The following is a 70,409-nucleotide window of genomic DNA, read 5'->3' as shown; positions in this document are numbered from 1 at the left end:
GTCTGTAGTTTATTTTGACTCAGTCCCCCATACACTGTCCTGCTGCCCCAAATACTAGAGCACCAAATGTGGATTCATCCGCCACTGAAAATAGTCCCCAACAAATGCACTATTTCCTCCTGTTTGTTTGATAAAAACTGAACCAGTGGCCCTAAATACCGTAACTCCAGATTCTGAGTTATGGCTAATTCATATACACACCCACTTCACGAGGAATCAACCAGTCGTAACCTCGCCAGTGCGTCACATTACATGGCTCATATCAGTCCATCATATGCGCACAGAGACAGTAGAATACCTGACATTCACCAAGAGGGAATGAAACTGGAAAACAACATAAAACCTTCTGCCGTGGGAAGCGGAGACGATGGTTACGCACTGTACCAGTCCAGCAGAGAGCAGAGTAGGAGAGAACACAGCTCCGAGAGGCATGAGGGAGAGCGCACAGTTAAAGCACCACAAATAACAACCACTCTGACAAAACACTCAGAACAGAGTGAGTCAGAGAAAAACAAGAGACGTCCCGCAGATAGACACGAATGAAAGAGCAGGAGGAGTTAATAGATAATTAAAATAGTTACAATTATAATGAGAATAAGTTCTCCTTCATATCAACATCTTAAGATATGAGTGGAAAGTTTTGTTCTTCACATCCACAGACAGGAAGTCAGACAGTTTTCACACTGTTGGTCTTTTCATGGGATTTGTTGCCAAAAGTAGAAATGAAATGACAGACTAGACATACTGTACCTCCAGGTATGGGATGGGCGTGATGGGAGGGAGAGGATACTCCTTCAGCAGCCGCTCTTCGTCCAGAAACTTTCCGGCTCGGCCGTTGAACGCCGGCTGGAAGAGACCATAGTTCAAAACATCCGACAGAGACTGAGTCAACGTCACCAGAACCCTCTGCTTACTGGTCCAAACTGGTAACTCTGGGTCCAACCGCAAACACTTCTGAGAGAGCCAGAGACAGAGAAACAGACAGACAGAGAAAGAGACAGACAGAGACAGACACACAGGTTTGTCCTGCTGATTCATTCATGTAGTTCTTTTTATCCTCTCCTCATGTAGTTATATACATTATATATATAACTATATATAGTTATATATATACTGGATATATATATATATGTGTGTGTTACCGTCTGCTGCAGGTCCGGGATGCCAATGCGGACGACAATGCTGTTTCCAGGGGGCGTGTCATCTGCGTCGTCGTCCCTGGCAACAGCAGAGCCTGTCGGGTTGCCATTAGTAACCGCCTGTTGCCGCGGGCGATCATGTTTGGTGTCAGCAGCCGGACTCAGAGGCATGTGGCTGAAACACACACACACACACACACACAGCTGTGATTACAGTCTGTAAAACAGTATAAATAATAATTAAAGACTTAATTTCATCACATGAATTCTATTCAGGTGGTTAAACCTGTTTTAATTAGCATTCCCTAACCTTTGCTGATTGTTCGCAATCAAGCTAATAGTTATAGCTATAGTCAGAGAAACACTCACCATACAAAAAGTTTGGAGGATGGTGTTTCAAAAACCAAGAGAAACTGATTAAACAGTGTTTATGTGCTCTTATGCAAGCTGCAATTGTTAGCATGTCCGGCTAACTAGCTTACTTACTACCTACAGTAGCAACAAAGTGGTACATTCGAAGCCAACAGAAAGCTGAAATGAAACTGGAACATTTGTTTTTCATTTTCAAACAAGCCAGCTGGAAATACGAAAAGTCAGCAACCATGAGATTTCGTAGAAATATTCAAAGCCCCCAGAATGAATCCTAATCACTTTGGTGATCACCTGACGTTTCATGTAGCGCCACCAGAAGGTCAAAGCTTCAGCTAGTGACTTTGCTAACAAGCTGAACTAAGATTGGGAACATGGTAAATATTAGCATTGCCACTGTGAGCATTTTAACATAACAGTCACTACTGATATGGATGGAAAACAAACTTTACAATTAGCATCACAGCCTCGCAGAGCTGCTAGCATGGCTGTAGACCCTCAGTCTTTTTTATTTTCGTGCTGAAACAGTAACACCTCTTAAACAAACCTAACTTTTTATTGAATTAAGAGGTATCTTTGCATAATAACATCGACAGCTGGATATGTTTTAGACTCAGAGAGACACAGAGATATTAGCATGAATCTGACAGCCTCCCACAGACATTTCTCACAGCAGACATTTTGCATTTTCAAAGGTGTAAGTAATGACAGTGATAATGGCTGCTTCCCATCTACAAATGTAACACAGACATGTTAATATAATTAATTACACTTGTGATTTTCCTGCTATTACAAGTCAAAAATAACTGTGAGAACAACTCGATTCTTTCCAATCAAGACTCATTGTCCAAACTGCGTCTCTGTGTCTCGTCTGATTGCTTGACGACATCTTATTCAGATCGTCTGCTGACTCCGACTCTGATCTGACCTCCACCTTCTCCAACGCTAATAATGGCCTCAGGATGTTACATCACATCCTGTTTTTCACCCTGAGCACAATGTGCACAGACACACATAGATACACGTAACAGAAAGTGTCCGATTGTTCTGAGGACACAACCACAGATTTGACAGCAAGTTTAGGGACTGTATGAAAATGATTAGAGAGGGAAGGGGGTCAGAAAATGAGGATTGTATATTCTGTCATTTTGTAACATTTAGTAGATTTTCATTCAAAAATACAGATTTCCCTCCTAATGCACGATTTGGTCACTACATGAAAATGATTGTTATGTTAGCATATTAAAGGAATAGTTCAACAGTTTGGGAAATTAGCTTTTTTGCTTTCTTGCAGAGTTAGATGAGAAAATCGATACCACCCTCATGTCTCTACGCTAAATATGAAGCTGGAGCCAGCCGCTGGTTAGCTTAGCTTAGCATAAAGATTGAAATCGGAAGGAAACGGCTCTCCGAGGTTTAAAAGTTCTGCATACTAGCACCTCTAAATTATACTAATTAGCACGTTGTGTCTTTAATCAGTACATAAACAGAAATGTACTTAATTGCTTCCAGTTCTTATGTTAAGCTTGTCGTCGCGTGCATCCAGCTTCGTATTTATCGCACAGACATTAACGTGTTGTCGATTGTCTCATCTAATTCTTGTCCAGACAGCAAATTAGCGTATTTCCCAAAATGTCAAACTTTACTTTAAAGCTTAAACAGGAGAATATAATTAATTTCTTTCTGCACTCTTAATTACTTATGGTGTTACCAACTGTACCAATCTAACGCTGTTATATTATATACAAGGGGAGGGTCCAAAGTAAATATTAAAGTTGAACTGAAATTTGAATTCTCCCCTTTTGTGTAAGAAAATATCAACTAGAACAGTACAAAAGCTATTATCTATATGATTTCATTTTTCTAAAGTTTTTGGATATTTTTCAGGAAACAGTGGCCTATTTACTACACAGTGCACTACATTTACTGTCCGCCATTTTATGTGTATGTGTGTCCACACTAGGCGTTAATGTATCCACTATATAGTGTCCCCAAATATTTACACAATGGAACGAAATAAAGTGAAAGCTAATTAGCCTAGCTTGCTAACGTTAGCAGTGACACCCACTAGATGTTACTTTTTGTTCACTTTATTTGAACAGTTCTTGTCTGGCTAATGAGTGGTTCATTCAAGATCACAGTTTTAGCCACAACATGTAAAATACTTGTATAATAATGTTAAAACTCACTACAGTTTATGATAAATCTTTTGACACCAGCCATGTGAGAAATCAGATCGCTGAGCTGCTTAAACTCCAAGACAGCCGGACAAAACGTCTCACGCAGACATTCAATCATGATCGTTAACAATGAATCAGGCGTCACGACCCCCTTAAACTGAACTTCACAGTTATTAGAGGTGGGTCTGCCCACTCCATCACTTTCTGTACAGTCCAATCACCAAAACCTCTACGACTCCTGGAACTACAGTACTGCTGATGTTATTTTCTAATTCAATACAAGACCTTATTACGTATTTAATTATCATTTGTGTTCATCATCATTGGTGCTAATTAGCAGCTTGATTACCCTCCGTGCCAATAAAGCAGAGCAGGATTGAAGTCAAAACTTAATGGCTGCTTCCATTACAGCCGAAGATAAAAGAGAGACAGACTGAGAGAGGAGGATGAGTTGTGAGTTGTCATAGAAACTGGAATAGCAGGGAATCCTGTGCTAACCTCACAGTGTCACTCTGTGTGTGTGTGTGTGTGTGTGTGTGTGTGTGTTAAAAAAAGCCCCCTGATCTACATGCTCGCTGTTGCTATGGCAACGCAGTTGAACAATTTTCGCAGTTCCCGTTTTAAAACTGCCAACGTACCTGCTGACTCTCTCCCCTCTCTCTCTTTCTCTGTCTGTCCTGTCAACCTCGCTCGGCCCTCCCAGTCCACGCTGTACTGGCTCACACTCATTGGGTATTGATTTCCAGTATCAGATCAATATACATTTATTGGAGGAGAAGCAGGATGGGTTGCAGTTTCAGTTCAGATGTGGATGTGTCCCAAATGTTCAGAGAGGGATTTGTCTGCACTGCACGGACCAGACTGCTGTCATTTTTTTGCATGTTTTAGCCTGTTAACTACAAATCCTGCGCATTGTTTGATCACTGCTGGCTATTTTCCAAAATATCATCAAAATTAAAACACAACTCTGCTCCAGTACATCACCCTGTATCTTATCTTCATCAGGGTGGAACCTGAGGCTGTTGGTTTCCTGGTATACGACACATTTATTTAAATGAAAATGAAATATTATACACTTATCGAATGTTTAATCTTCAACTGAAAAGTAACTAGTAACTCCAGCTGTCAGCAAAATGTAGATGTAGTGAAGTAGTGCAGTATTAAGTAGTAGAAAATGAAAATACTCACGTAAAGTACAAGTACCTCTACTTAACTGCATTACTTGAGTAAATGTACTTTCCACCACTGATTATTCAAATTACGTCAGTGTATTTAAATCACCCACTCCGTTTGAACTTCACACATCCATCCGAGAACTACTAACTATTCTCTGATGTCTGAGTGTCCTTGAAGGCACCAACAGAGAGAGTTTTCAGGAAGTCCCCGCTCTCAGTCACATTCAACCCACAATAATTTAATTCAGCCATAAAAGTCGACATCCCAAACACATTTGAAGTCTCAGCGAGTTGATTTTCACAGCAGGTTGAAAGGAGCTGAAACCACCGACTGTAATCAAGCAGTGCTGGCAGGACGCAGAGAAGCAGCTCGCTGACATGAATCACTTCTGTTCATTCACCACAGTAAAAGGCTGGTAATTACAGCGATATTTAGCACTAACATCTCACCCTGTGAAGGAATCCTCGGCACAAAGGACGACATGTCAATCTTTGAAATGTCAGAGGACCAAAAGAAATCACAGACTCATTCATTCCTTTTCCACCACCACTCGCTGCTGTCGAGGGTCATAGCAGAGTATCCCAGCATGCACTGGGTGGAGGTCAACGACAGAAATTCACATTAACACCTTTGAGACATCAGCAGCCGCTGTGTTTAAGCTCTGGTTTGAAATGTTTTTCATCTGTCCTCTTGTTTCACTCCTACTGTTTTTCTTTCATGTTGAGTGTCTCATTAAGGCTCAACTCCCACACCCATCTACCTACACCTGCTACACACCAGCATGTTAGCTGTGTCACCGTGAGCATCTTAGCACGCTGGTGTTAGCATTTCGCTCACACCACAGTGCAGTTTCACAGAGCAGCTAGCATGGCTGCAGACTTTCAGTCTTGGTGAAATGCACTCCGTCAGGTACACGTAGCTAAAATGAACGACAAATGTTTCTAAGATGTTGTCCCTGATGTTTCTATCAATGAGGGTAAAATAAATGTTAGAAACACTTCTCATTATAACCTTATAACAGCAGCACAACAAAAACTCAACATTACAACCTTCATGAAGTGAGGATTTATTGCAGGACTGTTGCATTACTAATAAACTAAAATAACAATGTGTTTAAAATATGTCTTTTATATTATCTTTAGTTGAAAAATGTGATGAATGAACTGCATCGTCTCTAGTTTGAATCCAGCTGTGGACCTTTGTTTTTGTCTCTCTCAACTTCCTTTCCTGTCATTTTTCTACTGTTCAACAGCATCTAATAGAGGCATGAAATTCCCAAATAATAATAATAAAAGAAGTTAAACTTATATAATGTTTCAATGAAGCACTGGTGTATTGCACTGTCTTAGATTCTGGCATACTGCTGGTGTATTCTGACCCTGGTCGAGCGTTTTATCAGTTCTTTGCTTTTGTTCTTGTTCTGCAACAGAAACAAAAGAGCTGAAACACGTTGCTTTATCATTTGTTCTCAGCATGTTGATGAACTCTCTGTTTTGACAGATTCTAACAGTAAACACTGAGCCCAGAACAGATTAGCAGGTTATGTAATATTACTATAGTGTATCTCCGCTTATTGAAATAATACCGGTGCAGTCTCAGATCCGGAGCCTGTATAAATGTCCAAATGACTCGTTTCTGTCCTCGACAACTCCCTCTGCAATCAACTCCGAGTTGTTGGGTTTGATTTTCGGCCTTAAATTGTTTCTCTGCACTTCAGAAAACACTTCAGATCCACCAATCAGAGGCTGTGAAACACTTTCCTGCCATTTAAAACTCTGAAACAAAACCTTTCCTGCTCTGAGGGGGGAGATGGGCGACTTGACTTCTGGGAACAGAAGTCAGAAACACTGAACTCCACCGCTCAACATCCTGATAGAAACTTATCACTGACTAATGATGTTTTCTCTGGCCTTGATCAATCTGACGAGCACGTTCACCCCCCCCCCCCCCCCAGTCGGTTTAATGAGCCAACAAAACACTGCAAAACTGACGAAGCACTTTTGAACAACACTACGGCCGTTGAGAGGTTTCTTCTTCTTGTGTGGGTTTCTTTTAATCTTCACCTGTTCGGGGGCTTTGAACTGAGACACTCTTATTTGTCGTAACAAAGGAAACTACAGGGATTTTTTTTATTTTAGGGCTTTTCATGCATCAGTGCCTGGAATAAAAGCTCATTAAATCAGAGCTTTTTACTGCTGTTTGATGGATTAACTTTCAAAATGAAGGTAAAGACAAAAGGCGAGTCAACTCTCTGACAGCTGTTCAAATATACATCCGTGACACAGACTGTTGTGAAAGAGCTCGATTACACTGGAGTTTCTACGTGATGACTGAACCTCTCGCCCACCAGGAAGCCCCACTGTCTTTCCGTTCTATCTTCCATTTTTGGGCCCTTTCTTGGTCTTCCCTTTTCTTTCTCACTTCCTTTCTTTCAATCGAGTCACTACGCTCCGTCTACTCGTCCAGATTCTATCCGACAATCCTACTTTCACACCTCAGTAAGCAGAACATTTCTGCTATTAGCAATCATACCACATTTTTATGATGGAAAATGCACCGTCTCTAGTTATCCTTATGCTTGCTGTTGTAAATGTGAATGGGTCCTTCAGGTAATACTCAGAGGGAGCAGGAGCAGCTTGTGTGTTGCTCACAGCGGTCGTTTTCCTCCATTGTTCTCTGCAGAGAGCTCTGTTATGTAACGTCTCCTCGAGTCTGTCCTCAGGTTTCCTTCAAGACCGATCTGATCAGGATGTTCAGCGCAACATCTGATTTTGGCTCGAGATCTTTGTCTTGTGAAAAGGCGAAATTCTTGGGAGGCTTCATCCTGAAATAACCCAGGGGTCACCATTTTGATCATTTCCCGTTTTTGTCCTGAGCAGAGCCGCTATCCTCCCACACAGCCTGTACAACACAGCAGCTACGTTCTTCATCTGGAAATAAGACTCAAATCCGAAATACTTCGGTTTCACCAAACCAGAAGATGTTTGCTCACACGGCTCTGAGAGCCCGACTGTGTTTCCTAATGGGAAGCTGTTTTAGCTTTAAATCAGTTTTTCCTTGATATCAATGATCCATTTTAACCGGTTAAAGTTCAAATATCTTGAAAAAATATCTTGATATCAAAGATTTTAATTTTGACTTACAACAACTGGGGTTCCTCATATCATGGCGTGCAGTTTAAATGTCGATCTAAAAAATCGAAACAGCGATTGATCAATAATAGCAACCGTAATTAGGCACTCCACTTGTAGTGAACATGAGTTGTAGTAAGAGAGACACTCTGCATTTTAAGAGTTTTGAGGATCTTATCTATCGTTTCCCGTCCAAAAACAAGAACAAAAGTGTGAGGATTTTTATCTGCTCCAACGTAACTAAGCTAGTAACGTTAGTGTGCCTGGCTAACTACTTACCTACAGTAGTATCCTAGCTTTACTTCCAAGACCAAGAGTTAGCATAGCATTATCTAACTACATCATTTTGTGAAATTACAGGTTATGTTAGAAAGTACAGGACTGGCACGTTCACTATGTGGGCGCCGGTGTAAAACCAGGCCTGAATGCTATTAACCGCTATATCAGAGTTTAAGCTAACGTTAGCAGCTTTGTCCTGCTCTTTATTGAACTTGTGGAAGCTTACTCGAGATAACTTAAATAATGTGTTTATCTTCATCCTTACATGCTTTCCTCGTGTAAAAGTGAAACTTATTGTTTGAAAATACAAACAATATTTTTAACCTTGTGCTGTTTGTCCAAATAACTTGTTACGGATTACTAGAGTAAATGTTCTGTAATGCTAGGGCTGACTAGCCACCCTGCAATACAAGAACAATATGAATTGTATTAATATTATAATATATATTATTATATAAAATATCTCCCTGTCTTCTACATGGATCATCAACGGGTGAGGATGATGACTGTTTGCCTGGGACCTGTTAGTGTTAGCTTCAGTCTGTTTTGCATCATTGCACAGCGCTGAGTTAGCATTATATCATGTCCAGTACGTAGCCATCAAATGTGTATTCAAGACTCTTTGCAGGTTTGTTATTTTCATACAAGTCAGTTAAAATCACAAAAAGGTGAGCAGGAGCGTCTTCAAACAACTCACAGAGTTAATGTTAATTAGCTAGCTTGCTACAGCTAATGAGCTCAGCCAGCGACAGTTGTCGAGTTAGGATTATATTTTTTTTACATACAAATTCCATCAGCCATTGATATATACAATTTACATTTTGACTTATAAAGGTATATTTTTTGAACTATAATTTTTCTTGATGAAAGTGATGAAAAGCTAAGATGTCCTGCCTCAGTCCTCTTGCATAATTCAGAAAGACTGAATGTTCCATTATAGTGAGAAGAGCGTCTGTGTTACCAGCTGACAATGATCACAGTCTGGCTGTTGTACACTCGAGGTGACCACGACGACAAATCAGCTTCACGTCCTGAAATGCAAATTCAGTATTTCACAGACAAAAAGTGACAGAAATGAATATCAGAAACATGAAGGAGTTTGACGGTGGAAAGTAAGCCTGTGGAGTTTTTCACTTTTTGACTTTTTAAACTCAACTATAATCTGCCATGTCACAGAACCATCCATCCTGAGCCCCTCACTAAGACGTTTTGTGGTCACGCGATTTCCGCCTTTGCTTTGAACAGACTACAGTCTGCACAGCCACAAGAGGTCATGTAAGAAGTAAATGTAAACATATATAATTGTAAGCATTTGAACAAAGACTAATAATGTTGTTTTCTGAGGACAGACGTGAGGTATTCTGTGAGTCTTGTACTGTTGACGAGCTGCTTTCACTATGAGGCCAATGAGGACAAGATCTAAGAGCTGCTTAATCACGTTCCAATGAAAGCAGAAAAGCGAATTAACGTCTTGTTCAAACCAGATAAAATGATTCAAGGTTTCTGTATCGTGGCGTGTTTGTCAGCCAGCAAGGAGAGATGAGATATAAAAATACTTCATAGACCTTAAATATCCCTGGAACACTAAATGAAGAGGTGGAGGAACCAGCAGAACTAAATTAGGCCGTAAACGTATACATGGATAAAGTATGATTGTCTGGAAGCTTAAAGGATACTCAGATCATTACTTAAGTAAAAGTACCAATACCACAGTGTAGAAATACTCTAGTACACTACTTAGTAAATATACTTTACACTACTGCAAATCTGGTATCCTTCCACTGGAGCTAACAGGTTGTAAGAGAACTGGTTGGAAACTAAAATAGTTTACAAACTAACTGGTTCTAAACTGACTAATTAATTAATTAACCCTTTGCTTACAGGCTTTTGTCACAGTCTCTAATGTCTTAGCCAGACCAGCAGGTAAGATGGGCTAAATACCATCATGTATATGAATGGACAGAGGGGAGTGTCAGTGATCCAGCGATAGAAGAACCATGTTGATGGAACGTTCTTTGCCTTAGTAAAGTCAAAAATAATAATAAAAAAGCTAATATTTGTATTCTATTTGGGACAATTGTGCTCTAAGTCTTGAAACTACAGTGCCCATCATGCTTTGGGAGACACAAACAAGAGAGGGGGTCAGTGAGTTAGCTGTTGGCTTTACCTTTAGCCTGTTATTTCTTTACATTTTGGCCAGTCTTCACCCTGGAAAGCAGTTCCTGTTTGCACTGTAACCATGGAAACAGAGCAATTTATTCACAGGTTCTTAAATGACTAAATAAACCGCTTCTAATGGTACTGATTCTAAACTAACCAGCTCCAAGTTAGTTCTAACAAACTAAACTAGCTGTTTTTCAACAACCTGTTATAACATGACAGCCACTGAACTCACTCCCACTTTACTGTAGAGTGCATTACATTTACTGTCCACCATTTAATTGGAGCGTGTGAAATTTATGCTTTATATAAAAGTAGCGTCCATGACATGCACACTACTTTCTGCTTACAATCTAACAGCGTGAAAATTAGAGTAGATCTTCTCTACACCTGTGAGGGATGATGAAGTGTCTGAAATCTTATGTACTGTACGGAAAAGGAAGTGCTGTGATTCCGTTATTTTGTCTTCCTGTCTTCACCAGAAGTGGGACTGTGCCGCGTTGTGTAGATTGACATCTGCTGCTTGTATTTGATCAACTTTTATAATCTAACGTACAGCGTGAAGGACTGACGGAGCTGGAAGAGACTTGCCTCGACTAAACATCGGCTGGTATCAGATCAGTTCTCCCACACAGCACTCGGATCAGCTGGTCATCTTACTGTTATAATGATGACTGGTCAGAATGTGTTGGCATTTGTGTTTATAACAATATGATATCATAACAGAAGTTGTCTGATTGTGGTGTTCAGAACGTGTGTCAATAGAATATTTCTTCATCCAAAACACAGCGTCACTCATTCGGTGACAGTTTTCATAACATGGACTTTATTAAATATTAAAATCTCATAAAACATTCTGTTATATAGTTGGGTGAATAGATCAGCGTCCTGACCAACAAAGTAAAAACCAGCAGGTTTAGTGATCGTTTGTGAACTTTATCGCCATAGAAACAACAAGCTGTTGGTTAACATTGTAGGTAACTTTGCTCCAAAGATGGTCTTTTTCTTCTGATATCTGTGGTGGAGGAGGTGTTTGTCCTCCTCAGAAATGTGGACATGTGTTCCCGACTTTGATAATGTATAGAAGGCTGTGTCAACTAATCGGGACTGAGACCTTTGACTTGTCAGCAACAGCAACCAGACGTTAAGAGACAAAACTGGAAATGGAACGAACAAAAAAAATGGCCGGGTCGCATGAGGTCAGTGAACGAGGGATTTCGGACACAGCCAGGCTTTACAGGCATCCTGTTACCTCCTATTTAAATCGACTAACTTGTCTGGATCAAACCCAGATTAGTTCCAAGTACGTGAACCCCAACACTTCCAGTAATAAAGATAAGCAGTTACACCACCAGACTTACCTATCGTCAGCAGTCCCATCAAACTTTTCCAATGGCCTTTACTGATTTCTAATGGTCTCTTCTGGTCTGTCCTGGCCTGGTCTGATCCGCTCTACAGAGTCTGACTGGCTTACTGGTCCGGTACTGGTTTGGCCTGGTTCTGGCTATTGGTTCTGGTCCAGCCTGAGGTGCCAGGTTCTTGTGTCTCTGATTGATTAGACCTCAGCAGAATGGCGTTTGGAGGGGTTTCTGGTGGCTGGTTGTAATCCTGTGAGTAGCAGAATGGGTACTTTAGTAGTTTTTGAAGATGTTGTAGTTCCTCTTGTAGAATAAGCAGAATCCACAGTAGATCAGGTAGTTTTGCAGTAAATGGTAAAGCAGTTTCTGTAGTATAATTGTAGTTAATGTGTAGTAATCCTGCAGGAGAGTGAGAGGTCTCAGAGTTTCAGATTGTATTCTGGGAGCTGCCCTGCCCATCCTGTAGAAAGGGAGGAAAAGAGGGAGGAAGAGCGAGAGGAAGATAGGGAGGAGGCGGGTGGGAGGTAAAGGAGAGGGAGGCCAGGATATGAAGGAGGGGGAGGAAAGGATGGAGGAAGGGGAGAAGAAGAAAAAAACAACATGTCAGAAGAGGAGTAGAGGGAGTACAGAGACGGCGGAGCGTGCTGTCTTGCAGTTTAAATCAGAATTGGGTCAGACACAGTTGCATTTTGTGGAGGCCATTTCAGGTTGAGTCAGTTGCACAATGTGAAGCTGTTGTATCTGCTGTTAGCATGGCAACAAGGCCGACTGAAAGAGCCGTAAACCTTGTTACTAACTGCCGCTGTGCTGGTAGTATTATGTAAAGTATTAAATATTGATCTATGTTTCTGTTTCTATTCTCAGATGAGTACAAAAAAATAGAAAACTGATGGGACTCAGTGCAGCAGACTGCAGGAATTGCTGTTAGCCTTGGTTAGCAGTTAGCATTTATGTCTGGAAACAGACACAGAAAGATACTGTAACTCGATGGTAACCACTGGATTGTGTGTTTGGCTACGCTGAAAGACAATATAAGAGATCCCAGAGGGAGTCAGAGGAAACAGAACAGAGCTTTAAGTTGTTGAAACCAAGAACAGAAAACGACCATGTTTACTTTATCCATCCAATCCTATCAAATGGTGGCGCTGATGAACAAATTAATTTGATCTTTTTCTGCTATTTTGGAGTTTCAGTACGGATGGTGAGCTTTTAGAAAAGGATCTGACAAAACTAGAGCCGCATCGATTAGTCGATTGATTGAATCAGCAGCTATTTTGATAATTGATTAATCATGTAAGCCCTTCTTTAAAGCAAAAGTGCCAAAAATGATCAGGGATCAGTTTCTCTGATGTCTCAGATTTTCTGCTTTTCTCTGTTTTATATCTTTGTAAACTGAATATTTTTGAGTTTTGCACTGTTGGTCGTGCAAAACGAGACATTTGAAGACATTAACAAGGACTAAAATTTATTTTAAAATTGGGCTACATGCAGGGTTAGTTGGCAAATTATCTGGTAAAATGGTATCTAGCTAGTAACATGTTAGCATTAGCCAGCCACAATAGCCTACCAAGCTAGGTGCCAGTTAGCTTGCTCGCTAACAAGATTATTCAAGAGTTTATATTTTACGAGCCTTTTGTAGCCTGTTAGTAGAATGCTAATCATGGAAGGCAACTAATAGCAGCTAACTCCTGGCTAATAGTCAGTTAGTTGCATATTGTTGGTAGCCCATTATCAGACTACTACTGTAGCAGTTGACTCCAGCTAGTTGTTTTTGCTGACCTACTGTCAAGAGCTGTTAGCTATTAGCAGCCTGTTAGTAGCCTGCTGTTAGCTTACTGCTAGTCAATTAGAAGCATAAGGTTGGCAATCTGCTAGGAACCAGCTGTTGACCTTTGGTAGCCTATTAGCAGAGGGCTGTTAGCTTACTGTTTAGTCAGCCCGTAGCATACTGGTAGCCAGCTGGAAGCCTGCTAATAGCTAACAGCATGCTAGCCAGCTGGTGTGTGTGGGTCTGTGGAACCACGATGTTTCTATGGCAACGCAGACAGCAGGAGGACATGCTGGAAACAAGAAAACAATAAAAACAACAAAAAAAGACTTGACAAAGATTAGAAGTACTTCCTGTCACTCACACTTCCTGTTTCCTGTCTGGGTTGCCAAGGAAACGGATGTTTGGCAGGAAAAAGTTGGGAAGCTGGACGGCACTGATAACACACACACACACACACACACACACACACTGTGTGTGTTTGAGACTATTCAGTCCTTGTATTTTCTTTCAGACTGATCCAGATTGTCTGTAGATCAGTTCAAACTAATGTTGGTGTTAAAGTAACTTGATAATTTCAGTTTCTGGTACTGAATAAAGTTATCTTCCAGCACTTTCTGTCATGCCATGAAGTTGAGGAAGCATTTGACTACATTTGCATCCGTCATGTATCCGTGTTCACGCTGCACTTCTGCTCACATGAGTCTAAACGATCTGATTCTGATACGACTCTTAATCCAGTTGTGGTCAGATCACAAAGATGCTTTTCACTGTTAGGTGTGAACAGAATGTGTGTGTGTGTGTGTGTGTGTGTGTCCTGAAAATGTAGCTCCCTTGGCCATTACCATGGTAACCAATGGCAGGAGCTGATAATACACACTGTATTATCATCTCTCTCTCTGACACACACACACTTTATCATGTCAAGTTTCTCACATCACTGGGAAACTAAAAACTGACGATCTGTTCAGTTCCCTTTTCTTCGAATTAAAACAAAATCCTAACGCCCTGTAAGCGCCCCCCAGAGGCCGAAATGTTCATTACAGCCAACAACATTCAAGTGTTAAATATATAAAAACATACAGCATACTGATGATCAGGGTCGGAGTTTGATTTTATCGAATCCACTTAACAAATCAGAATCCTTATGAATCCCTCAATTAAATTAGGTTTAGCTTTAATGTGCGTCAGCGACTTAAACCTGCAATAACTGATTTCTTGGCCACTTGGGGGCAGCAGAAACAAGCGGCACCTTTTAATCTGACATGGTGAACTTGTTAGGGAATAGTTGATTATTTCCACCTCCAGCAGTCACAGAGCAACATGATCCTCCATGTGGAGTCGTGTTTGTGTCTCCTGATGGATGAAGTCCAGTCTTCTCTCTCTGTTAGCTCTGGTTCTGGTCTCCTCCACCTCCTGAAACATCTGTCTCTTTAGCTGCTAAATGCTGCACTATGTTCAGCAGCTGGTCTCTAACTGAGTCTGTCTGCCGTTGAGCAGTTTGTGAACAGTACAGGGGTAAATTAAATACCTAAAACTCAAAGATTCATTTTAGGTTTGTAGTGAGCTTTGACCAGAAACGAAAATTAAATGTATTATACATTTATTATTAGTCCATTTTGGCGCCCAGGACCGATATATCAGCGGTCACTAAGGGAGGGATGGTACTTTATTAGGAGTGGGGAAACCAGTCCAACACTGACGAAGTGAATTTCTAGTTCAGACAGCGAGTGCTGGACCCCACTGAGTGTTGTTACGTACCCCTCAGGACATCTTCTGACATCTTCAAGGTGTGTTTGTAGTTTATAACGTAGATCTTAAATGTAGGCGAGGCAGAGTGACTTTTTATTAACAGTCAGTCTTCATGCTTGAATGATTTAGAATTGTAACACAAGCGCAGCAGTGTGGTGAACACAGGCTGCGTTATGGGAAATGTAGTCCTGTAACTGCATTTATTTTGAAAAGGCAGAGGCTGGTTTCATTTCTTTCTGTGGGAATGGCAGTTTAACCTCTGACCATCACCGCTGAGGTAAAGTCATTCAAGACCAGCCTGCTGTCACAGTGCTGGGCTTAACACGTTTCCTTGACAACCACAAAATGTTAAAGAGTGTCAGTTCTGCAGAAGAAGAAGAAGAAGAAAATCCACTTCCTGTTTGAAGTGTTTGATTTTTCTTTTTTTTTTGGAGCAGATCATCTCTTTAGATAGACGGTCTGAGACTACGGCCTACACACTCTGCTGTGCTTACATAACACACACACAGAGGACGGTGAAGGGATGCTGGAGGAAACAGAAACAGGAAATAAAAAAACGACCCAGAGAGAGAGAGAGAGAGAGAAGGAGGACAGGAGGGGTAGAAAAGGAAAGGAAATCAAAGAAAGACAGGACACCAAAATGTAAAGAATTGTAGGAGAAAGGAGAGGAAATTATGAGAGAAGGAAAGGACAGTAATGAAGGGGATAGCAACAAGGACAGAAGGAATGAATGGAAAGACAGAAGGAAAGGAAAGGAAGAGAGGAGAGTGGGAAAGGAAAGGACAGAAGGCAAACCAGGAAACGAGGGAAGGAATGACAAGATGTGAGGAGGAAAGGAAAGAGGAGACGAAGAAAAGGACAGAAGAGATGGTTTCTGGAAGAGAAAGAAGATAGGACGCAAAGGAGGCAAGGTAAGGCAAATGAGGGAAGGAGATGACAGGACAGAAAGAAAAAATGAAAAAGACATGATGAAGGAAATGACAGAAGAAGAGGTGAAAGAAGAGAGAAGGAGAGGAGGCAAGGAAAGAAGGAAGGAATGTAGATAGGAGAGAAGGGAAAGGAAAGGAAGAGATAAGAGTTGGTAAGAAAAGGAAAGGACGAAAGGAGGCAAGGTAAGGCAAGGAAGCAAATGAGGACAGAAGGAAAAAAACGAAAAAGCTGAGATGAAGGAGAGGATAGAAGAAATTAATGAGGAAGAGGAGGAACAGAAGAGAGAAGGAGAGTAGGCAAGGAAAGGAAAAGACGAAAGGAATGCAGATAGGAGAAAAGGAGGCACATGAGGAGAGGAGGAAAGGAAATGAAGAGAGGAAGGAAGGAAAGGAAATGAGATGAGATGAAAGGATGACGAGAGGTAAAAAGGTAAAGTGCAAAGAAAACGTAGTCACGACTTTTAAAGTTACAGACCGGCAGCAAGTGATCGACACACACACACACACACACACACACACACACACACACACACACACACACACACACACACACACACACAGCCGAACATATCACCGATACAACATTTTCCAAACACACATGCATTCCTTTTAACACACACACACACACACACACACACACACACACACACACACACACACACACACACAGGGCTGCAGAGAGAGACTCACCCAGAAGATCACCGACTCGTTCTCCATGATGATAAACTGAAAAGAAAAGGAAGGACTGATGGAGAGAGAGAGAGGAAGAGAGAGGTGGAGGAGAGAGATGATGGAGGATGGAAAAAAGAAGAGGAAGAAGAAGAAGAAGAGGAGGTGTATCTGGAGACGAAAAGAGAGAGAGAAGAAGAGAGAGGGAGAGAGAGAGAGGGAGGGAGAGGGAGAAGGAGAGGCAGGATGAGTGGAAGGCTGGTCGGTTCAGCCCACACACTGCTAGCATGACACACACTCTCAGTATATGAGAGTGTGTGTGTGTGTGTGCACGTGTGAGTGTGCACGTTGTCTCCCACTCCAATGCGTGGGTTAGAAAACACACCTCTCTCTCTCGACCGAGTGAGAGAGAGAGAGAGAGGGGGGGGGGGGGGAGAGGGAGAGAGAGAGAGGGAGAGAGAGAGAGAGGGGGGGAGAGGGAGGGAGAGAGAGAGAGAGAGAGGGAGAGAGAGAGGGAGAGAGAGAGGAAGAGAGAGAGAGAGAGAGAGAGGAAGAGAGAGAGAGGAAGAGAGGAAGAGAGAGAGAGAGGGAGAGAGAGAGGAAGAGAGAGAGAGAGAGAGAGAGGAAGAGAGAGAGAGGAAGAGAGGAAGAGAGAGAGAGAGAGGAAGAGAGGGAGAGAGAGAGGGAGGGGGAGAGAGAGAGAGAGAGAGAGGGGGGGGGAGAGGGAGGGAGAGAGAGAGAGAGAGGGGGGGGGGGGGAGAGGGAGAGAGAGAGAGGGAGAGAGAGAGAGAGGGGGGGAGAGGGAGGGAGAGAGAGAGAGAGAGAGGAAGAAGAGAGAGAGAGAGAGAGAGGAAGAGAGAGAGAGAGAGAGAGAGGAAGAGAGAGAGAGGAAGAGAGGAAGAGAGAGAGAGAGAGGAAGAGAGGGAGAGAGAGAGGGAGGGGGAGAGAGAGAGAGAGAGAGAGGGGGGGGGAGAGGGAGGGAGAGAGAGAGAGAGAGAGGGGGGGGAGAGGGAGGGAGAGAGAGAGAGAGAGAGGGAGAGAGGAAGAGAGAGAGAGAGAGAGAGAGAGAGAGAGAGAGAGAGAGAGAGAGGGAGAGAGGAAGAGAGAGAGAGAGAGAGGGAGAGAGGAAGAGAGAGAGAGAGAGAGAGAGAGAGAGAGAGAGAGAGAGAGAGAGAGAGAGAGAGAGGGGTAAGCAGCGTGGGTGTGGAGGAGCGGCCCCGTCGCCATGGCAACGATGCAATAGCAAAAAAAAAAAGGGATTCAGATTCAGCATCCGAGCATCATCATCATCATCATCATCATCATCACCTCTTGCCAATGATGACGAGCCCCGGTGAATGATGGGGGGGGGTGAAAAAAAACTGCTGTTAAATAATTTTATAATATTTTTTTTTATTTCACTGATGTTTGATTTAATGACATTTTTCTACAAGTGGGGCCGACCAATCAGAACACACATGGCAGGAGTCACATGACCCCGCAGGAGATGAAGAGGGTGTTTTCCACATGTAGTCAGTCAGAGACGTCGGAGGATCACCGACTGTTGAATCTGTCAGTCGTCAGCTCACAGCAGCCTCTGAGAGAAGCACTTGATTATGTAAATATGACGATTTAAACATGTCACGTTCGAATCAACCTGGAGTCACTTTTCAGTCACAGTAAGGATGAAAATCTGATAACGTTTCCATGACAATGCAGAGACAGAGCGCGTCTGAACACAAACAAAAAGAGACAATAAAGTTCTCCCTCCATGAAAAGGCGCCAGTGAAGTTTATTTATTATGATCATTATTATGTATTTTATTCTATTTGATCTAATCCACATTTTACTGCTGATTATTATTATATATTTTATTTTGTTAACATTATGCAGTGTATTTATTGTGTGTGGTATTTCACAATTCTAATCTTTATTGTTATTTTTATTGCTTGGATGATGTTTTGTGATGCTTCCTCGGTTGTTTTGGTGTGCATTAGTCTCTAAATCCATTTTTAAAATCCTGTTTTGTCAGTCGCTTTGCATTTGACTTGTTTGAAAGGTGCTAATATATATAAATATATTTGTTTGACTGAATAATTGATTTCATGTCTGTACGGTAAATATGGAGCTAGAGCCAGCAGACAGTTAGCCTAGCTTAGCATAAAGACTGGAAGCAGGGGGAAACAGCTATCCTGGCTTTGATCAAAGTTTCCAGGTCCGGGTCCAGACTTCACGCGTCGGGCGCGACAATTGTAGTGTTTCATACTCAACTATTTTGCTGGTTGAAGATGTCAGAATGAGCTCCACCATAATCGAATGATATAACATATAATAGTAGAAGCGTCACAGGGGACACTTTCCTGATTATACTTACATACTTTTACTGAAGGAACATTTTACATGCAGGACTTTTTTTCTGTAGCAGTATTTTCACAGTGTGGTATTAGTACTTTTACTGCGGTAAAGGATCTGAATACTTCCTCCACCACCGGCAAAATGGAAGATTGGTCCTGATGGTGGCAAATCATCAGGAATCTAGTGTGGCCGATAATGTTGAGTACATAGCAAACAGGACTTTTTAAGCAGAGGTGATACTGACTGATCCTCAGCTCAAGCTTTCATTTGATGACGGAGAGTTTCTTAAATCTTTTTATGTCGAGGTTACAAAATGAAAAAACAAACCGTCATCAGACAGTTACTTCTTCTTTTCACAGTTATTAATGTGGCTTGAAAGGTTCAGCCGGGTGTCGTAGCTGTATTTGTTTGAACTGTCACTGCATCTGTATATGAAACAAACAACAGCCTACCCTCCTCCTCCTCCTCCTCCTCCTCCTCCTCATCAGCAGAAGATAAACCTCTGATTTCTGGCTTCCCTCCTCTACTGATCTGCTGCTCACATCATCAACTGAATCTGAAAGAAGAAAGACGAACTAAAGTCGGTTCTTTCCTGAATGAACGGAGACGACAGTGAGAACAGATGGAGAGAATAAACCCACTGTTGTGTGATACAGTCAGGAAGCTCAAACCCGGATATTAAAAACTTTAAACGTTTAAAACCACCGCTATCCATCAGACCTGGAAGATATTGTAATTCTTTTTATCAATGACCACAATGATCATTACATCTAATCTATCAATACACTTCATGTTCACATGTCCTTTTCCTTGTCTACTTACACCCCAGCCATCTACAATTCTGATTGGCTTATCTGACTGACTTTAAGTAACCAGCAAGTTTCCATCCTAATGCGGCGCAAAACTTTGTAAATTGAAAATATGCATAAAAACAGGCGGATGGAGGCGCACCTTGTGACGCAGGTGTTGGTTTGCCGTTATAAATGAATGCACTCTGGGAGAAGACAGGAAGCAATTTAACGTAACGAGTAAATCCCTGTTTCACGGTCGCACCGGCAAAGAATGAAAGATATCGATGAAAACCTTATGAAAACCTTACCTTAACTTATCTACCGAGTGCATGAATTTGTTGACGTTTATATCACACTTGTGTCTGTACCAGCTGCACAACAATAATTCCTAATAATATCATTAATTAATCATTAAACCTGACCTGGACCCAGATTAGCAGCAGAAAATGCAGGGATTAACCATCTAAAAATAACTTATAAATAATTGACATAAGTTCAAAGGTGTGAAACAATAGTGTTGTAGATTTCCAGATAGTTCCTGTTATGTTCTGTATACAGAAACACTTTATAAATAATGTTACTGCCACAGGCAAGAAAAAAAAGATTTGACTTTTGTAAACTACTAAACTAGTGACTTGTAAATACCTTTGAAGGTCTTCTTTTGAGGAAACTTGCATCAATGCTTTTCAAGCTCTGCAGATTCTGTGTAAAACAGCAGGTGGTGGAGCTGCAGCTGATCAGGTGTAGCTGTGGTTGCAGCGCCCTCTGCTGGACGGAAGGAGCCTGTACTCTGTAATCTGCTGCAAAACCTTCATCAGCTGATCTGGAACCAGAATAAACATCAGTCCTCTGAAGCCGCGTCAGTGTTTTCATCCACAACCTGCAGGTAAACGTTTGTTTTCACTGGTGGAAAGGAACAAAGTACATTTACTGCAGTACTAATGGTAATAATATCAATAATCTGTATAATAGTAACAGTCACAGGGGACATTTTACTACTTTAAATACATTTTCCTGATTATACCTGCATACTTTTACTGAAGAAACATTTCAAAAGCAGGACAGAGTATTTTCACAGTGTAGTATTAGTACTTTATCTGAGTACTTCCTGCACCTTTGCTGTGTTTATAGGATGAAAGCGGTGTAACAGACTGACGCAGCAGATTCAATCTTTCCTTCACTTCGGGGATTTCTGAGCGCTGTTAAAATGTAAAAGTAAAACTTTCCCACTGAGCTGAAAATCTGCATTTGGGGATTTACATTTTAATTTCAGCCTATCTAGTTACCATAGCAACCAACCACCTGCTGGAGATTAAAACCTGTTTAACATGTGTATCTGAGGTGCGTTCAGGTGTTGGAGCTCCAGTGTGCAAAGTGATGTCAAGCTATTACAAATCCCCGGGAACAAGCAGAGGGGGGGGAGTAACAGGGCCCGAACCCCATCTGCTCAACATGCACAACATCCCTGCTTTTACCCTGAACCACCCGCCATTTCACCATCTATTACACATATTTCATCTTGATTTTTCTGATCTACAGAGTTTTTAACAACACTATATATTTGCTAACTGGCACTGAACATAAAGTACAGCTGAGGCTGATTACTGTCATTAGTTCTGCTGGTATTTGGTCATAAACCAAAGTTTTGGGCACATTTTTGACCTGATGACCTGAAGTTACGACAGTTCATCCTGAGGGGAAACATGAAGGTCGGAACCACATTTCATCACAATCCATCCAATAGTTGTTGAGATATTTTTCTCAGGAGTTGGTGGAGACCAAACCAGAGCAAAAAGAGAGTGAATGTTGGACTTACGTTCATCAGATGACACGAACACGAGTCCAACAGGACGATCATGTTGTTGTGTGTCTGCTGGATGAGACGTTTTCTGCCCCTAGTGGCCAAAATGGTTAATGCAGCTTTAGGGGCCAAGACCAAACCACAAGTCACTTTCCAGTCTGTTTAAATCGGTGCCAAGTCACTAAAATCTGTAGAACTTTAGTTGTCTAGGTTCACAAATATTGCCTCAGTGGTAAAGAGAAATTATTTCAGCTAACTTTGTGGACTGTCAGCTGTTTGAATCCACTCACACGTAAAACAGCTGTTTGAACACAGAGTTCATTTATTTAGAAAATGTTACATATTCAAACATACAGTTTGGACTCTTAATGAGATATTTCACAGAAACTAAATACAAAGTTAACAGATTTATCATTAATCTATTATACTCTGATCACAGTGTAATTACTACAGATTATGCTGTATTTTCATTACTGTAACATGTCTAAATACTCACTGGTTTTAAGATACTGAAGAGTTTAGTTATTTTGGTATTTTCAATGTTTTATGTTCCAAATAAGATGCTCCAGATGTGCGTTTGTTTTATGTCTCTTTGCGTCCCTTCAGTAACAGGTCCATGTACGCTCCAGTCACCAGACTCTCCTTGGAAACACCCAGTTTCTCCATCAGATCCTCAGCCACCTTAAAAAACACACAACAGATCAAATCAAACTATTTAAAACATGAAAGTTGACCCAAGACGCATACACACCAGAGTTATACTAATAGTTTTATACATTTTGTGTCATTTATTAACCTCAGTTGAGGTAAAGTTACATGCTAATGTTAGCAAGTTAACATGAATAAAGACAGAATTTTAACATGCTAACATTGAGCACAGATCTAAACGGTTCAAACTCACCCGCTGTCCCTCTTCAACCGTCTGCTCTGGACGCATCACCACCTGCACAAACAAACAAACAGGTTATTGATCCGATGAGTTTACATTTCCTGCACTCTGGATCGATTTTGTTCATCACACATTTACTCGCTCCCGTTTGTCTTTCAGGACTCAACTGACTTCCAGTTCAGTAACCTGCTCCTCTCTGTGCTTTACTGGGAAAATCTCAACACGCCGTCAAGACAAGATTTTTAAACACTGCAACAACTACAATAACATGTTGAACAGAGTCAGCGTCAACTTTACACCCATCTGTAGAGGTGACGTCATTATCAATCCCAGTAGCTCCAGACACCTCCAGATAACACAGACAGGAATAAGCAGAGTCAATCGGGTGGTGTCGGGGCGTCCTTGTAGCGCTCGAGTTAAAGATGCCATCCCTCCTTTCATGTAATAAGAGGTGTAATATTCCCCAGATTACATGGGTATTTCTTTAAAAAATTAGACATCACGTCATCACGGCCCGGTGTTTTCAATTTCTCACAATTATGGGATACAGTTTCTGATAATGATGGCATCATATTTCATGATTAGGAGATCATTTCTCATAATTGCATGACTCGGATATTACAATTACGAGTTGCTGGGTCGGATCTTAAGATACAGTGAAGTAATAATTAGGAGAAAACATTAACATGACACATATTATTAACATGACTTTCTTCCTTTGGTTAATGTGTTACATTGTGTGCTTGATATATATTACATGTTATACTATTAAACCTTATAAAAACACTGTATCCTGTCAATCTCTGAAGGTTAGATGCTGATTTATTCATTTTTGATTATTTGGTCTATAAGTTTTTTCAAAATGTTTTGTCTGAACAACTGTCTTAAACTCAAAAATACATTATAATATATAATATATATTCAATCTGTAATGATATAAAATAAAGAAAAGCAGCAAATCCTCACATTTTAGAAGCGGAAACCAGAGAACGTTTGGTTTGATTTTTGCTTTATGAAGGACTAAAAGGATTATTAAAGATTCTCTTTCTATTGACTGGTGTGTGTGTGTGTGTGTGTGTGTGTGTGTGTGTGTGTGTGTGTGTGAGTGTGTGTGTGTAAGTGTGAGTGTGTTGACCTCCAGCTCCATGTAGTTTCCCAGTCCCTCCACTGTGTCCAGGTGAACTCTGGTCTGACCAATCATAAACAGTCGTCGCTCCTTCCGCACTTCACCTTTAACCCCGAGAGCGTCTGACAGCACGGCCTGAACACACACACACACACACACACACACACACACACACACACACACAGTTATTAACCTGAATAAACATCAGTATATAACTACAGAAACACACACAGGCTGCTGTTTTACCCGCAGGCTGGGCGGGTCGTTGGTTGGACTGATGGAGTAACGGGACAGTTTGGGTCCATCGGTGTCCGGACGCTCGTAGAAGATCAGCTGACCCGACTCGTTCTAACAAACAAACAAACAAACAACAGTCAGTTTTAAAGCTGGGTACAAGATGTGATATATTCAGGCAACATTTCTTTGTTGTTTTATTGCACTCAATTGAGATTTTGTATTACTTTTTTATTTTTATATTTAATTTATTTTCAAAATTTTCTTTCTATTTAATTTTTTATCTTTATTCTTTTTTTTGTTTTTGTTATTAGGTTTTTATTCATTTATTCTTATTGTATTTTTATCTTTATATTATATATGTATTATTTTCTGTTTCATTTTTGACTGATCACTATTGATTGTCTGAAGTCAAACCTGTTTACACACCTGTGTGTTGTCACTAATTACAACACAAACTGTTGTTTTCACATATTTAAGTTTTTAGCCCATTCCACCTTTTAAAGAACCTACAGTTAGTTGGTGTTATGCTCCCAGTGGCCACCAGGTGGAGCCCAAAGTTCAGTCTCTGGTGCTGATGGTGGAGTCCCATTGACTCTCCATACAGTACAGTCACACACACACACACACACACACACAGTGTACTGCATGTACCATGAAGTCTCGTAGCTTCAGTCGTCCTTGGCTGCAGTTGAAGAACGTGTCCTGCTGTCTGATGATCGTGCCCTCTGATTGGCTGAGCTGGGCGGCCTTCTCTGCGAACTGTGTCAGGTCGCTCACTTTGGCTTTGATCTCCACGTTGGACGGCATGACTCTACTGAGCATGTGCAGAACAGAGAGAGAACCGGTAGTCAGACAGGCGTTTAAAAGGATCAATCAATCAATCAATTTATCTATCAATTGGTATATCTGCTTAGGAAGTCAAATGAGAAACAGGTGAATTAAAGGTCAGGGTAGAAAAATTAGGAAAATTTTAAAATAGCCAGTTAAAGGATAAAAAATATAATTTAATATATATATAATTAATATATAATAACTTAATAATGCAACATAATGTACTAAATTGTAATATAAAATATATGATACAAATATATGACCGTATTGGTATAACATACATTATAATAAAAACACCTTTATCATTTTTCAATGTTTGCACATGACCTGTATTATATAATTGGGGACCTATAAACACTTTATGTCTGAAATTTCACTCAGAAGTTTATTAAATCCCTTAATATTTTATTTAAGATTCACAGTATTAGTGGTGAAAAGTAACTAAGTACATTTATTTAAGTACTGTACTACAGTGCAATTTTGAGGTACTTGTACTTTACTTGAGCATTTCCATTTTCTGCTACATTTAACTTTTAGCACTTAAGTAACTTTTTATGCTAATACTTTTGTACTTCGACTGCAGGACTTTTACTAGTATTTTTTCATTGTAGCGTTGCTGTTTTTACTAAAGTAAAAATCTGAGTAGTTCTTCCACCACTGGTTATCTTAGGTTTACACTTAAGAGTCGTGGCGTTGGCAGAAACATTTACATGCAACAGTGAATGTGCCACAATGTTAGCTAGCTCCATCACTAGCAGCTAACTCTACTACAGCATCACATTAAAGCTAACATTAGCCTGCTTGTCTGCCACCTAGCTAGCAGCTAACTCCAGCTTCTACACCGTGAATTAAACATGGCGGACGGCTAACTAGCAGCCCAAACTGCGTCACACAAGAATAAAAACTAAGCTTGTGCGGACTAAACGTTCCTATTTTACCTGTTTTGGGGGTTTCTGCTGCTGTCAGTCTGAGTGTCAGTGCTTGATTTTACCGCGAAACAGTCCCTCTGGGGCGGAGCACCGGCAGCGGTCTGAGAGCAGCTCACTGCACAAAGGCGGAGCCGAGAGAAGAAACCAAACCGACCGCAGAGCAGTGCTGAGTGACGGGAGAGCCACATTTATAAAAGGTGTCCTCCTCATGGAAAGACACCATTAAGAGGGAATCACTGCGTCTGCGCAGAAGTCACACAGCACAAGGAAACGAAGACGTCTCACTCTGCTTTATTTCTGCTGTACAAAAATAATAGCAGCCATCACGGCTGACTTTTAAAGGTACACTCCACTTAAAATCAAACACTCGCCCCCAATAGATAATGATCTCATAACAGTTACTCTAAATACGGACATGAGAAGAAAAAGAACGAGATTATTCCCTAAAATATCAAATTATTAGCCAGTGTTGCAGCATCTCAAGCTGCAGTTCCTCTAATAACCACTAGATGCTGCTCAACCAAACTTTGACTATGTTGAAGTGAATGGAAAACCTCTAACTCTCAAAGTCAACACATTTCTACTTGATTGTAAAATAAATCAAATTATTGATGCTAAAATGATTCAGGTAGCAGATTTAATCTCTGCGTCTGTGATTGGTCGGTCATTACTGACACTTACTGGTATGACATCATGACAGCGTTTCTGTTTATACATGTTTACCTCCACTGCTATCTATGCCAACACACACACACACACACACACACACACAGCTGAAACATGACTACATTTAGCCTCGCCAGATCATCAATGCAACGCTGAGCCTGTGTGTGTGTGTGTGTGTGTGTGTGTGTGTGTGTGCTGCCTGGCATTGCTGGGCAACTGGACATCATGGTGAGAGAAAGAGGGAGTGAGAGAGCATCAGAGAGAGAGAGAGAGAGAGAGAGAGAGATGGAGGGGCGGCATTTGGAAAAACAAATCAGGGAAGAAGAAGCCTGATGGACTGCTGAGGAAAAAACAAAGACGTCTGTGAGTTTTTCTGTGAGTAAAATACTTTAGATTTAGATTCATAACAACAGTCATAATGTAAGCAGAGTAAATAGAGACTTCTGTCTGTCTGTCTGCCTGTCTGTCTGCCTGTCAGGTTGTCTCAGGATGACCGTCACTTATTCCAGCAAAGTAGCGAACGCCACCTTCTTCAGTTTCCACCGGCTGCTGCTGCGTTGGAGGGGAAGCATCTACAAGCTGCTGTACCGAGAGTTCATCCTGTTCGCTCTGCTCTACACCGTGCTCAGCGTCGTGTACAGGTCACACACACACACACACACACACACAATGATGGTATGTTTGAGTGTATTATTAGTCACTGGGTGTGTGTGTGTGTGGTTGTAATTTATACTTTTATAGCTTAAACTTAAACTCAACAGTGAATGTATCAGCCTGATATATCCTCTTCCTCTGTGCCATAAAAAAACCTATTAAAACACATCAGTGAGCCTCACTGTGTCACTGGGTGACATCTTCTTTCATCACCATGAACACACACACTGTAGTTTATCTGGACTATCAGTCCTGCTGCCACAAATACTCACTAGAGCACCACATGTGGATTCATCCGCCGCTGAAAATAGTCCCCAACAAATGCACTACTTCCTCCTGTTTGTTTGATAAAAACTACAGCGAGCGGCTGTTTGAGGGAATGACTGAGCCTTTTTAAACATGAAACTATATATTTGTGAGGTGTTTTTAAAGATTCATGTCCTCGGTAGGAACCAGTGGGTCACAGACAGGCTATGGAAGTCACACATTTTCTCAATATGAATATGTTCAGATATTTCTTAAAATACTGAAATCACCTTTAAAATGTGTAACTCTTTTAACTTTGTTATACTAGAACAAAATCCAGTATTTATAAGATATGTGGTCACCACAGGAATGTCTGATGAAGGTCTATGATCGAAATGTTGGTGGTAACGTGTGCAGGAAGTCCAACAGAAAGACAATAATCCAGATTACTGAATTATCATCATCTCACTGAAGGCAACCAAGCACCAAAGCACATCCTCCTTTAAGCTCTTCCTCTTTTTGAAAGAACAATGACTCTAAAAATCACCACTTGGAGCAAAGTAACTATTCAGATTTAAACTTATTGTCGAACAAATATTACTTAATAAATTGGGTATTTTCCCATTCACTTCAATACAGTCAGAGTTTTCCTGGAGCAGCATCGATTTAAAGGAGCTGCTTGGCTTGAGAGGAACCGTAATTGGGGCGTTTTGCAGTTGTTTGGTTTGCCGTCAGTTATTTGTTGTGACGTCTGTGTCCTCTGTGCTGCAGACTCGTCCTCTCCGACCAACAGAAGAGATTGTTCGAGAAACTTTCCATGTACTGTGATAAATACGCAGAGCAGATCCCCGTCACCTTCGTTCTGGGTACGTCTCACTGTTTACTGTCTTTTTACTCAAACGTATGTGTTTTAGTTGCCTAACCATAACCACATCCTCACCTGTCTGCTCTGACGTTTCATTTACAGAAGACAAAACATGAAATTGAGTTTGACTCCAGTTTACGAACCAAATCCCAACAGATAATCTCCAGATTCTGTACAACTGAAACGTTACATAATAATAATTATAGTAGCCCGTTGAAAGATAATATGATCACCACCCGTCTTGTTATCTTTCTTTTGGTGGAGTCATAATGATTTACAGACTCAGATTCACAGGGGATCATACGGCACAGTCGATGTGTGTTATTATTAATAATCACAGGAGGAGCCGGGCTAATATTAGTCCTCTGAGAGCTGGACTTAATACTCAACCACACTGACGGACTGAGTGTTTGGATACTATATGGTGGACTGTTGTAAACTTGAAGACCAGTGGTAGTGAAGTACATTCACGCAAGTGCTAGTGCAATTTTGAGGTACTTTACTTGAATATTTCCATTTTATACTACTTAATATTTCTACTCCACCACATTTTGGAGGCCAATATTGTACTTTTTACTTCAATACATTTATTTGACAACATTAGTTACTTTACAGATTCAGATTATTAATAAAAAACATAAATCAAGTAATAAATTATGATGTATTCTTTTGGATTAATCTGCACAGCAGTATATAAAGTAGTTGCAACATTAGTGATGAACACATTAATGCATCACTTTAGAGTTCTAGATATAATATATATTATTCTGAATGAGGCCATTTTTGGTACTTTAAGTATATTATGATGCTAATTCTTAAGTACTTTTACGTCAGTAAGATTTTGAATGCAGGACTTTTACTTATAACAGAGTATTTCTACACTGTGATATTGCTTTACTTTTATTTGAGTACTTCTTCCAGCGCTGTTGAACACTAACAGCTAAACTGAAAGTCCATTAAAGTCCATAAAATAGAAGCTGACTAAAAAACGAAACTATAGCTACAACTCTGGTTCCTGCCTGAGGAGAGAGCCTGACAGACAGACAGTTAGACAGACAGACAGGGTGTTTGGCTGCCTCATTAGCAGGCTGCTAATGGAAACAGATCATTAAAGAGCAGAGGAAGGCTAAAAGCAGGATGAGTGTTTGTGTATCTGATCTCCACCCTGATTCACAGTCAGAGTACACACAGTATCTTCATGTATTCACTCAGTGTGTTTTTGTCAACCTTCAAACAACCCTGTCTTTCCTTCGTCCAAAGTTTCCTCAACATAAAAAGACAACTAATGTCCATGTGGTATAATATATATAAATACAGGCCTGTTACTGTTCAAGTTGCTTGTCCGTAGTAAGTAAATTAATTTGGCTATGCTCAACACACACTAAACACATGCTAAACAGAGACTAAACATACTCTCAACATTTTAAAGCTACACTAATCTTATGCTAAACATGCTAAACTCAGATAACACATCCACCTAGCAGCACCTCGAAAGCTTAACGTGGTATATTTGTGAGATTTAGAGTAGCTGGTAGCTGCATTTTTTGGTACATTTGGCATGCTAGCTTTACCCCTGGTTCTAGTCTTTATGCAAAGCTAAGCTAGCCGTCCCCTCGGCCTAGTCTTCATATTTAGCATGCTAACTTTACCCCTGGTTCTAGTCTTTATGCAAAGCTAAGATAACCATCCCCTGGCCCTGGTCTTCATATTTAGCATGCTAACTTTTCCCCTGGTTCTAGTCTTTATGCTAAGCTAAGATAACCATCCCCTGGCCCTGGTCTTCATATTTAGCATGCTAACTTTTCCCCTGGTTCTAGTCTTCATATTTAAAAAGTGGATTTCCCAAAATGTAGATGACCTTAAACATCCACTAAAAACACAAAAAAATCTTAAATATCTGAAAGACAAGAAATGTCAGTCTGGAGTTTCAGGGGTGAAGCTGCTAATGAAGTTTTTATTTATATGAATTAAAATTTATTTAGTGAAAATAAATGTTTACGCTGTTTATCTGTGTGTGTTTGTGTTTTAGGTTTTTATGTGACTTTAGTGGTGAATCGATGGTGGAATCAGTTTGTTAATCTTCCCTGGCCGGACAGACTGATGTTCCTCATCTCCAGGTACATTCAAACTTTATTCATACTTTATTATTGTGCACCCATGTTGTTTTTACCACCTGATACCAGCAGTGACCTGGTTTTTCCAGCAGGGGGCGACCATCCGATGAGTTCGTACTTGAACGATCTTCTTTTTTTAAAATCTTGTTGCACATAAAATCTTTAGGGACCTTGAAGGCTCCATAGTTTAACACTCTGAAAGGGGCCATTTTGCATAGTTAGTACTTTTACTTTTGATACTTAAAGTACATTTTGCTAGTAATACTTATGTACTTGTTTTAGAGAAGTATAATTTGACCTGAGTACTTCTTCCACCTCTGGCATGACGTTTTTAAGGGAGGCTTTTAAATGCAGGTGATCACTCAGGTTTTAGGGACACTAAACAAAGACAGATGGTGGTAAGTTCAGGTACGTAGGAATTTCGAGTGTTCCCAAACACTCAGATTTGGTAGGTAGTTCAGGTGGGTTTTGTGTCATGTGATTTATGTCTCCTCTGCCTCCTCCAGCTGTGTTCAGGGTAAAGATGAATATGGCCGCCTGCTGCGCCGGACGCTAGTACGTTACGTTAACTTGACATCGCTCCTCATCTTCCGCTCTGTCAGCACCGCCGTCTGCAAACGCTTCCCGACCATGGAGCACGTGGTCGAGGCAGGTGAGAGTCTGAGTGTTTGGGTGTGTGGACAGTTTTGTGTTGGCTTGAAAATGATATTATATGCAGTATGTGTACAATCATCCAGTATTTATATATGTTTTTGTGTGTACATGTAACGGAACTATAAATGATAAAAGTCAGATGGAGTTCAGCTCCTTCCCGGCTGTTCGTCTTCCTGTAATCGTCTGATATGACCTCAGGGATTGGCTCGTTATCGGCCAATTAGAGCAGGACTCTGAGAGCTGCAGGAGAGCAGAGCTGATGGCGATGATCTGTGTTTCTGGTCCTTCATGCTTTGTTAGGAGTTAAAGCCAGAGCCCTTAGATTTGGGAATTTTAGCACAACAAGATTCTTAGTCATTCCCCAAGAAGATAAATTCTACTACGTTTTGGTCGAGATCACCGCCCCCAATCCCAGCAGGCTCAATATATATAGAACTGCTGCAGGTGTGGCAGAAACCCCTCACCAGGGCCAGATGGGTGCAGGTCTCCCACCACACTGTCTGTAATAAACACACTATGAGCTCTCCCTATCTACCGAAACCGCCCCCCCCCCCCGACCTGTTCAGGGCAGAGTGACCGTTTTCATGTTCATGTGCTCGACTCTATTTCCTTTCTGCTCATTAGTGCTTCATATTTTCTTGTGATTAAACTTAACACACATCTCAGTTATACATTGATTATACGATAGATATGAAAAAGTGAGTCTGCACATTTTCTACTTCAATTCTCAAAAATCTTTTGTTTTGTAGATACTATGATAATTTGCATCATGTTTGATTTAGCAACAAACAGCTGACGTACTGGTACACTTATTACTCTTAACATTCCTCAAGGCCTTCATCATGTACACTGTGTGCTCATTATGTCCTCGAGTTTTCCATTTTCAGTCACCATTATATTTCAGGTTATTACCAGATTTATAAAAGAAAAGAAAGGTTAGATCACTGTTCAGTCACTTTTAAAGATCATTTACATCTTAATGAATAGCAAAAAACATTCCACACAGGCATAAATGGTATCAACGATGAGCTTTATATAAACTACAAAACTGCTTCTAAGCTACAACTCTACAGCATTCATATATATATATAGATAAGATGATGTGGTTTTGAATAATCTGCCTGCCCCACCTGTAGGTTTTATGACTCCAGAGGAGAGGAAGGTGTTCGAGAACATCCGTTCTCCTCATCTGAAGTACTGGATTCCTGTTGTCTGGTTCTCCAACTTGGCGTCTAAAGCTCGACAGGAAGGACGCATCCAAGACAACATCAACCTGCAGAACATTCTCAATGTGACATACATATGAATGTATAGATATTTAGAGGGTGGGAAACACGCGCCAACATGAAGGACAAAACAAAACATTTTGAGATATGCAGGAATGTTGCAGGAAACATGAACGTAGCGTGTTTTTAAAAGTGTTTCCAATGCTAGGTAGCTCATATTTGATGGGAACTAACACAAGAAGCTAACAACACTGTGTTAGCAAACAAGTTAAGTTTTAAAAAGATTATTTAAAACATTAAATATTTGTCAAAATAAGCCACTGAAGAGAAGCACTAAGACTTTGGTAGCATTTATGGCTACAGTTGTTACCAAAAGTGAACTAGCTTGTAGAATTATCCTAGCTAACATAGTGTAGCTTCCAAAAACAGAAATGAAACTTGACTGGTTAATGCTAGTTGACAAAAGCATACCAGTTAACATATCTCTGTTAACAAAAACAGATCATCTGAATAATTTGTACAACATCAAAATCAGATTACTTTCTCATTAAATGAACAATAAAATAAAAAAGAACAGCAGAGCTGCTAGCAAAACATTGGTAGTGGAAGGACTTCCCTCACTAAGAAAACAGCAGAACAGTCCTAGGTTATCAATAATAGCCACCTGTCATACAGATACTACTGGGGATGTCCCAATACAGACGGTAAAGATGCACTAACTTCTGTTTCACTGTGACTTTAAGGGAAATTGAGATCACCATAAAAATGATTTGCGTCAACTAAAGGGCACTTGGGGTGCACCTGGGCCGACCAAAGGGGCATAACTGGGCTGACTAGAGGTGCTTTGGGCCTTAAGCGTCCATCTGGACAAAATAAAAATGAAGTGTCCCATTAGATTACAAATGTCTGCCAAAGAGAAAGCGAAACCACTTGAGAATCTAAATCCCTGTTAGTCTGTGACCGCATGTTGGTAATGTGAGACCCAGCTTACTCCCAAAAGGGTGGGTGGGACTGTTCTTCCAGCCTGTTGAGTTACAGAAATTTGGGTTTGTCGATTTCTGCCAAACTGGCAACCCTGTTAAATCAGTGTCTCTGTGTCTGTCTTCAGGAGATGAACCTGTTCAGGACTTGGTGTGCGACTCTTTTTGGCTACGACTGGGTCGGCATCCCGCTGGTTTATACACAGGCCTGTCTCTCTACTCCCTGTCTTATATCTGTCACCATTACATGTATAAAAAGGATGTAGCTCATCTAATGACATCAGTAACCATCTTCCATCATTACTGTAACCCAATCAGTGCTCTGAATCTCCCCAACAGAGAGAGAGGGGTAAACAGTGTAGTCTCTCTCTCTCTCTCTACAGGTCGTCACTCTTGCCGTCTATACCTTTTTCTTTGCTTGTCTGATTGGTCGTCAGTTCCTCGACCCCGCCCAGAAGTACCAAGGCCACGACCTTGACCTCTACGTCCCCGTCTTCACCCTGCTGCAGTTCTTCTTCTACTCCGGCTGGCTGAAGGTGCAGATGACCTTTCCTAACAGGATAAGGCTGCAGATATTTCATGTTTTTCTTAGTGTCACTGAAACCAACCATGTGTTAGTCCATCTCTCAATATGTCTGACTTCCTGTCTGTGGCTCTCAGCTCTGAAGACTGATGAAGTTTGCTTGACTGAAACGTAGCTATTCAAAATATCTACCATAATTGTTGACACTGTGCAGGAGCTGATTTTTGATGCTTGAAGCAAAAGAAGTTAACAAGCACATTTGAAAATCCTCCTGACTGAGACATAAGCAGATGTGTGGCTGACCTGTTTTTCTTCTCCTAACCTTGTCTTGTTATATTAATAACACACCATATAAAGTTATTAATAACTTACTTTGGTGGACGTGACCCAGAGTGGCAGAAAAGAGCCTCACAAGCAGTGGGACTAAAGATTTAAAGTTTGTCCTGTGTGTAGCGCTAGAAGAAAGGCGCTGGGGTCATTAAACTAAAAATGGTTGATCCTCTGAGAAACATGAATGTAATATGGAAATGTATATATGGAAGCAGGATGAAAAGGCTGCAGCTAAATATGCAAATATCCAACTAGTGCGTGACGTCATGTCTCTACTGTGACTGAATTCCACATATGATTTGTGTCTTGTTGTTAGGTAGCGGAGCAGCTGATCAACCCGTTTGGAGAGGATGATGACGACTTTGAAGCTAACTGGATCATCGACAGGAACCTTCAGGTCAGCAGCCAATCACAGCGCTCAGACAGAGGCTCAAAACCCCTGACATATTCAGGTTTTACCGTCTGGTCCAGTTGTAGAGACCCATGTGCACTGACAGAAAGGAACCCCCCTGAGAGTCCATCAGTACTGCGCCTTAATATATCTTCCAGTCACCACACTGAGATCCTGTCATTGTCGTCACGTCCTGTTTACCTGTCCCTCCAGGTGTCTCTGCTGGCCGTAGATGAGATGCATATGAACCTGCCTCACATGACCAAAGACATGTACTGGAACGACAGCGAGGCGCGGCCGCCCTACACGCTGGCTGCTGCCGACTACTGCATCCCTTCATTCCTCGGCTCCACCACGGACATGGGGTCAACATGCACACATATTTTACATATTACACACTGAGCAGGCTGATTTGTTGATGTAACCCTCTTTGGTTGTACCAGCTAGCTAGGTAGCTACATCATACTAATATATTCAGCCCAAACAGTTTATCAGTTTATCTCAAGCCAGGGTTCAGGAACGTCGTAGTATTCTAGACTGTTGGAGAATTAGTTGAGTTTAGAGTAACTCCGTCAGCAAAATGAAAAACCTTTGTCCAATGTCTCTTCCAGACTGTCCGACATCCTGCAGTTTGATGATGCTGATGTTAGCGACAGTCATCCACGGCAACAGGACTCTGTTTTGGCTTGGCGCCAAGAGTCGGTAATACAACATTTTTTATTACCTCTGTCAAAGACGTTTTTAGCCCCTTATGGTTGTTTGTTAGTCAGTAAGCAGGAAATATAATAAGTGAAATATAATGGAAATTCATTTGGCCATGAACCAAGGAAGGAATGAATACTTTAGGGGAGGTAATGTGCTCTCTGAGTTCCTGCTTCTGTAGTTCTTTGTTCTTTCTTCCTGAATGGAAGAAGACAGCCTTCCAGAGGAGGAGAGTATATAGACTGCATGTTTACAGAATATATATATTTTTTCTACAGTCATATTTGTTTATGATTGCAGGTCCTGGGTCGAGTCCGTCGGCTGCTGAGCGTTCAGGAGCCTCCTGACCTCCGACATCCTCGACCCACCTTCAAACGACACAGCAGTGATGCAACAGGAAGCTTCTTCCCAGACTTCAGGTACAGTATTGCTCCATTTAAAGTTCTAAAAGTACCTGTATCGGCTGATTTCAATTACAGCTGGTATGTTGTTGGGCAGCAAGGTGGCTCAGCGGTTAGTACTGTCTGTGTCTGATTGTATTAACTATTGATCTTTCTGACACCCATTCCATCTTCCATCAATCCATCCAGGATCCATCCAGGTCCAGAGGACATGGGTCCACCCTCCTCGTTGGTCATGCCCCCCTCCTCTTTGGTCATGCCCCCCTCTGCCATGGACACACTGTCCACCTTAAGGGAGGTCAGCAGCAACCCTCCTTCCCCTGACAGCTCGCCCTCTGCTGTTTTCCCTCGGCTTGTTGTCAGCCCGCCGTTGTCCGGTGACATCTGTCACAACATGGATTCTTCTGAAGTGGAAAAACCTCAGAATGGACTGGATCCTTCCCCCACTGAGGAGGCACCAGGCTTGGACACCCCAAGGTAATTCATTGGTTTTCTTCTCAAACTGTCGTAATTCTCGACTTTCCATTCCTTGTTGGCCAAACTCTGTCCATAATGAAACCATTACACTGACAATAGGCTTACCAAAATGACTAACAACCACACGTGGTCTTAGCTTTGGTGATATCCTAAAATTTGTAACCCTATTCTTTAAATTCCCCTTGTGGTCTAACTCTTTCTTTGTACTTCCAGGACCGGCTCCGTCTGTTATTCCCCCACTCAGCTGGGACCCAAGGCATTCCGCTGGACGACACAAAACTTCCAGAATCACCCACCAACCCGGCCTCGGGGGCGCCAGTTTTCCCTCCAGTTCTCAAGGCAGACGTCGAAGGGCTCAATCCGCAGCTTGCCGAGTCCCAAGGCTCTGGGAAGGCGGAGACGAGGCCTGGCTCGATTCCAATCCCGTCGATCACCCGGTCCACCTACCGACACTCTGCAGCTCCCTGACCCTGAGTACGACCACGACTTCCAGGGTATGTCAGGGACGGAGGACGACGACAAGGAAGGAACAAACAACAGCGAAGACATCAAAAACTCAAACTCCAAATCACAGAGCTTTGAAAAGAAATGAGAACCACTCACACAGTAACATAACACTGCCTAACTTTTAAGCTAAAAGATGGTAAGAGCAAGCAACAACCATGGCTGAGCGTGATAGGCTGAAACACCTGCCATTCAAGGAAAATGCCTTTTTGATGCCTTAATGTTTTCTTAAAGGAAGAATAACTCAAAGCACATTAGAGGAAGTGCAATTAGCCACCAAGAGCCGAACCAGTTGTGGATAAAATGTGCTGACTTTCTATTTCTAGAGAAAAGTTTGGGGTTTTCCCACTCATTTCAATACAGTCGGCATTTGCTTGGATGTCATCTGTTGACCATTAGAGGAACTGCAGCTGAACACACTTCAGCTGTGGCTCCAACACTCAACAGTAAATAGAAGTGCTCAGGATTACTGACTGGACTTTAAAGGTATCAAATCTTTTCTAGCACAAAGTCTTCTGTTTTCATGTGATAACTTCTTCATGTTTGTTTGTTTGTTGTAAATGTAACTGAAGTAATGATGATACAGTATCTGCTGCTGCTGAATCACCAAAAACTGTACTTTTTAAATAAAGCCTTGTGACTGACTTTTCAATGGGTCACCGAAAATGAAGAATGGTGTAACCAAGGTCATACTCAACAGTTCAGCCAACGATGGTTGTTTGTCCTTGATGATGTAACTGGGGGATGCTCTGTGATTGGGCACTGTTGACGGATCACTTACTGCAAGATTCTCACAAAAGTTGTGATATAGGAGGATGATGAATAGCTTAAGCACAATGCTGCTAGCTAGTTACAAACGAGGGCCACTTGTGTTGGTGCCTTTGCAAGAATTCCAAAATGCTGTTCAGGTCTTGTAAATTGTATAGTATTTATTGATCACACAGCTGTCAGCTATTGTGAACCGATGGATTACTCTTTGGTGGGGTGCCTAGCATGGGCAAAGCCGACCCGATCATGTCCTCTGTCGAAGATGCTGTAGAACTCTGTCAGAAATACATCTCCCAGAATCCACAGCGGGCCTTCAGGGGACACAATGTCCACGGCCTGGAAACCACTGAAACACAACTCCCTGTCGCCGAGCATCTCCTGGAGATAGAGAGAGAGACAGGGAGACGGCTTTTGAGGCTGTTTAGAGATGTTTAGAGATATGTGTGTTCAAGTTCAATTCTCATGTCAACCATAAAAATATAGCTGAATGAATTATCGTTTATCTCAGGACCAAGATATAAAAACAGACAAAACATAAACTCTGTTAAACAAAGTCTGTCTAAAGAAGACAACAGCAGGGACAGAATGACAAACCTTCCTAACGTATTGCTCAGCAGTCAGTGTGTATTCGGTTCCTCCCAGGACGAATGCCACATGAGGCAAACTGGACAACCTGGCACAGTCGATAAGGTACTGAAACAACACAAAGGTACAAGTCAAATGATTATATCTAACAAATTTCACCAAAATTAGTGTTCAGTTTTGCCTATTTTCTACTTTTCTCCAGAAATGTCTGATTTACTGATAGACATAAGATTTAGATTAAACTTTTAATTTTGTAACCTCTCCTATGTTTGTGGGCGTGGCTCCAATCAGCTGCTGAAGGCTGAGGATGTCACTGGTTGGTCCTGCGATGAGGGAGGTTCCAGTATCAACAATTGCCTGGCAACCATGAGGACAGAAGGAACTCACGCCCTGCACCGCCACACTGAAACATACGCAGAGATAATTTAGCATCTTTTTGTGTGTGGTGTTGTTTTTTTCTGTTTCACAACTGTGATCTTGCATGTGGTCAAGAGTCGTCACTGTCGAGAAAGGTGCCACCAAAATCAAGACACAAGATTCGAAAAATTAGCACTCATTGTTAGTACAGGGTCAGGACTTCAATTTGGGGTTGAGGTTACAATGACTCAGAATAACAATATTAAAAATATGTGGGAAACCTGTCCATCTTAATCTGCCAGTATCCCTTAACAGTCACAGGAAGCCAGTTGATTGGTCCCGTGTACATCGCCTCGTCTATTCCGCCAAGCAACAGTTCGCCTTCTGGGTTGCTGCTACTTGTTTTCCTGCAAGGGGAAAAAAATCCCATTCCAATCATCAAACTGGAATGTATATATAGTTTATGAGCAGTAAAAACACCACACCACTGAGGCTTTTGAATTCCCAGAGTCCTCTGAATCCTCCTGGGACTCTTTGGGTCCTGTGAAATCCATGAAACCCATGAATTCTTGGATTTCCCTGGATCCCCTGTGATCAAATGTCTTAAACCATGTCCCAAGACTCAGCAGGTTATTAACGTGACCAAACATTCTGCCAACACATTTCATTAATTAGCATTCCCTGAACCAGAGAGGAGAGACTAATCTGATAGTTTTGCTGGACTGAAAGCCTGCAGAGTTTCCTCTTTCTATGGAATCTCCTGGATCCTTCTGGAACTATCTGACTGAAACATTTGAACTACCCTAAAGCATTTAGACACCCTTGGAAGCTTTAGGAACCCCAAAACATAGTTACTCGGTGGGTGTCCAGATGCTCCAGCTAGACACAATTGGCAACAGCAAAAGAACGCTCTAAACCTCTGGATCTTCCATAAACCCTTGGAGATCCTTGGACTCTCGAACGTTTCGCATCACCTGAAACCCTTTCGAACTTTCTGGAAACCCTGGGTGCTTTCCAAACCTCTCCTGAAAACCTTGAACACCCAAAAGTAGATCCTTGAATTTGATTAAGGACTCCAGTTTAGAAACCAAAAGCAAGTGTGAATTGAAAGTTGCCTACATGTTGGACCAACAAGGAACTCTCCTCACTCCAATGCGCCCTGAGCCAGGAATGAACCCTAAGTCATGGCATAAGTCTGAAAACATCCTTGAAAATTCTTTAAAACCGGTGAGGTCGTACCTGCTGAGGTAGAAGGAGAACACCGGCTCCTCCACAGTCTTCTGTGCCAACATGTTGTCGAAAACAGGGTTTCCAAGGATCTCAGCCAAGGACGGGTAACCCATTCCCAGAACACCATCGAACTTCGCCATTACAAATGCAGCACCAGGCTCGTAGACGGACTCCCCAAACTCCTGGTTCAGGGCAGTCAGACCTCCGACCTGAAATAGAAATAGAAACAGATTTCATCTTCAGCTACATGGGGTCAAAACCAAGTATTCTGAGGAGATTTTATTCCTTTGTTAGGAATTGCAGGAAACAATTCTGGATATTTTTATATTTCCATGACTCCAGAATCAGTAATTCTGTCTGGATATTTGAGGCAGATGAGTATTTTTACTGTGTTCAAAACATATCATCCTGTACATAAATTGCAGTACAATTCTTTGGTAGAGTAGAATAGAATGGACCTTCACTGTGTCTCTGGCCATGACTCCCATCAGGTGTCCTGAGCCGTAGTGAATCCCAAACATCCGACCATCATGATGGAAAGAAGTCGACTCAAACGCCCTGAAACGCTGGTGTAATGCTATGAACACACACACACACACACACACACACACACACACACACACACACACACACAAGAGAGAGAGAAAGACCTTGAACTTCTTATCACGGTCAGGAACCCAGTAACGCTGTCATGTTGTCCTGACCCACAAACAACCCTTTCAAAATACCAGTACAAACTCAAACTCTTGTGTGAGTCGTGTACTGTGGTGTTATATTGTCTTGTGAGTTGTTTAGTGTGTGTGTGTGTGTGTGTGTGTGTGTGTGTGTGTGTAGTGTTGTGTAGTGCTCTGGTACCACAGGCTTGGCTGACGCAGTAGGATGACGGCACCCAGAGGTCGGATGAGCCGGTGTCAAAAACCACCGAGAAGTTCTGCTCCGGAGTTCCCAAAGTGATTTCACCATAATACTGAGCCTGACGCACAACAGAGACACACAATATAACACTACAGCAGCATGTGGCTGCGATAAAAAACAAAACAAACAACATAAAAACGCACTGTTACATGAAATGAAGCCACTGCGTATAGGACTTTGGCGACATCTGGTGGTAGAAAGAATAACGACAACACACCAGTGATTCTGTGAGGTTAGCATTGTGTTTCTTTCCACCACAGCGTTCTTTAAATACGGATTGTTTTTCCACTCAAATGTCACCACACAATCTAATCTAATTAAGAACAGAAAATTGAATAATCCCACGATTGATTTATCTGCTGTAGTGTTTTTAAAATCAAACTTACTTTATTGTGAGAAACGCTCGGACAAGAGTAGAGATATATTCAAGGGAAGTGATCATTTTAAAGTCCCAAGGGAAACCTAAAGACATACTTTTACAATATTTTAACATAACATACAAAAACATGTAATTTGTCAGTATCATTTAAAAAAAATGATATAATTATGTGGCTTAAAGTATAAACATGTTATTCTGTAACTGACGCCAAAGACAAGTTCTGTCTTCATAATCCATCCTAAAAAACTGACAACACTGACCCCCAGACGAATTTTTAGAGCACTGCAACAACAAATGGGGTGCAAATCCTACAGGAGGGGGTGGGACTTTAGTGCCTTGCTCAAGGGCACATCAGCGGCAGCTTTGGGAAGGAAATGTTCTGTGTTGTTCTTACGTCCATGAAGTTGTAGATCTTCTCGCTGGAGCGTCCGAGCCGCAGTGACGGCGTGCCGGGCGGGAAGCACTGAGCGTAGCGTCGGTTAAACATGTCGGGGCGATGTTCCCTCAGGAACTCCCCCAGCAGGCCGACGGCTCGCAGCTGAGTGCGAATCGAATGCGACCGCTTCAGAGGAACCCTGGGGAGGAAACATTTCTGTCCCAGTGATGTTTCATTGGTTTTCTTCATTTCTTAAAAGAACTGTTAAACATTTCTTTGGCTTTCTTGCCAAGAGTTATATGAGAGGATTGATACCAGTTAGCTTAGCTTAGCATAAAGACGGGGAATAAAGCTAGCCTGGTTCTGACCAAAGCTGACAAAATCCACTCACCAAAGCTCACTCATTAACGTATTTTATTTTATTTGTTTCATTTGTATATAATCTGAACTGTAACAACAACCGGTGGCTTCATGGGGGAGGGGGGGGGGGGTATTGTGATGGAGCAGAGCTGGGCTAGAAAGTATTTCACAAAACTGTTGAAATATTCCTTTAAACAAGAAAAAATCCTGAAAGAATTGAGATGGTACTTTAAATTTTTTTTTTTTTGAGACCCTGAGATGAACTTGAACTGAACATGAAATCTCAAAATTGTGGGAATAAAAAGACACATTTTTTAAAACTAAATCTTTCTCTCCACAAGCCCAATCCTCTCATAAACTACAGCACAAAGCATTAGTAAATTGCTTGTTTTTGGGGCCCCCTGGTGGCTGTGGGCCCATCTGCGCAGCCAAACACAAGACTTGACTGTAAAGAGAGTTGCTGTATTTGTACCCAGATATTAATGAAGGTGTAAACTAGTTTTCCTACCTGACCAGCGCTGAGCTCGTCCATGTCCAGACCAACAGCACCGCCAACAACAGCCTCAGCATGTCTGTCTGTCTGTGAGCCTGTCTGTACGTCTGCCCGTCTGTCTGTCAGACGATGAAGAGCTTATCAGGATTCACTGCTGCTCTGACTGGATCCAAGTCTCTGTGAGAAAATCCACCCCAAAACCCCAGAAGAGACTTGTTGTCTCTGAAACCAGTGGTGGAATATAACTAAGTACATTTGTTCATGTACTGCACTTTGAATTGGCTCAAATGAGCTCAGCCTTCAGCGTACAGCAGTAAACTGCAACACGCACATTAATGCTGCAGTAATATAATAATAATAATAATAATAACAACAACACAGACAGGGAACATTTTACTGCAACATGACAACTTGTACTTTTTTTTTTTTTACTTTTCATACTTCATATCTGATAATACTTAGTGGAGTATTTTCACAGTGTGGTATTAGTATTCTTTTTACTTCTGAATACATACAGACTTTCTGGATTTCTCATTAAATCTGAGTGCAGGGAAGTCCGGACATTTGGGATTCACAAGTCAACATGACGTTATCCTGCTTAACAAAAACGTCCCTGAAAAAAAGAAAATAGTAAGTCAAGGTCTATTAAGTTGATTTTTTTTATCCACTGAGGAAGGCTGTGAGATTCGTTTGAAAGCTCTGGAAAAATATTTTTTTTTATTGTGAAACTATTATTTTCCTGGTCAAAACAAACTTTCATGTCCTGCTTAATAAAATGACTCTTAAGTCTCTAAAATCACAGTTTAGTGCGGACTCTAAACCATCGAGGCTCCTGGATGAGGAAGTGATTCTGGCCTCGGTTCGGTGTGGACAGTCCGGTCTTGTTGGGTAACTTCAGCGTGTTGACACTCGGAGGTCTCAGTCACTCTGACCTGATGACGCAGACGGTGCCAACAATTAAGTAACATACAGGAGGTGGACAAAATAACATGAATACTAGATGAAAAAGTACTTTACTTCCAACCGAAGTATCTCAGATATTAATGATCTCCAGAGTAACAACTTCGGTGACCTCCAACGTTTTATCTAGTTAGTTAGCATGTCCATGTGCTAACAGCTAGTCTATATGATAATGGACATTTTTCTCTCCCACTGGGTGGAAGTAAATATGGAATTGTCAAATAATAGTGCAAACATTATTAGCAGGCATGATGAAGAAAGTTAATTTCCCATTTTCATTATCAAACTTCAGGTTAACATCTTGAAAGAATGTGTGAACGCACCTGATTTTAGTATTTTGTCCACCACAATAAGGGCCCCGCTGCACTGCGAGAGTTTGGGTTGTCCCAAATAGAAGTTGACCATAATTAAATAAACATGGTCGAACAAAAACTGACCGAAAATTCTCACAATTTGACCGCTGCTACAACCAACCAATCAAAATGTCAGGAGATCATGTGAAATGGTGCGAGTTTCCATCGCAGCTTCAGTTAATACACAATGAACCTGTAAGATTACTGCCGTCTCAGTGTGTCGCAGCCTTTAATTAACACTTGAAAAGAGACAAAAGACAAGAAACAAATCCACTGATGAGGATTGGTTCATTTATTTCAGTAAACAAAACAAACAACGTCCAAACTTACGTTCTAAGCGGCGTCGGCACAAACCGGCTAACGCTAACAAAACCAGCTTCCGGCGAGTGCTGTGACCTCAGCTAATGTTAGCATCACAAACATTTTACATTAGCCTCTATATGGACATCAGCTACACTTGATTAGCTTGTCGTGCTAGCATTAGCAGAGCCACTGAAGTTAGCCGTGTCTGATGGTTAGCTAGCGTTAGCCAGCTAGCCTGTGCAGTGCTTCCACAGTGAGAGTTTAACAGAGAAAAAACAGCGGAGCGTTTCTTTAATTTGAACTACACAGGAGATAAATAACAAAACTGATCCCCCCCACGTTCATCATCTTCATCCTGCTCTTCCTCTAGCAGGGGTGATGGTCAGGAACTCTCTTCCTACAAAAAACAAACAACAACAGTCAGTAAAAATACATTTTAATGACTTCGTCTCAAGAAGAACTAAGTAGCTCATAATCGTACAAAAATAAAAACATTTTTACTTTTAACTTCAGGACACAAACAAATATTTGATTGTTTGTTTCCATATTCAGCTTCTGAGCATTGTTGCGTTTAATTGAAATGCCACATAGACTGACCTGGGAGCAGCTTTGATGATGTTGTCGACTCTCAGGATCATCTCGGCGGCTTCAGAGGCGCTCAGCAGCACCTGGCGCTTCACCTGGAAGGACTCTGTGATCCCCAGCTCCGCCATGCTGCCCACTGTGCCTTCAGACATGTCTGCAGGGGAAAAACACACACTCATCAATGTTTGTCCAAAACCAGCTCTCACATGTGAAGCCTCATGTATGACATTAAAACCCCTTCACTGCACTATGAGTACTTTGGATACTTTAAGTACAGTCTGCTGATAATACACACTTTTATTTGAGTATGGTTTTGACTGCAGGACTATTATTTGCAGTGGTAGTGCTTTTCTTTCTTAAGTAACGGGTCTGAGCCCTCTTGAGCCTTTGGACCAGGTTCCACTTGATCCGTCTTTCTTTCGTCTATTTGTTAACGACAGAACCAGAACGATCCCAGAGGCTGTTTCTCAGGCATCTCTCTTCTCTGGGACGTTCCCCCGAGAACCTCCGAGCACATTCCACCGGAGGAATCTCAGTGTTTTGTCAGAGTGGTTGTTATTTGTGGTGCTTTAACTGTGCGCTCTCCTACTCTGCTCTCTGCTGGACTGGTACAGTGCGTAACCATCGTCTCTGCTTCCCACGGCAGAAGGTTTTATGTTGTTTTCCAGTTTCATGGTGAATATTATACTGTCTCTGTGCGCATGTGATGTATTGGATGTGACTGGTTATTGCAGTAAGATGGTGTGGACTTAAAGTCTTCAGTGCTTTAGAGGAATCTAGTTATGCTAGGTGACAGACGTTTGTTTAAAGGGACCTTTCAGAGTATTTGTGTGTTCACTCACTCAGTCCGAAGTTGGTCTTGTTCTCCTGGTGTGCAGCTCTCAGTTGAGCCACCAGGTCGGCGCTGTCGTAGCCGGCGTTGTCGGCGATGATGGTCGGCAGCTGGGAGGAGAAAACAAATGAGTTCAACAAAACACAAGAGTCAAAGAAAAGACTCCAGGATCTGCAGTAGAGGAGGAAGTGTTCAGAAGTATTAATACCACACTGTCAAAATACTCAAACCTCAAAAAAATTTTCACATTTGTGAAGCTGGAATGATGAAATGTTTTATCATGAAAAATCACTTGACCGATCAAAATAGTTGCCAATTAATTTAAATTAATCAATCGATTCATTAATTAATGAATCAACTAATTGTTCCAGCTGAACTTGTATAAACTGTTGGAGAGTTCAATTTATATTTTATAAACTCTTCATGTGTTTTAATCTGTAAAGTAACTAAAGCAGAACTATAAATGTAGTGAAGTACAAGTACCTTGAAACTGTACTGAGTATATGTACTTAGTTACAACCACTATGGATTTGTAGCTCAAACATGAAAAACCACGATATGATCCTTTAAAAAGGAGGCAAGAAGGTCCGTACCATCCGCAGAGCCTTGGCGAACGACTCCATGGCAACTGCCTCCTTTCCCGGCGTCCTATTGGCCAGATCGGACACCACCTTGGCCATCAGCATCTCGGAGCAGCCTGACGGAGAGGTGGAGTGAGTGTGTGTGTGCGTCTGCTGTCTCACGAGTATTACGTGTGGAAAGTGTGTGTGCGTGCGTACCTCCTCCGTAGACGGTGCGCGGCTCCTTCACAGTCTGAGCTAACACACACAGAGCGTCGTGCAGCGAGCGCTCCGCCTCGTCCAGAATCTGCTGAGTCGCTCCTCGCAGGACCACGGTGCACGCCTCACCTGGGGGGGGGGGGGGTCAGGGATCAAAGGTCAATCTGAAAGCCTTAGACACCCATACTGCCCCCTACAGGCAGAGAGCAGTAACCTTTGTGCTAAGCTAGCTACCTGTATCAGAGGTTTGTGTGTGTGTGTGTGTGTCCTTACCCATGGCGACTCCAGAGAAGTGGATGAGTAAGTCCTCTCCGATCATCACCTCCTCGATCAGCTTGCAGTGGCCCAGTTTCACCAATTCGGGGTGGTCGAAGGTGGAGGTGATCTCTCCTCCTGATCACACACAGATACACTTCATCAGTCAGCTGATCGACTCAACTGAAGAGCAAACAGGGCCGCAACTAACAATCATTTCCACCATCAATGAATCTGCTGGTTAGTTTCTGTGTGGACGTACCGGTGACCAGAGCGAGGCGCTCGACGCCGGCGAAGTCAGCGTGCTCGATGGCCATGACACCGGCCTGAGCAAACAGCTGCTCTGGATAGTTATAGATCAGCTGTCTGTAAAGACAGAAAGAAAAAGAAGTTCAGCCAAAAAGAAAAATTAAAAAGTACAAAGAGCTGCTGTGAGCTGAAAAAGGCGGGAAACAGCGCCCTCCACTGGACGACTGTTTACTTTAAAACGTCTTTTCTTTTGCTACTTCCTGTCACGTTTACACATAAAGATCCATTTTCATATGGTTTATGGGATGCTCGTGTGTGTGTGTGTGTGTGTGTGTGTGTGTGTTTACCTGTTGATGAAGCAGTTGATTCCGTGTTTCAGGATACGGTCGACCTTCTCCTTCATCTTTTCTTTCTCTGCGAGTTCGATCTCTGCAACCTTTGCTGTTGAGTCGACGCGAACTCTGGAGCCAAAGATCTGACACACACACACACACACACACACAGTAAATATACAGAAACGTTGAGACAGAAGCTGTGGGTCCTTCTGTATCTGTGCAGATGAGTTTCTAGTCCAGGTCAGACAAACATGTCCACATGTGGTCTTTGTTGAGGGTTTGAGTGCTTTTAGTTTCATTCTCCAGCTGAACTTTAACACGACACCTTTCAATGAAATCAGAGGTCTTCGTGCTCTGGACTGGTTTGAAATCTCTGGAAAGGCATGAGCTACTCAAAGAAAGAAGACACTACATCCTCTCTGAAAGCAGGTGCAATGAATGTGAATGTTATGTTAAACGGATACTTCCTGCTGCTGCTTCACAATAAAAGTCTTCCAGCGGTTTTTAGGTTCACAGGTGCTGTTTGGTTAGTAAGACTTAATAAGGTAAGCACTGTTACGTGTGTGTGTGTGTGTGTGTGTGTGTGTGTGTGTGTGTGTGTGTGTTCATGTACCTTGATCTTGTCGGTGTCCATGCCGGTGTTGGCGATCAGGATGTTAACGTTCTCCATCCTCTTCGGTTGGTTCACTCCGATCTTCTTGTCCAACAGGAAACCTGGACGAAGCAGAAACACACGAGACGTTACGGCAGCCAATCAGAAGAAAGCAAGAGATCAACCTGGCGGCTGTGACATCACGCGCCCTCACCTTCGTCCAGGTAGGAGTCGGTGAGGCTGCCTCCCAGCTTCTTGATGACGTGGATGGCCTCCAGGTTCCCGGAGCCCTTCAGCCTCATGACGGCGTCGACGGCCAGCTGGGCGAAGTGAGCTTTGTGGTGAGTCAGCAGTTTGGAGGAGAGCGTCGTCCGGGCGATGTTCAGCAGGTCCTCCTGGAAACGGGCAGAGTCGTTGCTACGGAGACGGGAAGGATGACGAAGGAGGAGACAGAGGAGAAGAGTTATTAACCGATCTGTGTGCTTTTAAATTGTTGTTTGTTTTTCTAAACAGATATAAATCTATACGACAGCCTTGAGGCTCGTTTGCAGGGAACACAGATCAATAGTCTCACCTGTGATCCACAGCAGCCTCCCTCAGAGCGTCTCTGGCCACCTGAGTCGCCTTCCTCCAGCCAGAGATGATGGTCTGTGGGTGAATCTTCTTGGCGATCAGAAGTTCTGCCTCCTGTGACGGCAGCAGTGATGATTAATTTAAGAAGCAGCAGAAAGAGACTCTTTAAAACCTCCGTGATTCATTTTTAAAAGAAAGCAAACAGTATTTTACCCGCAGCAGCTCTGCAGCGAGCACGGTGACGGAGGTCGTTCCATCTCCAACTTCATCGTCCTGAACCTTCGACATGTCTGGAAACACAAACGGGATTTAAAAATGACTTTTTCACCGTTGACGCATCAAATACATTTTATGTCTGAAACATGAGCTGAACTGTTAAAATGAATCTTGGAATCATCTCAAAGAATATCTTTTGTCGTACCTTTTAGAGCTGACAGAAAACCACCTCCATTTTGTGTTAGATGAACCTTCACTACTTCTTTTAATGTGTACAACAGTTATTTTCCCTGCTGGCTGTACAAAGACTAATGTTAAAGTTCTCTGCAGCCAGTTTGTCCAGCAGACATTCGGCGGCTTCACTCACCAACCAGAACTTTGGCAGCAGGGTTGTCGACTCCGATGGCCTTCAGGATGGTCGCTCCATCGTTGGTCACCGTCACCGTGCCGCCCTTCCCGCCTCCCAGCAAGATCTTGTCCTGAAGAGAAAGACGAGAAGAAAGTTGAGCAAATCAACACAAACAGACGCAAATAAAAGCTGTGAAAAAGAAAAGTAGACAACGACCAGCAGACGAAGAAAATATTTATACTTTCAATTCACTCTTTAACAAAACAAAGGGAAAAAAAGAAATAAAAAATCCAGTTAATGACGTCTGAATTCAACACAGAAATCTGTATAATCAAAACAACAATCAGCTCCAGTGATTAATGTGACCCACCATCCCCTTCGGGCCCAGCGTGCTCTTCACCAGATCTCCGATAGCAATGGCACCAATGAAGGACGACTGCAGAGAAAACACACAAACAAATTTCCACAGGTTTATCTTCCACAAACACTTAAGACCCAAATAGAAACCTAAAAACGGATAAAACAAACCCACCAGTCGTGCAGTTTCAGCTTTCTCTTCATCAGCTCCATGTCTGAAGATGTTGACCGGGGCCATCGATAAGGACGCCTGCAGAGACGCATCAATCAATCAATATCATCATGTTTACAGACAAACTGACAACAACATGCTGCGCTGGAGTTTAGGGGTCCAGAGTGTGGCAGCATGTTTCTGTTATAAGTTTCAATAAGTAGGGATGTCTTTATCTCAGTACAAGTGATGCTGAGTCAATTGATCAGTTACTAACTTATAATGAGCTATTCTTGTAATTTCGTAATCATTACTGATTAATCTATTAGTGGTTTTGTCGATAACAATTCAACAACTACAGTCTCCTAAATGATCAAACAGTTGAATGAATACCTCTCTTAAGCAGCTTACACATATATATAATCTTCACGACTAACTGCTACTGCAGGACTATTGTATTTGACTATTAGGTCGAACTGGGGGGGCTTTATATATTGGCACCTGTGTGTGTTTGGCATTTGCCATTATTGTTCATGTTATATGGACTAAATAATACGGTGATGGAAACAATCAATCATCTTCATGAAGTGTTAAAATAATCATTAAGGGGCTGCATATGAAACTGGAACACAATTTAGGCGTGGACGGGAAAATTTATTCCGAGCGCCCCTGAACGCAGCAGCAGCCGAGCCCTGCCCCTTTCGTCCTAGAAACCGCTAGAAGCTTTCAACCAACATTAAGTAACACGATTAATAACATAAAAATCACTGACAGTTCAGACGGCAGTTAAAGTTAGTTAGATAGAGGAGCCGTCTGTTAATTCGCTCACACATTGTATTTCTTATTGTTCTGCTTCTCGTCTGTGTCTGTAATATCTGATTTGCTCCTCTCTTGACAGCCACAAAGCCCAATTGACAAGCTAACCTAGCATGCTAACGGTCTGTCTGAGAAGACCAAGAACGGGCAGACTCTGACAAATACACCCAGAAACATAACCGCTAAGTTTACATTAGCTGTGGCAGACCCGACAGCGTCATCAGACCTTATGAAAAACCAAACGACTACTTTGATGCGGTTAGCTTAGCCGTTAGCGCATTCATAAAGTCCATGTGCTTGCTCACCGGTTAGCACCAGTAGCTAACAGAAAGCTAAACGGACTCTACAAACAACACAGACGGTCTGTAAAGTGTTTGACGGAGTCTTTGTGAGTTTGGCTACACGTGAAGGTGAAGCGATGTATTCTGACTATTTCCATCAGTTTAGAAAACAATAAATAAAAGTAAAAGCTCACCATGATGTCTGTGATTCAGGGATGAAGCTGTGCACGCACACAGAAGAAGGGCTGGGTAGGGGAGTGACGCGGTTACGTAAAAACGTAATGCTGCGTTCAAGACAGATCATGGAAGACACGCCGCTGCCGCTATCTGTTGAAAAATATGTCTAGACTTGTTTTTTTGGTTCTTTTATCAACTATACATCGTTTTTTTCCCTATCAAATGTTTCTTACGTAGGTTCTGTAGCCTAAATCGAAATATTGATAAACAGCAGTGTTCTTTTTGAGTGGAAACAGCTGCCAAGGAAAATACAATCAAAAGCTCTGGAACAGCTATTGAGTAGACCTTGAGGGGAGATTGATTTGTCTTTTTTTTGCACTGGATCACACAGACTGTAGATGTAATTAAGGATTTTTTTTAATCAAAATTAAGCAATAATGTAAAAGTTTTACTCTTAATTCACTTGACGTGTTTGCATTTTTATTGTGCCATATTTAATCAAGTTTAAAATGCAATTTTTCATAAAAATAAATGATTTAGCTGTGCAACATTTGTGAAAAAGATAGAAAATAATATTTAGTATGACTAGTGGTCGCACAGACTATGATATCCTCACGTGACCAAGAGAAAGAGGAGGACGACGAATTGATGCAGGAGGCCATTTCATTTATTTATCAGGTAAAAAATAACAAAAACAGAAAGAGCATATTCAGCATATTTCAGATTGATACAATGTGAAGTCCCGCCTCCTCATTTCCTCTTCGTCAGGCCCCGCCTCCGGCCCCTGTGATTGGCAGCCTGGACAGGAAGGCAGTAGATGTGCATGGGGAACTTCCTGAAGTAGCTGCTGACCCAGGGTCTGTGGAGGACACAACAGCAAACACAACGTTACCTTAAAGTTTCCTCAAATCACTCCGTATTTGCTATGTAGTACACGACATTTACTGTCCGCCATTTTATTTACGTGTTTAAATGTATCCACTATATAGTGTCCTCAAAAATAGAGTAGAGTCTATGTCATGTTCACTACTTTTTACGAGTGTCTGTTGTATATGGAGTAGTGAATGAGTGCTCAGGTAGTCGTCTCCTACTCAGGTGTGTGTGTGTGTGTGTGTGTGTGTGTGTGTGCGCGTGTGTGTGTGCGTGTGTGTGTGTGTGTGTGTGTGAGATGTATTTGTATACTTGGCGACACGCTGGCTGAGGCTCAGGTAACAGAGGTTTGATCTCAGCAGTTTGTTCTCCTGTTGACGGAGGAATTCGGCTTCTTGCTGCCTCTCGACGTCCAGACGCAGAGACTCCCGGAGCTCCGCCTCGATACGACCCAACTGAAACACACACACACACACACACACACACACACACACACACACACACACACACTGAATGTATCTGCTAACAAGTATTATGTGTGTATATCCTTCCTCTGAGCCATAGAGCTCCATTGTTGTCCAAAAACCATTAAAACACATCAGTGAGCCTCACTGTGTCACTGGGTGACGTCTTCCTTCATCACCATGAACACACACACTGTAGTTTATCTTGACTCAGTCCCACACACACACACACACACACACACCGTCCTGCTGCCACAAACACTCACTAGAGCACCACATGTGGATTCATCCGCCGCTGAAAATAGTCCCCAACAGATGCACCATTTCCTCCTGTTAGTTTGATGAAAACTACAGCGAGTAGCTGTTGGAGGGAATGACTGAGCCTTTTGAAACTATATATTTGTGAGGAGTTTTTAAAGATTGACGTCTTCAGCAGGAACCTGGGCTGAGAGCTGAGAGCCACAGACAGGAAGTGAGACAGGACTGAGAGATGAACTGACATGTTGTTGGTTTGGGTCTTTTCATGGGATTTGTTGACAGTAAGAAAAAAATAGAATACCAGCAGAATTATCCCTTTACACTAAAACGATAGACCATGCAATTCCAAGGTTTGTCACCAGGGGGTGCAAAGATGCAAGAGATTTACCTAAATTACATGAAATACAACATTAAAAACACATCAGTGTATAAAAGCCTTGACTAAAGGCATAAAATCACAAAATATAAAAACCATACACATCATAAAAGATTTAAGAAATTCACTATAAATTTAAATGTTTAACAAAGTAAGTAAATATTGAAATATAAAGCTCAGAATAATAAAAAAAAAACACAGCCAAAAGTGGTTATTTTAACTGTTACCTCTTCCAGCAGACTCCTGTTGTCCTCCAGCTTCCTCTGCTGTTCGTACAGAGCCAGAGACGCTGGATCAGACAGACGCCTCACTTCCTGTCTCTCTGCCTCGTCCACACCTGGTTTACCTGCTCCACCTGTCTGCTGCTGCCGGACGATCGGCGGCAGGAAACAGGTACTGACAGAGAGAGAGAGTGATGGGTTCATATTTCACTTCATCATCTTGTTATCTTGTTAAGCAGCATCTGTGTGTTGAGTGGCAGAGCTACTGAATGTATGAACACACACACACACACACACACACACACACACACACACTTCCATGTAAACCAGTTTCCATTCAGATTTGTTTACAGTCGGGTCTGATCACAGTAATGAATCCTTCTGCCAAGGTCGTGCTTCGGTGGAGAGTATCACACACACACACACACACACACACACACACACACACACACTGTTATCAGATTGTCGGTCCAGACTGAGTTTCCATTTCCTCTGCAGACAGCAGAAATGTTTCCATTCAAGTTTTAATTTGGATTTTTATTTGTGTTTTCACTGAGAATGTTGACTGAAGTCGACGTGACAGAAGCTCGTCTGACCTTCACGATTCTCAGTACACGTAACCTCAACATCTGAAGTTAATTACCTTAAACAAATACTTTCACACTCGCTTTCTTGTAGAGAGTTAAATGAGAAGATTGTCTGTACAGTAAATATGAATCTACAGCCAGCAGGTAGCTTAGCTTAGCATAAAGAAGCAGCTAGCTTTCCCAAAAGTATTAAAATACACCCACCTCTAAAGCTGACTGATCTGTACGACACAACAAGTGTAGAAAGGACTCGTTGTGGGGGTGGGGGGGTTATGTAACTGACTATTTCTCAAAAAAAATAAAATGGCTGATGGCCAGCGCAAACTGACGGTTTACCTGTTGAGGTAAGAGAACTTTATCATCCGACTCAACTGATAATTCTGACTTTAAACAGTCTTCACGTCAATAACCAAGTATTTACAGCTGACAACTCATGAAGTCGTGAACATCGTGAGTGGATTCATTAAATGGACTCTTTTTGTGAACATGGCGAGCACGACTGCACCTGAAGGCGTCATTACTCCTGGGCTCCTTTTTCAACCAATCAGCTGTCCTGTTACCTGTGCTCTCTGCTGTCTGACTCCTCCTGAATCTGAGAGAGATGCCGAGCCCCCACCCTGCCCTGCAACACACACACACACACACACACACACACACACACACGCACTCACACACACACACACACACACACACACGCACACACACACACACACACAGGATAGAGTATCAGTTAATTACATGTTCTCAGAGGACAGACGGAAGCCTGGAAGAGGAGAGACAGTTCCCCCCCACGATAGTTTCCGTGGTGACAGGAGACATGTGTCCGTCAGTCTCCAGGCTGACAGATGACACCGCTGCACACACACACACACACACACACACACAAACGCAGACAGCTGAGTAGAGATTAGTTACCTGCATCTGTTCCTGAACCTTACACCTGGTTTTTGTTTAGTTTGGATTAACAATTTACCTCAGAGATCCATGAAGGTCCCGTCAAATTAAATGAATTCTTGTCAGTGGTGAAAGTACATTTACTGTATGTAGTACTGTAAGTACTGTATGCTATTGGAGCCATATTAGCCAGACTAGCCCTGCTAGCGCCATCTATAGGCTGCAGCTTTCAATACAGCTCATAAAATGAGGGTTTAAAGAAAGAACAAACTTCTTACTAATAGTTTATCTATTCTTAAAGTTTGTCCTGAAGGTGGCGCGAGAGGAAAAGTCATGGAGTCATTAAAATCGAAACTGTTCATCCGCGGGGGGCATGAACATCCAAATAAAAGGTTTTAGTCACAACAAATTAACTACAAAAGCTTCTAAAGGAGGAGAAATAACAAAAGCGTCAACAAGTGCTTAAAAGTTTAAATGTTTTAGCTCATTACACGCAAATACTTCAAAAAGCGTTTGTATCAATTCAGGGCTGACTGATGTCATTGAGTCTGCAGGACTTATAATCAATATTACTGCAAATATAATTGCTTTCTTCTGCAGAGAGCGTTTTATGATTCAGGAAATGTCACGAATCTAAGAGTGAAAACGGGCAACAATTCTCCTTCAGTTTTCTTATGAAATTATATTTCTGTTCATAAAATTCAATATTTTCTTAACAGAAAACCGAAAAAATCTTCAGTGAAAACTGATCCAGCTTCTTCAGCAACGTCGAGGATTCTTGTTTTAAGAAGTGACATCGATTCTTAACCTCCTAATGGTCAGAAATATTTCTTTCGTAGGAAATAATCTGTGAAATTAATAAACTATTACACATCAAGTCAATTCAGTGCAAACTCACTGACCACAGTCAACAGTTAAATGATCTGAACTGCAGATACTCACAGCGTGCTGGACGTCCATCTCTGTGTTTGTGTGTTTTCTGAACTGTTTCCGTGCTGCAACTTTACCTTCGTCTCTGCAGCTGAGACGTTTGTCTCAGACACCTAATTAGTTTGGTGTTTCTGCTGCACCTCCTCCACCTCCTCCACCTGAATTAGTCATCAGTTTGTGCGAGTGTGTCTACAGCTGAGGGAGTTCACATGTTGAGAAAACCAACCCTGTTGATCTACAACTACTGTAATATGGAATTTACAGTCCTGGGCTGGGTTCCACTCCAAATAGACATAATATTCACCCTCTTTAACACTGTGGCGATAAACCTGACATTCCACAGCGTTGTGGGGACTCACCTGCATTCTGGGGACCAAAAACTCACAAGGTTTGAGTGTTTACTTTGGTGATAGTACTTTATGGTTAAGGTTATAATTAGGTTTACATTAACGTCAGGGTCAGAGGCTGGCGGGTGATGTTGGCCTTCCATTATAAACCCCTCTGATCCTCACATTGTAAAAATGTAAAAAAAACTAAGTCAAGACAGATGCAATGTGCTTTTTAAACATTATGATAAAGTTTATTAAGAGCAGTCGGGATTCAGTCACATTCAGTTCAGCTCATAGAAAAGATTCATTCCAACAGTTTTACATTCAGATATGACTAATGACTTTTTTTAATAAGTAACTTTTGGCATCAGTCGAACACACCTCTCTCGTTTGTTTTTTTATTCTGCTCTTTAAATATTGTTTTTTTTTAAGTCTCAGATGAAAGTAATTTTATTTTTTTCCATTGTAGAATTTAGAAAAACTTCAGTTTTGTTAAAATTAAATTACAAATAACGACAACAGTTGAAGTATAAACACCAACATTCTGAGATCAAAATTCAGGCTTTATTCTCAGAAGTCTTGTCAGTCTCAAAAATCGAACCTTTTTCTTGGAATTTTGAAAATAATCCCAAATAATCCCAATCCACACAGGTGTAATCCTGTTCCATCAGAGCGAGATCGGTACTTCACAGCAAATAAACTTTATCATAACAGCAACAAAGTAGGACGAACCAAAACAGCAATACACCTAATTCTAGTCACTTTTCAAACGTATTAGTTAAGTTAAAGCATGCTCTAAGGCATCGGTTCACAACCTTTCTGGCTTTTGACCCTTTGTAGCCGAGCAACGCCTCGTCACAGGTCTACCGTATGACCTCTTCGACCAAACCCTGATATTTCCTTTTCAGTTTTTACAGCCCTAAAAAGGTCAAACTCTCCAGTATTTCACAAGAAGAAAGCAAAAATTTGAGAAAAGCCAGAAAAATAAAGATAATTTGTGTAGCAGAAACGTTTTTTTCCTTCTTGCTAATCATCTTGCGACAGCTTTTGAGGTCCTGAAAAAGAACTGATTTCTGTATGTCATAAATGTCTGACCATGTCTCTACAAGCTGAACACTTTCTCATCATCAATATTTAATGTATTTGCATTTAACATATTAATGTTTAATATTTTTTGTCATTTGTCTTTAAATGTGTGTCTATGAGTCTGTGCAGTGTCTGTAGAAGTGGAAGTGGTAGTCAGTGAAGAGCGCCTCCGCGTAGTGATGGTCGGTACTGCAGTCTGCTTGACCCTGAGGAGAGACACTTACATTACATATATTGGTACAGTAAACACCACAAAATAAAGGCTGTTGTGTGTAGATATATTCAGTAAAAGTGAACAATCTGCAGTAAATGAAAGTAGAAAAGTAGATTTTCCAAATGCAGATTAGAGAGAGAGAAATCGGTTTCTTACAGCCACTGTGGAGCGAAAGTGATATGAGCTGTGATACAGACGAGCCACATGAAGAGGCCATTCATGTTCTCCCTGCAGACACAGAGAGACACAACAACACAAATCAGCTCTACATTCATTTAACAAAGGCTTCATGTCCAATAAAACAATATGTCACACAGGCGCGACCGCTCAAGCTCTTAACAAATGTCATGAAACAGCAGCTAATTAATCTGCAATCTCTGATACATACAGGAGCTTCTAAAGACTGAAACCAAAAGGCATTAAATGTTTCCTCACGTGGTTGTTTCTGCTTTCTAACTGGAAAGTATTTGTCAAATAAAACAATCAAATGAACCTAAAAATACTCATCACGTGTATGTTTCATACATGTGAATGTCCTGTACGCTGCGGTGACATGTGTGTCACAGTGTGACTGGTGTCCATGTCCTGGATCAGTGTGAGCGTGGCTGTGATTAGCATGTTGTCCTCCTGATGTGAGGGAAACCCTGCCAGACATTTATTATTCATCAGTGTTTACCCTCACGTCCTACATTATTAACTGTAACTGGTCACACACACACAAGTTTGACCAGGCATGTTCATGTATGGTTTTCCATCATCCTGTCAAGCACAGATGTCCAATTTACCCCTCTGAAAAAGATTTTCATACAGCCACAACTTTACTTTACGTGAGTATTTCCACTTTCTTTACTCTTTTAAATGTGTTCATGTTTTGCTTTGTGCGACCATTCCTCATTATGAACCAGGAACAGCTGTGTTCACCTGTGTGTTTGATGGGTATCTGCTCTCAGCGACAGTGTTGATGTCCAGCAGAGCAGAGCAGGCCGCCGACTCGTCGAGGCCACACAGATGAACCACCAGCAGCTCCGTACAACTACGCAGGGAAAATACAACATTTTTCATTCACTGTCTCATCTTCAGTTCTAGCCTCTACTTAAAACAGAGAGTCACAAGAGACGTTAGCTGAGTTATACATTTTGAACACGGGCGATTCAAAATAAACAAACAACTCTCTGGAACACATTTTTATTTGTTTATTTATATGAAAATAAATCATTATTATATTCCCTACTGACTCAACATACTGTCAGAGTTTGTGTGTAGTAGACAGATCTTATTGTTGGCTAAGAAGCTGATATTTCTAAACCAAACAAAATCAATCAAATGGTCTGTAATTAGTTTCAGTACTTACTTCATGAGCAGGGTGACTCTCATGTTGACTGGGACAAACTGGCTGATGGGAACTCTGTAGACGTATCTACCTGGCCTGAAGGAAACACACTCAGTCCTGTTAAAACCCTGCTAACAACAAATCAAGGCGTTCAGATAATGCAGTAATCATGGCGTCTTCCTGCACTCACCCACATTCGTCTCTCAGGCAGTATTTGCTGTCAATCACCTGCTGGTTCTCTTTGATCATGAAAGACTGGATGGTCGTGTTCGTCCCTGACGGACAGCGAGAATAATACAGACATGTCAGTGTAACTCATTCCAGCCTGATGGATCTCCAGTGTTTAAGTTGTTTTTTGTATTTATTTAAAGTCTAATAAGACTAAAGCCCCACTAGTGGCCCCAAGAGAGTGAGTATGTTTCATGTGCTCTAGATTTCAAAGCAGCCTTTACATTCAATTTTGACATTTCTTGTGTTTTAGTGCAGATTTTCAGGGAGTGTCATTGGATAAGACGTCATATGAACCACATCCTACGTCCACCGTTAGACTGCTCTGATGAACCATTGCTGTTTCCCATCTTGTTACCGTCCGTCTCCACTCTACCATGTGAGACAGCGTCTGTGTGTCTGTTCAGGGTTAAAACTGTAGAAGGTGAACACTCACAGTCTCTGGCACTCTTCAACTTGTGATAAAGTTTTTCTTTTCTTTTTTCTGTTGAGCAAAAACACACCAACCATTAAACCACACTTCAGTCAGCCCTGCATACATGTATTCATGTGTATATTAGCATCAACAGGCCGTTGCTACCTGTCAGACCAGACTCTGCTCCGGGTGATTCAGTGGAGCTGTTGTTGGAGTCAGTGCTGCCCCCTGCTGGTGGAGTGCAGCAGTGCACCTGGTCACAGTACAGCAGGTCACAGAAGTCCACATCTGGTGGCCAGGGGCCCGGGGGGCGGGTCGGTGTTACTTTCAGACAGAAGTGGGAGTTATTGTTATAAACATGAACTGTTCAAACCTTTTTATTTATTTATATATAGAAGGATTTGGATCATGTGAAAAAATACTTTTGAATTTATGAGATTAATCTCAGCATTTCTTAAAATGAAATCACTGCATGATCGACGTTTGCAGGGTGAACGCAAGTTGGCAAAAGTCAGTATATTAATTAATGAATGAATCGACTCATTCATTAATCAGTGGCTACTTTTCCGTGCTCAGCGGTTATCTGATATTACTTTGGACTCTGGATATTACTGAATCATTATTCAGACGTGTTTGCCTGTAAACATGAACATGAGTGGAACAGCAGTTCTTTACATCCTCTGTGACACTATGTGAATGGAAACCCAGTCAGTGTTGTGAGCTTGTACCTGTGCTGCTCCAGGCGGTGGTCTGCAGAGGAACCTGGCTGCCGTTACTAACAGACAGAAACAACAATCAGCACAAACAGCGATAACACTGTTGTTGTTACTCGGTTCGTGCTGGAGGATATTCGGTGGTTGCCAGGCTTTTATTAAGTGGCTATAAATGGTGTTTCCTATTACAATAAAAAGGTTGTTTACCTGTTGTTGGGAAAGTCTGCAAAGTCTTTCTCCTTCAAGTTTAGCAGGTACACAGCGCTGATAGAGATGATGCTGCACACATACACACACCGTTATTGGTTTAAATCTATATTTTCTTTCTCAGTTTAATGTATTATAAAACAGGAAGTGACATCGTGCCCCACCAGAAAGCCATGGTGGCCAGCAGGGTGAAGACGCTGGCCTGGAAGGCTTTATGGCGCAGACAGTGGCTGTACTGCTGACTCCAGCCTTCCTTCTCAACGCTCTTACACGCGTCCGGACTCGGCGGCGTCGACACACTGCTGAGTTTCCTGTCGGAGAAAACACAAGTATTTACCAGCTTTTATTCTGAAATCACAGATGAACCCAGTGGAAGCTGTAACAATTAATTGAGTAATTGAGTGAATCCAAAGTCACACAAACAGAAATTGAGCAGACAAATAATCAGATTTAGCAAAAACAGTTTCTGAACAGAGCAAACAATCGAGTCACGCAAAAGGAAACAGCAAACATGTTTAGCAATAATTAATAGACAACAAAACAATCATTTTATCTGTCAATTATCAACACTGCATCTTCTCAGTCTGTGACCTTGACCACAGTTCAGCTGAAGAAGTGAACCTGCCTCGGGCCTCTGCTTCAGTTCATAGCCTACATTTCCCATAATGCCTTTCAACAAGCCACAGACAAGAGGCAAAACGGCTGTCCTTGAACTATGATTTGCATTGATGCATCGATATCAAAGTAATGCCGCTATTATGCAACACACACTTTATCAGTAGTTAAAGGGGACGTGTACAATAACAGGGGGGTGGATGAAGGTACCCGGTGGAGCGCAGGCTGCCTGTCAGGCTCTTCAGCTTTGCCAGTCGGCGATTCCAGACCTCCAGCTCTTTGATTCGAGTGTCCAGGTTGTCGGTGAGCTTCGACAGCTGCTGCACCGCCCCCACGTTCTCCATGAAGATCTGCTCCTGGGGGGGGAGGAAGAGGAGGAGGAAGAGGAGGAGATACAGATTCAACACAAATTCTACACAAAGAAGAATTTTATTTCTGTTTGCAGTGAAGAACGATGATAAAATCCCTTTCTGCTGTTCGCTGAAGTCAAACATTAACCAATGAAGATGCAGGAAGGCAGGAGGAGGGGATTACTTTGTCCACCATGAGGAAGTTATGAATCTTCTCTCCGTCAGAACAGCTGACGTCTCCGACCTCCTTCACCGCTGACGGCAGCAGCTCCTTCACCTCCTGAGCTATTATACCTGAAATATCATAGTGTTGTTACAATACAATCAGAATAATCACAACATACGAAGCATCACCTGCTATAACAAATGAATTACAGTTTCAGTGTTATAATGACGTGAAGCGGCTTGTTACCTGTCTGGTGGGTGTGGTCTATTCCCATGGTGGAGGCGAACACCGGTTTATAATCGAACTCAACGATTCTCATCTGAGTGATTCTCTTCAGCTGCTGCTCAGAGTCGACCTGACGAACACGCAGACGAGCACATCTTTCAGGAATGTGAACAACGTTAATAAATTACAGTTTTAAGCGAAATATTGTTATACTACCAGCAGGGGGCACCAAAGCAGGAAATTATTCATTATCATTATTTCACTTGTTCTTAATGTGAGCGTGATACAATAATAATAATAATATTTACGGAGTATGCAGGGTTTCCCCTGGGAAATTTGGTTAGTGGAGGTGATTAAGTGCCGTAAAGTGAATTTATTTAATTTATGAAGTATTTCAGAGTCATTGTCTCACCTCCTGTATGTTTTCCTTGGCGCGCTGGTCGGACGGCTGCATGACGGCGCCCATCACCTTGGCGTTGCCGCAGACGACTAGCGCCTCATCGGGGGAGTCGGTGTTGATGCCCACCCGGCCCTGACAGACCACGGCGTCCTGCACCGCCCCGCGCTGCCACGGGGCGTCCCCATCCATCTCAAACTGACCAGGGTTAGAAGCCTGCAGAGGGGAGATTAAGACAGTAATTTGTGCCCAGCGGTTCACACTTGTTGCCTTATTGATTCACGGTTTAAAGTCAGCGTTGTTACCCTGACGATGATTCTCTCCGACACCAGAGCTGTGAGGAGGAAAGTCTCGTCTCCTCCCACTGCAGCGTACAGACCAACCACCATCTGAAAATATCTACAAACACACAATTAGCATGTAGCTCCGACTGCTGCTCATCCATTCACTCATTCATATACTCGCTCACACACCTCTGGTCGGGGTTGGGTTTGCCTTTCTTCCTCATGTTATTGGCCGTCGTCTCGCTGAAGTGCAGCCGGCCGAGCGTTACCTTGGTTATTTTGCCGCATGGCAGACTGACCCTGGAGGATCATAATTTATTGTTTTTTAAATATTTCTTCACATTTTTGTGTTTATTTAAATGTATTGCATTGAGAAAACTCGAAACAAGAGTTCCTGGTGAGCCATATCAGAGTTATTGTGAACTGCAGATGTTCTATGTAGGACTGGAAAACTTGACAGGCATAGCAACAGTAACTAAGGAGGGTGGGGCTTAGCAAATGGTCAGTTACCAGCACCAACCCTCCTACAGACAACAGCTAAAGTTGCTCCCCAAACATCTGTACGGATCCAGGACTCTCCCACAGACCGGACCAGACTCAAAGTCCCAAATGGTGTTAAACTTGGGTACGATTAAACTTATGAACAGCTGGTGCATCTGGCCACGGTGCTTTGTCTGTTATCTACCTGACAGGGTGGAAGGGCCTCTTGCTGCGGTTGGGCTGAGACTGCTCAATGGTCACCTGGTGGCTTTGAGACTCCAGCTGTGAGGAATGAAACATACAGGTATCACACAGAGGAAATACTGAACGCCCCCTGCTGGTTGTGTTTTACACAATATTCAGTAGCTTTTCAGATTCTCTGGCAACCGAAGTGGCTCAATGTGCTCAGTCCGTCTTACTTTATGTCCCAATGTGAGATGAGAAAATCACCAGCAGGTCACCAATCTCCGTTATCTTCTAAATAACGACATCCTCCTTTATGCTTTCATTGTGGTTTGAAGTCAAACTGAATTGTGAGATCAGCGTAGTTTATCTTAATTCATTAATGTCTATGTAATGAAGGGAATGCACACTTCCTTATATTTGGCTGGAGAGACTTGTACGCACCTTGACCCCGAACACTTTTATCTGGAAGTGGTCGACCTCCTGCGGCCCGCTGGGTGTTTTGACGTATTGCGGCTCTTCGGCCACGCCAATGTGAACGGTGACCTGGAAGTGGTTCTTCTTCTGGCAGACGAAGGCCTCGTCAGCTGCAGAGTAGATGAAACCTTTATCGGTGTCGACGTGGTAGGCAGGAAGAGACCTGGAAAAGGAAACAGGAAACTGAACTCCTTTGTGCAGGTGTTGTAGGGACGGTGATGTCAGTTGGTCTGTCCAACACTGGTCCAGAACAACTGCTGGCCAGATTTAAAGTAGAAAACACTGGTTCTGTACTCACAGTGTCTGGTAGCTGCTGTTGTACAAAGTGCTCCAATGTTCCGGCCTGTACTGATCCCAAGTCAGCTGGTAGGATCCCACATTCAGTCCGCCACCACCTACGATGTTCCCTACACTGCCACCATGACTCCCGTCAGCTTCACTGCAGGAAGCCTCGATTCCTGCCGATGGTTCCTCAGACTCAGATCTCCTCCTCTTTTTACTGCCTGGGGAGCTGAAGCAGGACGAGACAGACAGATTCAGAGATCAGACCAAACAGCCAATCACTGACCGACTGAGTCACCATTTTGTCTTTATCACCACAGTTAAATCTGCAGTAACTTTACTCATCTGAGAGCTCGTTAAAACATCATTCTAATATCCTGGTTAAGAACTACACGACCCTGAGGGTTATCAACAATCTCCTGGTTGCTTCTGATGTTGGCAATACTCCATTTTGTTACTACCAGACCTAAGCAGATGTGGGTAGGCGCCTCTGATACTGTCCTACTCTGGTTCCAATCCCACCTCAACTATAGAACGTGTTCTATTTCTATTGGTAAAGCTTCATCCTCCACTGCCCACCTTACTTGTGGTGTGCCACAAGGCTCATTTTTAGTTCCACTACTATTTTCTGTTTATGTGCTACCTCTTTGGGACATTTGCAAATACAATATTAATTTACATTTCTATGCCGACAACACTGTGCTGTACGTTTTCATGACACATGGCGACAATAGCAGTCTTGTCACTCACATTAAGAACCTTGATGAGATTAAGAGCTGGATATCCAACAGTTTCTAGCAGCTAAATGACAACATATCTGAGATCAGTTAATTTAGCCCTGCAGTAACCTCTACCATAACAATCAACCTGTACCTATCTGCGTTAATCAAACTGACAATGCTGAAGGTTTGCTTACCAGGTGTGTAGCGCGGCGGTAGAGCCCAGCAGACAGGTTGAAGGGGGTGTGACTAAGTTTGGGACCAGGCCTGGACCAGTGCAGGGTGTGGTGTAGCTGTTCGAGGGGGGCAGTGGTGGAGAAGGAGGTGTGGGAGGGGTGTAAACCTGTGAGCAGCTCTCTGGACTCAGGTAGTGTGTGTGTTCAGGTGAGTGGTGTGTGTGCTGGTGCAGGGGGGTAGGTGGGGCAGGTGAGGTCCCAGGTGACTTGTTGTAAGTGTTAGTGAGGCCCAAACTGCGGAGCTGATCATGGGTCAGTATCTCATGGTGGGCGGGGACGGAGCCTCGATCCTTAAAGCAACAGGATGAAGAGGGGTCAGACCGCTGCGTTGGCTGGAACACTTCCTGGGTGGTCTGCTGGTGGGACCAATAAGGCGGCTCATAGTGGAAGTCTACCAATCAGAGAAGTATATTAGTTAGTGTTAGTGTTTCACCCTATTGGCTCAAAAGACATTCAACCAGAGACATAAAGACTGTTACTGAGGAAGTCAGCCCCCCCCCCTTTTTCTCTGCTGGGGCTTGGTAAGAGTTTAACTGAATTAATTAATTATTACATTTTTAATTAATAATAATTAATAATTCAATTCTCCTTGCAGTAAACATAGTGGTAACAGTACCTGGTATCTGTGCAGGTGAACAGGCCTCTGAACTTGAGTCAGGTGGAGACTCAGGGAGCATGCTGGGAAATAACACAGAAACAAAATACACCACACAGAGAGACGGGTTAACACTTCACGGTGTTGAGCCTTCAGCTCGCTGACTGGATCTAATTTATTTCATTGATTACTTGTTCTTTGATTTTTTTCAGTTAACTAATTATTCCAATGTTCTTTTTAATGTCTCCCCGTTTTGTGGAGAGATTTTGTAAGAATTGTTGTATGGCATCTCCAAACAGTAAATGACAGTTTCCCATTCCATGGAAAGCTTTATTTTCCTATTGGAAAGTGGTTTTGGTGTTAAATTGTGTTTTTCAGTATATTGTTCTCATGATCTCCTGCTTCTACAGAGAGATTTCTGTATTTACAACCTTCACTCAACTGATAACCAACTAGGTCAATGCTGTTTGTGTGTGTGTTATATAACAGTATGTGTGTCAAGGAATGAAGAGGACACAGTAGGTTTCTCTCTCTACATCTTCTACTAGCTGTTTTTCTTAATTCACACACATTTTACGTTTGATTATATTCTATATTCCCTCTATAATGCTGTAAAACATAATAACTTCTACCCCTGGTAGACCCACTTTACCTACTAGATGATGATGTATTATTATTGATAAAGCTACGTGGTAGTATATAAAGTAGTCCAATTAGCTCCACCTTTACCAGCTGCAATATTAAAGTGATGCATCAATAATTAACATCAGGTAATAACATGTATCTGACTCTACTTTAAGTATATTTTGGTGCTAATGCTTTTGTGCTTTTACTTAAGTAACACTTTGAATGTTTACTTGTAACAGAGTATTTCTACACTGTGGTATTACGACATATGACACATATTTCTGTGAACTTCATTTGTCCCTTGAGGCCTTAACTGGATTTGATGTGTGTGTGTGTGTGTGTGTGTGTGTGAATCTTACAAGCTGTTGGGGTCCATGTCATTGCTGAGGTATTGCTCCAGAATGCTCGTATCCACGACGACAGAACTGTCCAACACACCACTCACATCCTGACCTGCACACACACACACACACACACACACACACACACACACACAATAATCAATAGTTCTTGACTGTAATGACCAGAGGACGATAAGGAAATAGATAACATACTGTACGTAGATACATTTGTATTTTAAGAATCAGGGTGAGAGTTTGTATGACTCTTATGAAGTCGATAATATAAACAACACAGTGAATAGCAGAGTGTGTGTGTGTGTGTGTGTGTGTGTGTGTGTGTGTGAATATCCGGTCAGAGCTTCAGACTGCCGTGTGGTTAATGGAAGGATGAAGTTACAACTTGACACTCCCGAAGAATCCCATGACCCCTTTCAGAGACCAGTAAAACCTCCTCAAGGATTCCTGGAACCTCCATGAGGACGACTTGAACCTCCTAAAGGGTAAGCGGAACCCCCCAGGACCGCGAGAACTACCGTAAGGACCTTTTGAATTTTGAGGCCGCCTGGAATGTCCTCTTCAAGGACCACTACAATTACTTAAACCTCCCCAAGAAGGACCACTAGAACCTTCTCAGTGGCCCCTGTAACCTTCTCCTCAACAACCACTTGAATCATCTAAATAACGACATCCTCCTCAAGGACCCATGGTTCTTCCTCAATGACCACAAGAATAACTTCAAGGATATCTCGAACCTCCTTGAGAACCCCTGGACCTACCTGAAGAACATCATGGATCTTCTCAAGGACAACTAAAACTTAATGAGGGTGCCCTGGAACCTTTTTAAAGACCACTGGAACCCTCTCAAAGATCAGTAGAATATCTCAAGGACAACTTGAATCTCCTTAAGAACACCTCAACCCTTCAAGAACTAGAAGAAGAACAAGAATTACCTGTACCTGAAGGACCACTTGAGCCTCCTCAAGGACCTTGGAACCATTTCAAGGACCACATTTTGGAAACTCTCAACGGCCACTAGAACCTCATTAATGTTTCTGCAGCAGCAGGCTTTTCAAAATATAATGATCTGTCTGAGACTATACATTCTTCTTCTCTCAGACTTCAAGGAGCTTTTAATAGTTGGTTATGTTTAGCAGAATCACTAACACAAGCAGAAGACATGATGTAATGAGAACAGCTCACCACTGAAGAACTGCTGCAGCGCCTCGTTCTCTCCCAGCACCTGCAGCGGCAGCCGGCCTGCTGCAGGCTCCATCCTGCCCAGCAGGGGGCACTGCAGCTGGGGAGCGGGGACGGATCAGGAGGGCTGCTGCTCCTGAATAAATAAATATATACAACTTTTAAAGACAATTTTAAAATAACTAAACATTGAATTGTTATAGCGGTAAAAAAAACAACAACAACAAACAATAACAATAAAATAGAAGAGCTTAAAAAACGTGAGCAAGAAAGTGACATGAAAACAAAGAGAAGGAGAAAACCCACAACTTCTCTCTACAGTATAAATTATTTGTGTCATACTGAAACTTCCTTTTGCTTAAGTAAAAGTAAAAGAGTATTTCTACCTCATATTTGAACCTGGCTATGATTCTGATTGCATCCTTTTACATTGGACGGACAGCTTTGGAGGAAATAGCAGATTTTCTCGTCTGTGTTTAGTTTAGTTTGTACTTTCACAACAGCATAATAAATCTATAACAGGTGAAACTGATGTGTCAGGAGAGTTCAGTATAATAATCGCTTTGTTTCTGTAGCTGATGCTCTGACTTCTCCTGCTGAAACAGACACAGCGGCTCAGATCTTCTCGACAACAACAGCAGCAGACATTTGTTCAAACACACCTGTCTTGTCTCTCCAAGATGGCCGCCAGTCAGTCGATCGGCGGTGATCTCTGAGTTTTATCCGAGCTGCTCGTCCTCAGGTGCAATCCATCTGTCAGGGTGGACTCGGATATTAGATCACACGGTTCCTCCAAATGTGTTGAATCTTCTTCTGTGGTTTTAGTTGTGAGATGTATTTCCTTTTAGATATGAATTCTTCCTCTTGTTTGTGGCGTCAGTGGGTCGTCTCTGTCTGCCAGCTGAACTTTGAGCTTTGAACAGGAAAAGGTAAAAGATAATTCACACACCTGACGCAGGCGTATGACACACCTGTGTGTGTGTGTGTGTGTGTGTGTGTGTTCAAGTTCAACATACGCTTATTAGCTTTCTTGCCAAGAGTTAGATGAGAAGATAGATGCCACTTTCGTGTCTCTACAGTAAATATGAAGCTAGACCCAGTAGCCCGTTAGCTTAGCTTAGCATAAAGAGTGGAAACCGGGGGACACAGCTAGCTTGGCTCTGTCAGTAGGTAAATTAGTAAACCCCTAAAACCAGCTGGTAGTACCATCCACCAACATCTCTTCACATCTCCAGTTTGTAACACAGGCTTTTTGTTCTGTAATTATTTTGTTTTCAGGTTCGAAGTTTGATGGAAAGTTTTTTCAAATCCGCAGAAAAGGAGAAACACTCCTCGTGATGAGAAGACTGACCTCAGTGTGGAAAATTGGTGGTGTGTCTCTTTAATGCATCTATCTATGTTTTCAGTTCTTTTTTTACTTTGAAATGTGCCTTTAAATTCTGTTAATTTTATTGATCCACACAACATGCTGCACCACTATCTGACCAGCAGGTGGCAGTGCAGGCTGTTCAAAGAGTAACCGTGGACTACAGATTCGTTCTATTGTCACTCTCTGTCTGTCCAGCAGATGGTGCTGCAGGACAGCAGTTTCTGTCCACTCACACATGTCCTCATCTGCCCCACATAGGTGAGGGATGAGCTGATATTTGGGCCCCAACTGGACGACCCACATGGAGCTCAGACATTCAAGAAGTTACAGACACGATGACAGAAGAGTGTTGAGCAAACTTCAGGCAGTTTATATGAAACTTTAGTCATAAAGAAATGAGAGTAATTTGTTAACAGGGATCTCGTCATCATTGCCAGGCACCCATAATTAACCCACATGGGCAGAAGCATGCATGCGCAGGAGGTCTGGACATATTGGTTGGATCTTTTAAGGCTCACAGCAATATTTCAACAAGGATTTGTTTTTCTCTCTCTGTTAGCTCTGTGTTTGGTCTCCTCCACCTCCTGAGGGAAACATCTGGCTCTTTAGCCGCTAAATGCTGCACCGTGTTCAGCAGCTGGTCTCTAACTGAGTCTGTCTGCTGTCTGTGAACCAGGACAGATAGACCAGGAGCCGAGAGTGAACCAGGACAGATAAACCAGGAGCCGAGAGTGAACCAGGACAGACAGACCAGGAGCCGAGAGTGAACCAGGACAGATAAACCAGGAGCCGAGAGTGAACCAGGACAGACAGACCAGGAGCCGAGAGTGAACCAGGACCGACAGACCAGGAGCCGAGAGTGAACCAGGACAGATAGACCAGGAGCCCAGAGTGAACCAGGACAGACAGACCAGGAGCCGAGAGTGAACCAGGACAGACAGACCAGGAGCCCAGAGTGAACCAGGACAGACAGACCAGGAGCTGGGAGTGAACCAGGACAGACAGACCAGGAGCCGAGAGCGAACCAGGACAGATAGACCAGGAGCCCAGAGTGAACCAGGACAGACAGACCAGGAGCCGAGAGCGAACCAGGACAGACAGACCAGGAGCTTGGAGTCACTATAAAGCTTGTTATTATAAAAATATCACTTATAGCCGCTTTAAGAAATGAACCCATATGAATATTTTGCTGTTTTACCTAAAGACTCAGGAAGTTTAAAGACTAAAGAAGTTAGATTTGGGCACAACAACGACTTTGTTAAGGTTGGTCAGTTAGTACGATCATAGTTTAAACTGCTGAGATTGTGTTCTGTCTCTTGTGTATCGGTTGATGTGTTTTATGCGTTTTAAAGGTCCATGTAGAACATTAAAATAAAGTAAAAAAATATCCACCTCCACCTTCATTACTTTTAGTTAGTTTAAACAGATAAAAGATTCAGACCTCCAGAGTTTCATTTAGTTCTGGGCAGAGTGGAGACGTCTTTAAAACAGCTTGAAGATTTTTACGTTGGGAAATGAAATGGTAATGCTTCATTTTATGAGCCCATGAATTTCTAACAATTATCGAGTCAAGAAGAATCAAGTTTCTTGGACAGAACAAAGTTCTGAGGCGTCAGTTTATCAGCTGCTGTTGATTTGTTCAAAGCACGGCTCAGTTTAACTGAAACATAAAGGAAATTAACCGAACAGAACCCTTTCAACCTTGAATGACGCTGAAGACACTTTCTGTGACCTCTGACCTCTTGGCTGCTTCTGTGAATGAAACATAAAAATAATTTCTGCTTCACAATAACTCCTCTGTCCACTGTTCTCTTATCATCATCACACACTCACACACTCCATTGTCTTTCTTATCAGTATTGTGTTTCTTATCGGTGAACTGAATCCCAGAATACGGCAACAACAGTGTTACCGTGCCGACCAGGTGATACAACATCAGCTCCTCTCGCAGTCAGGATGGAGGATTGTTTTGTGTTAGTGTCATTGTGACGGCAGAATGTTTACAAAGCAAACAATCGATCCATTAATGGAGAAAATAATCAGCTGATTCATCCACAGTGAACTAATAATCATTAGCTGATAGTTCAGAATGAGCTCCACCTCAACTCCAACAGCTACATCCTGCTTCACATTAATGAGGAGGAATAATCCTCTAATGACAGAATCTAGAACAGGAGGACAGACACAGGGGGACAGACACAGACACAGGAGGACAGACACAGGAGGACAGACACAGGGGGACAGACACAGGAGGACAGACACGGGGACAGACACAGGAGGACAGTCACAGGAGGACAGACACAGACACAGGAGGACAGACACAGACACAGGAGGACAGACACAGGAGGACAGTCACAGGGGGACAGACACAGGAGGACAGACACAGGAGGACAGACACAGGAGGACAGGAGGACAGTCACAGGAGGACAGACACAGGAGGCCAGACACAGACACAGGAGGACAGACACAGGAGGACAGACACAGACACAGGAGGACAGACACAGACACAGGAGGACAGACACAGGAGGACAGACACA

At 42.2% G+C, this 70,409-nt stretch overlaps 6 protein-coding genes across 7 annotated transcripts in view; 1 reads left to right on the top strand and 5 right to left on the bottom strand.

Moving 5' to 3' along the window:
• Positions 1-1,310, bottom strand: part of shank3b (SH3 and multiple ankyrin repeat domains 3b) — a 13,941-nt gene extending 12,631 nt beyond the window's left edge. Inside the window, exons 1-2 of the mRNA XM_070928777.1 lie at positions 1,143-1,310; positions 751-954 (exon numbers count right to left, since the gene is read on the bottom strand). Coding sequence (XP_070784878.1) covers positions 751-954; positions 1,143-1,310 — 372 coding nt within the window. The remainder of the gene's footprint in view (positions 1-750; positions 955-1,142) is intronic.
• A 20,931-nt stretch (positions 1,311-22,241) lies between these two features.
• LOC139305309 (adenylate cyclase CyaB-like) lies at positions 22,242-26,061 on the bottom strand. 2 transcript variants are annotated; one of them, XM_070929273.1, is made up of 6 exons: positions 25,858-26,061; positions 24,740-24,899; positions 24,098-24,199; positions 23,861-23,986; positions 22,738-22,779; positions 22,242-22,517 (listed from the first exon to the last, which is right to left on the bottom strand). In XM_070929273.1, exons 1-6 carry the CDS (start codon positions 26,034-26,036, stop codon positions 22,419-22,421), a joined length of 708 nt encoding a protein of 235 aa, XP_070785374.1. In that variant the 5' UTR covers positions 26,037-26,061; the 3' UTR covers positions 22,242-22,418. The 2 variants fall into 2 exon arrangements, with proteins under 2 accessions (XP_070785374.1, XP_070785373.1); XM_070929272.1 differs by having other exon boundaries at positions 22,244-22,517; positions 24,740-24,902.
• A 942-nt stretch (positions 26,062-27,003) lies between these two features.
• On the top strand, positions 27,004-36,669 carry LOC139305045 (bestrophin-3-like). The gene is made up of 13 exons (XM_070928985.1): positions 27,004-27,155; positions 28,186-28,280; positions 30,309-30,396; positions 30,900-31,045; positions 32,184-32,338; positions 33,382-33,459; positions 33,637-33,789; positions 34,423-34,503; positions 34,711-34,862; positions 35,109-35,199; positions 35,500-35,618; positions 35,790-36,077; positions 36,291-36,669. The coding sequence occupies exons 1-13, from the start codon at positions 27,004-27,006 to the stop codon at positions 36,667-36,669; spliced, it is 1,977 nt and encodes a 658-aa protein (XP_070785086.1).
• An 881-nt stretch (positions 36,670-37,550) lies between these two features.
• nots (nothepsin) lies at positions 37,551-42,121 on the bottom strand. The gene is made up of 9 exons (XM_070928720.1): positions 42,060-42,121; positions 41,210-41,390; positions 40,377-40,494; positions 39,980-40,098; positions 39,531-39,730; positions 38,573-38,698; positions 38,193-38,337; positions 37,944-38,042; positions 37,551-37,727 (listed from the first exon to the last, which is right to left on the bottom strand). The coding sequence occupies exons 1-9, from the start codon at positions 42,119-42,121 to the stop codon at positions 37,551-37,553; spliced, it is 1,227 nt and encodes a 408-aa protein (XP_070784821.1).
• A 1,510-nt stretch (positions 42,122-43,631) lies between these two features.
• Positions 43,632-50,285, bottom strand: cct2 (chaperonin containing TCP1, subunit 2 (beta)). Its single transcript, XM_070928736.1, has 16 exons — positions 50,225-50,285; positions 48,958-49,032; positions 48,796-48,861; positions 48,444-48,555; positions 48,074-48,150; positions 47,862-47,974; positions 47,502-47,704; positions 47,309-47,409; positions 46,708-46,835; positions 46,374-46,477; positions 46,130-46,249; positions 45,857-45,985; positions 45,671-45,774; positions 45,088-45,187; positions 44,258-44,399; positions 43,632-44,057 (listed from the first exon to the last, which is right to left on the bottom strand). Exons 1-16 carry the CDS (start codon positions 50,225-50,227, stop codon positions 44,027-44,029), a joined length of 1,608 nt encoding a protein of 535 aa, XP_070784837.1. The 5' UTR covers positions 50,228-50,285; the 3' UTR covers positions 43,632-44,026.
• Positions 50,286-56,313: 6,028 nt separating this feature from the next.
• LOC139305294 (myelin regulatory factor-like protein) lies at positions 56,314-66,585 on the bottom strand. The gene is made up of 23 exons (XM_070929244.1): positions 66,507-66,585; positions 65,325-65,418; positions 64,360-64,421; positions 63,705-64,134; positions 62,805-63,017; positions 62,474-62,669; positions 62,052-62,128; positions 61,556-61,666; positions 61,388-61,481; positions 61,098-61,298; positions 60,707-60,815; positions 60,479-60,588; positions 60,155-60,300; positions 59,494-59,640; positions 59,330-59,401; positions 59,138-59,184; positions 58,575-58,733; positions 58,431-58,478; positions 57,957-58,041; positions 57,788-57,862; positions 57,358-57,469; positions 56,585-56,664; positions 56,314-56,431 (listed from the first exon to the last, which is right to left on the bottom strand). The coding sequence occupies exons 1-23, from the start codon at positions 66,577-66,579 to the stop codon at positions 56,314-56,316; spliced, it is 2,859 nt and encodes a 952-aa protein (XP_070785345.1). The 5' UTR covers positions 66,580-66,585.
• Positions 66,586-70,409: the final 3,824 nt, after the last annotated feature.

The sequence above is a fragment of the Enoplosus armatus genome, chromosome 22 (genome assembly GCF_043641665.1).
Source record: "Enoplosus armatus isolate fEnoArm2 chromosome 22, fEnoArm2.hap1, whole genome shotgun sequence".
NCBI classification, from domain to species: Eukaryota; Metazoa; Chordata; class Actinopteri; order Centrarchiformes; family Enoplosidae; genus Enoplosus; species Enoplosus armatus.
This window is presented reverse-complemented; position numbering and strand designations above follow the sequence as displayed.

Coding starts and splice junctions, on each gene's coding strand:
- nots (XM_070928720.1), bottom strand. CDS start 42,121: ATGCTGAGGCTGTTGTTGGCGGTGCTGTTGGTCTGGACATGGACGAGC. Junction 38,338..38,572: donor TGGCAGATTAAGATGGACAG/GTTTCCCACATA, acceptor CGTATGTTTCAG/TGTGGCGGTGCAGGGCGTGA. Junction 37,728..37,943: donor CTGAGCAATACGTTAGGAAG/GTTTGTCATTCT, acceptor CTCTATCTCCAG/GAGATGCTCGGCGACAGGGA.
- LOC139305045 (XM_070928985.1), top strand. CDS start 27,004: ATGACCGTCACTTATTCCAGCAAAGTAGCGAACGCCACCTTCTTCAGT. Junction 28,281..30,308: donor CCCCGTCACCTTCGTTCTGG/GTACGTCTCACT, acceptor TTTGTGTTTTAG/GTTTTTATGTGACTTTAGTG. Junction 36,078..36,290: donor CCAGGCTTGGACACCCCAAG/GTAATTCATTGG, acceptor TTGTACTTCCAG/GACCGGCTCCGTCTGTTATT.
- LOC139305309 (XM_070929272.1), bottom strand. CDS start 26,036: ATGTGGCTCTCCCGTCACTCAGCACTGCTCTGCGGTCGGTTTGGTTTC. Junction 24,903..25,857: donor AGCAGAAACCCCCAAAACAG/GTAAAATAGGAA, acceptor GCACATGCTCAG/TAGAGTCATGCCGTCCAACG. Junction 22,518..22,737: donor CGGTTGAAGAGGGACAGCGG/GTGAGTTTGAAC, acceptor GTGTTTTTTAAG/GTGGCTGAGGATCTGATGGA.
- LOC139305294 (XM_070929244.1), bottom strand. CDS start 66,579: ATGGAGCCTGCAGCAGGCCGGCTGCCGCTGCAGGTGCTGGGAGAGAAC. Junction 63,018..63,704: donor ACCGCCGCGCTACACACCTG/GTAAGCAAACCT, acceptor GTCCTGCTTCAG/CTCCCCAGGCAGTAAAAAGA. Junction 60,589..60,706: donor AGACCACACCCACCAGACAG/GTAACAAGCCGC, acceptor ATGATATTTCAG/GTATAATAGCTCAGGAGGTG.
- cct2 (XM_070928736.1), bottom strand. Junction 47,705..47,861: donor GAGGCTGCTGTGGATCACAG/GTGAGACTATTG, acceptor CCGTCTCCGTAG/CAACGACTCTGCCCGTTTCC. Junction 45,775..45,856: donor GCGCACCGTCTACGGAGGAG/GTACGCACGCAC, acceptor CCTCTCCGTCAG/GCTGCTCCGAGATGCTGATG.